Below are 72,089 nucleotides of genomic sequence, written 5' to 3' on the forward strand. Positions count from 1 at the left end.
AGGAGAATACCACTTCCCTAGAAATATTAGCCAAAGAAGATAAGCAGGTTATTTTAATACCAAAAGTGTTTCCTTCAAAGGTATTAATATTTTATTCCTTTGTAATGGTATGACTATGTCCTATAAGGATTAGGGTAAGGAGAATTAGCCATGGTAGATTCTGATATTCTCTGGTATTCTAAACAAAGAATATGAAGTAGATGACAAGTTGATGTGTTATCTGGAATGTTCTCATCTTTTGACAATCTTATATTTGCAATCTTTGAATTATGTTGTTCTAAAAGTAAATTAACACATAACCTCTCAAGTCATTTAACATCTGACATTGAGTTCTCTGTTTTATCATCTGAGTTCCCAAAGAAGCCAAAAAGTAAATAAATCTTTTATTTACTTTGCCCAGATTATGTGTAAATGGCCTTACTAAAACACCTCAATAAGTTAGGTAGTATTAGTACTATCCTCATTTTAATTTTATTGATTATTATGTTTGTGCTAAGCTGTTCATCATCCCTACTTATGTGGAAGTTGAGACACAGAGGAAGGAAGCATCTTGCTATAATGTTACACTGCTAGCAATTTTTCACTAGTTCTTTCAGTGGTGAATAGGGGATTGTATTTGTGATGCTTCAACATTTGGTCTTTGTCGGGGTTCCTGTTATTCTTTTCCATAATAGGTATTTGGAATTCAGTTAAGTGCCTTGCATTGCTCATCTATTATAAGATAAAGATTAATAATAACCTTCAGTAAAGATTTGTTAGATTAAGCCCAATCAAAAATGTATAATATGGGCTGCAAAGATGGCTTAACAGTTAAGGAGCTTGCTTGCAAAGCCTAAGGACCCATATCTGACTCTCTAGTTCCCGTGTAAGTCAGATGCACAAGGTGAGGCAAGGTACAAGGTCACACATGAATACAAGATGGTGCATACATCTGGAGTTCAATTACAGTGGCCGGAGAGCCTGCCACATAAATTTTCTCTCCTTCTCTCTTGCTCTCTCCCATAAAAGAAATACAAGTCCCCCCCCCAAATGTATAATACCTGTTAAGGTAAATATTTGGTATGGTTTTCTGATTTTTTTGTTTTCTTTTACTTTTTGAGGTAGGGTCTCGTTCTAGCCTAGGCTAACCTGAAATTCACTATGTAGTTTCAGGCTGGCTTTGAACTTATGGTGATCCTCCTACTTGTGCCTCCCAAGTGCTGGGATTAAAGGCATGCACCACCATTCCCAGCTGCTGATTTTTTTCAGATATTCTAAGCCATGTTGTTTACAACTCTATTCATGGTGAAGATATTAACCTCCCAGTTAAGCATGTATAGAAATTCAGCACTGGGAGCGTGTGTGTGTAGAGAGAGAGAGGATGACAAGAGAAGCAGAGAAGTGATTCAAAAATAAAAAAAGTGACACGAGTTTTTGTATTCCTACTGTCAGATCTTTTCTTGGAAGAAGGGAGGGAGTACACTTGATATAGTGTTCTCAAAACCAAACAAATGGAAAATTTAAATGAAAACTACAAACACTAATGCAAGATGTAGTTTTTCCCATAGGCAGAGGTCCTGATGAGTGAGAAAGCTGTAGTTATTGCTATAAACTGTTCAAAACTGAACTCAGAAAATTACTCTAAATATCTATGCTGGCCAGTAAGAAAGGCTTTCACCAGATGTCATTAATAAATGTGCAAAAGCTCTCTCTTCCTCCTCAGGAAATTGATTCAATCCTTTGAGCACCTCCCATTTGTCTTGATGATACATAAGAAGGATGAGGCTTGAACTACTTTTATGTAATCCTTTCCAGCTGAGTTTTGTGCTACTGGAGTGATTTCTCTGTTGTACATCTATTGTATACTAAAATACAGGGTCTAAACCTTTCATGGAATTAGGGAACCCTTAATAAACAAGAAATACTAAAGACAGTTCTGGCTATTTCTTTACATTTTACCGCTACTATTATCTCTATTTTCCTGTGCCCAACCCTGATTTTTCTCACTGACATGGTTCTTTCATAGAGTTGCTGAAGATAGATGTAAAATAAAAGTATTCAGTATATGTCAGGCATAATAGAAGCTGGTATTTATTAGGTGGTTGCTATAAATTAGTTTTTGAGGTAGGATCTCACCCAGGTGACCTGGAATTCACTATGTAGTCTCAAGGTGGTCTCAAGCTCATGGCAGTCTGCCTACTTCTCCCTCCTGAGTGCTGGGATTAAAGGCATGTACCACCACTCCTGGAAATTAGATATTTTTGAATGCTTCACACACACACACACACACACACACACACACACACACACACACACACGTAATTTTATTTAAAATTTAGATCCCTATTCCTACATTCTAATAAGCTGTATATTTTTCATTTAGAATTTATCTGCAAACATACTACAATAAGCTTATTTTATTTGTTGACAAAGTACAGTGACACTACTAGAGGAATAGCACAGGATTTCATGTTTATCTTAAAGGACCAGCAAACTTTCAGGGTTGAAAATGGGATAAGCATGTTCGAGACTGGTTATCTTCTGGCAGTTCACTGCAAGTGGATATTCCTGAAAAGTATACAGAAGCTCCTGGACTAAAAAAAAAAATCTTAAAATACATTTTAGATGAAAAAATTGTAAAAGTTCTGCTTATAAGTTGTTTTCCATAATTATAATATTTGGAAGAAAATATTGATTGGTGATTTAAGCATTTAAAATTTGAATGCAAAACAATTCTATCCTACAATTTCAGGGTAAGGTGATAAATTCATCCTTAGCTTTTTGTTTCCAGCAGAGGTTAGATATTTTTGTACACTTCTTACGGACAATATTTTACTTAATCTTTCAATTTTTAGGGATGACACATTGTCCATATGTGGTTGGTATTTACAGCACAGAGCAAGGAAACAGGAAGCAAATATAGAGCAGTAAACAAGGACTTTGTAGTTCATAAAAATAATCTGTACTTTAAAAATATTTTATTTTTATTTATTTATTTATTTATTTAACAGAAAAAGAGGGTTAGGGAGAGAGAGAGAGAGAGAGAGAGAGAGAGAGAGAGAGAGAGAGAGAGAGAGAGAGAGAGAGAGAGAATGGGCATACCAGCACTTCCAGCCACTGCAAAGGAACTCCAGATGCTTGTACCCCCTTGTGCATCTGGCCAATGTGGTTCCTGGGGAATAGAAGTTGAGTCCTTTAGCATTGCAGGCAAACACCTTAACTGCTAAGCCATCCTTCCAGTCCAATCTGGACATTTTAGACTGTTAAGACTGTTACTGAAAGATTATCACCAGAGACATGCTGTGGTCAAATTTGAGTTTTGAAAAGATCCCTTAACCTATGATGAAACAAATCACCAGATTGAAGGATTCTGTTTTTTGTTGTTGTTGTCGTTTTTTCTTTTTAAATCAAGGAAAGGAGTTAGTGACTACCATTAGGCTCATGTATTACTTACTTTTATTGCTGCTATGAACAAAATATGTGACAGAAACAGCTTAATGGATGAAAAATTTATTTTAGCACATGGTTTTAGAGGTGTCAGTCCATTATGGTGTGGAGGACATGACGGAACAGAATAATTCAGATTATGGCAAGCTAGGTTGTCAAGAACAGGGATGTATGGCTTTCTTTTTATCCCCATATTTTATTCTTTCCAGGCTGTCAGCATACAGAATGGTGATACTCATATTTAGGTTGGGTCCTCCCTACCAGTAAGTCCACCTGTAAATGTCCTCATGAAAACACAATAGGTGTGCGTGCTTTAGTCTGTTAGATGAGTCTAAATCCACTCAAATTGGCAGTGAAGATTAACCAACACAATTCAAAACAGTGAAGATCAGAGATATAAACATTCTGGAATTACTAAGTAGGTAAACAATGTAATACATAGAAAGTGATTAAATATGGAGAGCATAAGGTAGTGATGCAGAGAACAAGGATTGTCAGAATTTTGGTTTTAAGCTTGAACACATAACTTCAACGTTTGTGCCATTTTGAATTGGGAACACAAGACAAAGGAGCAAGTTTAGAGTACAGTAGTATTATTAATATACTTTTTGACAACATTGGAAACTGTTGCAGTCAACTTTGCATTGCTGGATAAACACCCAAACAAAAGAAACTTATAGGAGGGATGAGTTTATTTCAGGCTTACAAATTCTAGAGAAACACCATCAATGGCATCTGTATCTCTTTAAAATAGAATCTATTCTTCCTTATACTGACTATTTTCCTTAACCAGATCACAAAGAAACAGCCCCCAGTCCACCATCTTACTGGTAACTGTTCTGTGTTTAGTACCTTTTTTGGCACATTACTAACACTATTTAGAGAAGAAACTTGGTTGAAATCTTTAAGACCCATTTTCTATATGAGATTTGGTGATTAACCTCATTAATATGGATGATATTGAAACCTGAGATAGTATGTAAATGTGAATATATAATAATAAATATAGATATATATTGCAAATATAAATAATAATACATTAAGAGTTAAAAAGCAGTATTCCTAGATATTGAACTGCTCATACAGTAAGAATGAGAATATAGAAAGGCACATTTATCTAATTCCTAGAGTACAATTTCTAATAAAAACAATAATGAAATTGACTAAACCTATTAGAATGTATAAAGTTGAAAACACTGGCAATAGAAAATGGTAATGAGAATGTAAAACAACAAGAACCTTCTCTTCTAGTATAAAGATGAAATGGTATGGCGACTGTGGAAGACAATTTGATGTCTTCTTACAGGAGTATACAATCTTGCCATATGATCTAGGAATCATGCTACTAGATATTTTTGGAACTATTCTATAAAACCTTTTTGTGCCTTTATATATAATCACTACAAATAGAAAGTAAACATGGGGGCTGGAGAGATGGCTTAGTGGTTAAGTGCTTGCCTGTGAAGCCTAAGAACCCTAGTTTGAGGCTTGATTCCCCAGGACCCATGTTATCCAGATGCACAAGGGGGTGCACACGTCTGGAGTTCGTTTGCAGTGGCTGGAGGCCCTGGCATGCCCATTCTCTCCCTCTCTCTCTCTCTCTCTCTCTCTCTCTGCCTCTTTCTCTGTCTGTTGCTCTCAAATAAATAAATAAAAATAAAAAATGTTAAAAAAGAAAGCAAACATGGTATCCTTCAATAGGTGAATGAAAAATAAGCTGTTATATCTATTTGAGTGATTAATATCAAGTAATGAAAGAAATAGGATGTCAAATCACTAAAACAAAATGTGAAAATCTGTTTGAAAGTGCTATTATGTATATGATTCTTCTATGTAAAATTGTTTTAATTTGCAGGTTTATAACATTGGTTCTTTCCTTGTTTTTGCTTTAATACACAGGGCATTTTTCATATTAAAACAAAACCACGTATACACAGAGGAGAGTTAAAACTCATCAAAGCAGAAAATAAAAGGTTGTAGAGAGATGAACGCTAAAGAAGATTTCTTTCACACCTTCCAAGGCTCAAGTAACATGGTAAAAGAGGAGGCATAAAGAACGTAAGAGCTGCAGGATGCATTCATAACCCCAAAGCATGACTGATATCTTCACAATACCTGCTCTGTTCTGAGCCCATAAACATACAGGGTGAAGGATAAAAAAAAGGAATGAGACAATAAAACAGTAAGGATTACTTTGAAAGAGGAAGGTCCTCAGTGAAATGGGGGCAGGACAGAGGGGACAAAAGAAGATAAGGTAATGGGAACATGGACAAGTTATAGTATTTTCATATATTAAAGTTCTCAATTTTAAAAAAGCAAAAAGAATTATTAAAATTTTACATAATCCTCTTAACCTCCATCCTTTCTTTTTTTTAAAGAAAATTAGTTTTCTATTCTACAAGTACAGGCAGTTTGGTACCATTATTAGGCTCATCTGTGACCTACCCCCTCCCCATTGGCCCCTCCTTGTTGAGGTATATGGGTCGTGCATTGTGGAGTTAGCCCACAGTTATTGGTGCAATAAATGTCTCTGCATATCATGACCCAACATGTGGCTCTGACATTCTTTTCGCCCCCTCTTCCACAAAATTTCCCTGAGCCATGTTGGGGTCAGTTTTGGTCTGCTTCAGTGATGAGGTGTTGGGGGCCTCTGGGGCTCTGGCTCTCTGATTTGGTAGGAGTTGATTTTTTCTCTGTGTTGGTTTCCTTCCCTCTTGTGCTGGTATCCGGTTCATCAGGAAAACAGCACCCTTGCTTGTTTCGCCAATTTTCATTAGTTTCAGCTGGGGCCCTTTTGAGGGATGATGGGGTGGCTCTCTCCTTAGGATCTTCATCTATCTGAAAAAGAGAAGCAGATTCTCCAACAGAGAGTAAGTTAGCACCAGGACAAATGAGATAGTCCTTACTTTTGTATAGACAGTCTAATAGGTGTAGTTCATGATTGATGGTAGTTTGATATTGGAGAGTGGTCTTATGTTTGGATATGGTTCTGACATGTTTCCCAGCTCCAGATATGGGTCCCGTACCACTGAGAGGATCAGTTAGCCAAATAAAGAGCAGTTGGTTCTCCACCATGGCTGTGTGCCACTATTACACTTGTGTGGGCATCACACCAGGTTATTTGCTGCTAAGTAGGTTGAACCATGAGTTGATTGGACAGATATTGGTTATTTCCCCCAGTTGCCCATGTAGCACCTTCTGGCAATAGACGCGCTGAATGTCTGAGGACTGACTCTCTTCCAGCTTCCAGCCATGCTGTTCCATTTTACGTGTCAGCTGCATATGGTGTCTTCAGCAATAGGTTCTTACCACTAACCTTTGGTGGGTCATCAAGTACTCTGACAGAAGTCTGTCATTCTATTAGAAAACCTTGTAGGTTTCTCTGAGCAAAAGCTCATTGTGGGTGATAGCCCCATGCTGGTACTGGGAGTTACAGGTCAGTGTCCCCTAAGAAAATGAGGAAAAAAGTTAACTAAAATATAAGAGTTAGAGAGGAAAGAGAGAGAGGGAGAAGAAGGGAGGGAAGATGTAGAGAATTTAGGTTAGACTTGATCCTATACTCTCCAGTGTCTTGTGGTTCAGGTGTATCCTATAAGGGTCTGGTGAAGCCATTTGGTCTGCCTTTTAGGAAGTAGAATTTTATGGTACCATTGCTGTTTGGGTCCAGATTAGTGTTTTCCACCCCTTCAATGCCTTCCCCTCCCTCCCCTTCCATCCTAGTGTCTAGTCCATGAGATGCTTGCTGGGTATGTAAGGTATCATGGGTAGACTCAGATTAGGTGCTGTAGATGAGTGAGACTATGTGGAGATTTTTTTTTTCTTTCTGTGATTGGGTAAGTTCACTGAGGATGATCTGTTCCAGGTTCACCCATTTTTCCTCAAATATCGTTGTGTCATTTTTTTTCTTACTGCTGTATAGAATTCCATTGTGTAGATATACCACAACTTAGTTATCCATTCTTCTAGTGATGGACATCTGGGTTGATTCCAGGTCTTAGCTATTATGAATTGAGCTGCTACAGACATGGTTGATCAAATCTCTCTGGCCTTTGGTTTGAAGGTTTTAGGGTAGATGCCCAGTAAAGGAATAACTGCGTCTGTTGGTATCTCTATAGTCAGCTTTTTCAGGAGTCTCCATATTGCTTTCCAAAGTGGTTGTACCATCCTACATTCCCACCAACAGTGGATGAGTGTTCTTGCTTCTCCACATCCTCACCAGCATTTATTTTCATTTGAATTTTTGATGTTTGCTATCCTTATTGGGGTAAGGTGGAATCTTATAGTTTTTTTTTTTTTTTTTTTTTGGTTTTTCAAGGTAGGGTCTCACTCTGGCTCAGGCTGACCTGGAATTCACTCTAGTCTCAGGGTGGCCTCAAACTCATGGCAATCCTCCTACCTCTGCCTCCCGAGTGCTGGGATTAAAGGCGTGCGCCACCACGCCCAGCTTTATAGTTGTTTTAATTTGCATTTCTATGAAGGTTAGGGATGATGAACATTTTCTTAAGTGTGTATTTGTCCTTTGTATTTCTTCCTCTGTGAACTGCCTGTTCAGCTCTTTGCCCCATTTTGTGAGTGGGGTGTTTGACTTCCTACTGTTTAGATTACTGAGTTCTTTGTAGATTCTAGAGATTAGGCCTCTATCAGTTGGATAACCCACAAATATTTTCTCCCATTCTGTGGGTAATCTATTGGCTTTGCTTATTGTATGCTTGTCTGTGAAGAAACTTTTCAGCTTCATATGATCCCATTGGTTGAGTGACTTTTTAAGATTGTGAGCTACTGGGGTTTTGTTCAGGAAGTCTTTATCCATTCCTATATCATGGAAAGTACTTCCTAAATTTTCTTCCAGTAGTATTCGAGTTTCTAGTCTTCTGTTGAGGTCTTTGATCCATTTGGATTTGAGTGTAGTGCATGGTGAAATGTGTGGATCAAGTTTTAGTTTCCTGCATGTGGTTATCCAGTTTGTCCAGCACCATTTGTTGAAGATGCTGTTTTTTTTTTTTTTTTTCCAGCCTATATTGTTCAGGCCTTTGTCGAATATCAAGTAGCTATAGTTGCTTGACCCAAATTCTGGGTCCTCCAGTCTATTCCATTGGTCTATACTCCTGTTTTTATGCCAGTACCATGCTGGGTTTTTTTAAATTATTATTATGGCTTTGTAATATAGCTTTAGATCGGGGATGGTGATGCCACCAGAGGTATTTCTTTTGCTGACGATATGTTTGGATATGCGAGGCCTTTTGCCTTTGCATATGAAATTTGAGATCATTTTTTCTATCTCTGTGAAGAAAACTGTAGGGATTTTAATTGGAATTGCATTAAATCTATATATTACCTTTGGTAGGATAGTCATCTTCACGATGTTATTTCTATCCAGGAGCACGGGAGGTTTTTCCATTTTCTCAAGTCCTTCTCAATTTCTTTTTTGAGTGTTTTTATGTTTTCATTGTATAAATCTTTCACTTCCTTGGTTAACGTTATTCCAAGGTATTTTTTTTGTTGTTGTTACTATTGAAAATGGGACTATGTCCCTTATTTCTTTCTCTGTATCTTTGTCATTTGAATATAGGAAGGCTACTGTTTTTTGTGCATTGATTTTGTGTCCCACTACTTTGCTATAGGAGTTAATTACCTTCAGGGGTTTGGGGATGGTGCCTCTTGGGTCTCTTACATATACAATCATGTCATCCGTGAATAGAGCTAACTTAACTTCTTCCTTTCCAAATTGTATCCCTTTTATTTCCTTCTCCTGTCTTATTGCTTGAGATATGACTTCCAGTACTATATTGAAAAGCAGAGGTGAGAGTGGACACCCCTGTCTTGTTCCTGATGTTAATGGGAATTCCTCCAGTCTCTCTCCATTAAGTATTATTTGGGCCTTAGGAGAGGTGTCTGGGGCCATGGCGTCAGGGCATGAAGGCTATTTCGTGTTGGGGTGGTCTACCCGCCAAGGAGGGGATCTGTGATTCACTGTCCCCTCCCTCTGTGTCCTCCCACTGATAATAAGTCCCAGAAAACCCTTAATGTCTTGCCTTTGTTTCCCCAGGAGTTGCAGGGCAGCTAGGCGGTGGCCATCTTGGCCAGAAGTCACCCCTCCATCCTTTCAAAAACACCTTTCTATCCCTCTTGACTGAACCTCCTTCTCTCCTACTTTCCTACTACTTTCTCTTCTATATTGATGTCCTTTCTTCCATTTTCTTCCTTTGTTGTCCTCCACCATCCATGGCAACTTGTTGTTGGGTCCAATATTATTCAGGTCCTATGAATTCAACAATAGTCATTGTGAAGTAATGAATAAAATGAGCACTTAGTGTCCAGAAGACAGTACTCCATAGCACTGCTCCCCATCATTTGGCTCTTACATTTTTTTTTCTGTCACCTCTTCCACTATAGTCCTTGAACCATTGGAAGGTGTAATAGAGATGTCTAATTAAATGCTGAATACTTGACTGTTACTTTCCATCAATTTGATGAGTTTTATGCCTTCCCAACAGTCACCACTATCTGAAAAGAGATACTTCTTTAACAAAAAGTATGAGCAGCACTAGTGTAAGTATTCAAAGGACAATTTGGTGGGCATACTACATTCATGTAACTAAAAAACAGTAGTAAGTTCTCCCACAGGTCCCACAACTTTCCCAGTCACAGGCTCCTGACTAGGCCTTCAGAACCAGGCACAAATTCCTTCTTATGAAGTGGACCCCAAATCCAACTAGAAAGTAGTTGGTTACCCCTCCATAACTCACATGCAATAGTGAACTAGTGTGTGTATTCTGCCTTTGTGGCCAGTTGCATAGCTCACAGAGTTCAGTGGTTATCAAGATTACAGATGACTTATCTCCCCCAGTAGGCTGTACAATCAGCAGCTTCACCTTGGCATTCCACAATTGAAGCATGTAGTGCCTTCAGCAATAAGGCCCCAACATATAGACCTGGCAGGAAAGTCAGAGCCTTATCAATAGCCCATACTATCCTGGGGACCTCAGAGGACTCCCTAATAATTTGCCATGAGTTTAAGCAGAACTACACTGTGTGGGTACAAATGCTGTGCCCACAATCCATAGGCTGTTGCACTGCCTAGGTTGTGATTCTTCCATGTGTGACATTTAAAAAATATATTTATTTGTGTTTGTGTGTGTGTGTGTGTGTGTGTGAGAGAGAGAGAGAGAGAGAGAGAGAGATATTGAGAGCAAGACAGAGAGGGAAGAGAGAGAGAGAGAGAGAGAGAGGAAGAATGGGTATGCCAGGGCCTTTTGCTGTTGCAAAAAATAGAAAAGAAAAATCTCCAGGTGCATGCACTACTTTAAGTTGATCGGCTTCAGTAGGCTTTGTAAGCAAGTACCTTTAACACTTAGCCATGTACCCACTCCCCCTGTGTAAAATTTTTTTTTCATTTTTAAAGATTTATTTATTTATTTTTAAGAGACATACACAGAGAGAGTCCCTCTCCACCTCTGTCTTCAGTCATGATGCTTGAAGTTGACTATTTACCTACACATTTCAAGTGCCAGTATGAAAGATTTGAAGGGTATCTGATGTTTTGTTTGCTGCTTTATTGCTTATTACTTTTCTTTTTTTTTTTAAATTTCATTTATTAGTTTTCTTTTCATCAAATACAGGCAGTTTGGTACCATTATTTAGGCTCATCTGTGATCTACCCCCTTCCATTAGACCCTCCTTGTTAATGAAAATGGGTCGTGCATTGTGGAGTTAACCCCCAGTTATTAGTATGATAAATGTCTCTGCAAATCATGACCCAACATGTAACTCTGACATTCTTTCCGCCCCCTCTTCCGCAAGACTTCCCTGAGCCGTGTTGGGTTCATTTTTGGTCTGCTTCAGTGCTGAGGTGTTGGGGACCTCTGAGGCTCTGGCTCTCTGATTTGGTAGGAGTTGATTTTTCTCTGCGTTGATCTCCTTCCCCTTTGTGCTGTTATCCAGTTCACAGGAAAACATCACCCTTGCTTATTTCGCCAGTTGTCCTTAGTTTCAGTTGGGCCCCTTTTGAGGTATGTTGGGGCAGCTCTCTTCTTAGGATCTGCATCTATCTGGAAAAGAGAAGCAGATTCTCCAATGGAGAGTAAGTTAGCACCCGGAAAATTGAGATAACACTTACTTTTTTGATAGACAGTTTGATAGGTGTAGGCCCTCTTATACCCCGTGATTGATGGTAGCTTGATATTGTAGAGTGGGCTTGTGTTTGCGTGTGGTTCTGACTTGTTTCCCAGCTCCAGCTAAGGGTCTAGTACCACTGAGTGGATCAGTTAGCTAAATCAAGAGCAATTGATTCCTCACCATGGCTGTGTACCACTATTGCACTTGTGTGGGCATCACATCCGGTTATTTGTTGCTAATTAGGTTAAACAATGTGTTGCTTGGACAGATCTTGGTCATTTCCCCCAGTCGCCTATGTAGCGCCTTCTGGCACTAGACACGCTGACTGTCTGGGGACTGACTCTCTCCTGGCTTCCAGCCATGTCATTCCATTTTACGTGTCAGCTGTGTATGGAGTCTTCAGCAGTAGGGTCTTATCACTGGCCTTTGGTGGGTCATCAAGTACTCTGACAGAAGTCTGTCATTGTTTTGGGAAACTTTGTAGGTTTCTCTGATCAAAAGCTCATTGTGGATGGTAGGCCCAAGCTGGAAGTGGGGGTTACAGGTCAGTGTCCACTAAGAAATTGAGGAAAAAGATAACTAATATACAAGAGTTAGAGAGGAGAGAAATAGAGGGGAGAGGGGGAGAGGGAGGGAGGGAAGATGTAGGAGATTTAGGTCAGTCTTGATCCTACCCTCTCCAGTACTTGTGGTTCAGGTGTTTCCTGTAAGGGTCTAGCGAAGGTTCAGTCATTTGGTCTGTCTTTTAGGAAGTAGAATTTTATGGTACCATTGCCGTTTGGGTCCGGATTACTGTTTTCCACCCTTTGATTCCCTCCCCGCCCTCCCATCCATCTTATTGTCTAGTCCATGAGGTGCTTGCTGGGTATGTAAGGTATCTTGGGCAGATTCAGTTTAGGTGTTGCAGATGAGTGAGACTATGTGTCGAATTTTTTTCTGTGATTGGGTAAGTTCGCTGAGAATGATCTGTTCCAGTTTCAACCATTTTTCCTCAAATTTCTTTATGTCATTTTTTCTTACTGCTGTATAGAATTCCATTGTGTAGATATACCACAACTTAGTTATCCATTCTTCTAATGATGGACATCTGGGTTGATTCCAGCTTTTAGCTATTACGAATTGAGCTGCTACAAACATGGTTGAGTAAATCTCTCTGGCTTTTGGTTTGAAGGTTTTAGGGTAGATGCCCAGTAATGGTATAACTGGGTCTGTTGGTATTTCTATAGTCAGCTTTTTCAGGAGTCTCCATATTGCTTTCCAAAGTGGTTGTACCATCCTGCATTCCCACCAACAGTGAATGAGTGTCCCTGCTTCTCCACATCCTCGCCAGCATTTATTTTCATTTGACCTTTTGATGTTGGCCATACTTATTGGGGTAAGGTGGAATCTCATAGTTGTTTTAATTTGCATTTCTCTGATGATTAGGGATGATGAACATTTTCTTAGGTGTGTGTTTGCCATTTGTATTTCTTCCTCTGTGAATTGCCTGTTTAACTCTGTGCCCCATTTTGTGAGTGGGGTATTTGTCTTCTTATTGTTTAGACTTTTGAGTTCTTTGTAAATTCTAGAGATAGGGCCTCTATCAGTTGGATAACCTGCAAATATTTTCTCCCATTCTGTGGGTATTCTATTGGCTTTGCTTATTATATGCTTGTCTGTAAAGAAATTCTTCAGCTTCATATGATTCCAATGATTGAGTGACTGTTTAAGAACTTGAGCCACTGGGGTTTTATTCAGGAAGTCTTTTTCCATTCCTATATCATGGAAGGTACTTCCTAAATTTTCTTCCAGTAGTTTTCGAGTTTCTAGTCTTATGTTGAGGTCTTTGATCCATTTGGATTTGAGTGTTGTGCATGGTGAAATGTGTGGATCAAGTTTTAGTTTCCTGCATGTGGTTATCCAGTTTGTCCAGCACCATTTGTTGAAGATGCTATCTTTTTTCCAGTCTATATTGTTTGGGCCTTTGTCGAATATCAAGTAGCTATAGTTGCTTGGCCCAAAATCCAGGTCCTCAAGTCTATTCCATTGGTCTATACTCCTGTTTTTATGCCAGTACCATGCTGTTTTTATTACTATGGCTTTGTAGTATAACTTTATATCGGGTATGGTGATGCCACCAGAGGTATTTCTTTTGCTGAGTATATGTTTGGATATGCGAGGCCTTCTGCCTTTCCATATGAAATTTGAGATCATTTTTTCTATGTCTGTGAAGAACACTGTAGGGATTTTAATTGGAATTGCGTTAAATCTATATATTGCCTTTGGTAAGATTGTCATCTTCACAATGTTAATTCTGCCTATCCAGGAGCATGGGAGGTCTTTCCATCGTTTCAAGTCCTCCTCAATTTCTTTTTTGAGAGTTTTTATATTTTCATTGTATAGATCTTTTACTTCCTTGGTTAACGTTATTCTAAGGTATTTTATTTTTTTTGTTGCTATTGAAAATGGGACAATGTCCTTTATTTCTTTTTCTGTGTCTTTGTCATTTGCATACAGAAATGCTTCCGATTTTTGTGCATTGATTTTGTATCCTGCTACTTTGCTATAGGAGTTAATCACCTTCAGGAGTTTTGGGATGGAGTCTCTCGGGTCTCTTACATAGACAATCATGTCATCAGCAAATAGCGCTAACTTAACTTCTTCCTTTCCAAATTGTATCCCTTTTATTTCCTTCTCCTGCCTTATTGCTTGGGCTAGGACTTCCAGAACTATATTGAAAAGCAGAGGTGAGAGAGGACATCCCTGTCTTGTTCCTGATCTCAATGGGAATTCCTCCAGTCTCTCTCCATTAAGTATTATTTGGGCCTTTGGAGCTTTGTATATTGCCTTTATTATATTAAGATGTGAACTGGCCATGCCGATTCTCTCCAATGTTTTGATCATGAAGTGATGTTGTATCTTGTCGAAGGCCTTTTCTGCATCTATCGAAATGATCATGTGATTTTTATGTTTAAGCTTGTTTATGTGGTGTATTACATTGACAGATTTTCGTATGTTGAACCACCCTTGTGTTCCTGGGATAAATCCCACTTGGTCAAGGTGGATAATGCTTTTGATGTGTTGTTGGATTCGGTTTGCGAGAATTTTGTTGAGGATCTTTGCGTCTATGTTCATTAGGGAAATAGGCCGATAGTTTTCTTTTCTTGTAGCATCTCTGCCTGGTTTTGGGATTAGGGTGATACTAGCTTCATAGAAGGAGTTGGGTAGCTTTCCCTGTTCTTCAATTGTGTGGCACAGTTTTAGGAAGATTGGTTTGAGTTCTTCCATGAAGGTTTGATAAAATTCGGCCGGGAATCCATCTGGTCCTGGACTCTTCTTTTTTGGGAGGTTTTTTATTACTTTTTCAATCTCCATGAGCGTGATGGGTTCATTGAGGTGGTTGATCTGCTCTGAGTTTAGCTTTGGTAGATGATATGCATCCAGGAATTTATCCATCTCCTCCACATTTTCCAATTTTGTGGAGTAGAGGTTTTTGAAATAAGTCCTGATGATTCTGCCAATTTCACTGATGTCTGTTGTGATCTCTCCTTTTTCATTTTGAATTTTGTTAATTTGGAGTTTCTCCTTTTTTTGCTTGATCAAATTGGCCAGAGGTTTGTCAATCTTGTTTATTTTTTCAAAGAACCAGCTCTTTGTTTTGTCAATTGCCTTAATTGTTTCCTGGGTTTCCAATTCATTAATTTCTGTTCTGATTTTAATTATTTCTTTCCTTCTGGAGCTCTTTGGGTTGGATTTTTCTTGTTTTTCCAATGCCTTTAGGTGGATGGTTAGGCTATTGATTTGGGATCTTTCTGTCTTTTTTATGAAGGCATTGAGTGCTATGAATTTTCCCCTGAGGACTGCCTTCATTGTGTCCCACAAGTTTTGGTATGATGTGTTCTCATTGTCATTCAATTCCAGGAATTTTGCAATTTCATTTTTTATTGCATCCACTATCCATTTATTGTTTAAGAGTGTGCTATTCAGTTTCCAGTTGCCGTTGGGGCTCTTGTTGGTTTTTTTGTTGTTGATTTCTAGGACTATAGCATTATGATCTGATATCATGCAGGGAATTATGTCGATTTTCCTAAATATGTGGAGGCTATCTTTGTGACTCAGTATATGGTCTATTTTAGAGAATGTTCCATGGGCTGCTGAGAAGAATGTGTAGTCTGTGGATTTGGGATGGAAAGTTCTGTAGATGTCTGTTAGGTCTAAGTGCTCTATGGTTTTGTTGAGCTCTCTTACTTCCCTGTTGAGCTTCTGTTTGGATGATCTGTCTATTACTGATAATGGTGTGTTAAAGTCCCCAGCTATGATGGTGTTGGTGGTTATTTCTGTTTTATTGTCAAGTAGGTTTTGTTTTATGAACTGCGGTGCCCCTGTGTTTGGTGCATACAGATTTATGATTGTAATATCCTCTTGATGGATTGTTCCCTTTACAAGTAGGAAGTAGCCTTCCTTGTCTTTTTTGATTGTTTTTGGTTTGAAGTCAACTTTATCTGATATTAATATAGCTACACCTGCTTGTTTCTTATTCCCATTTGCTTGGAATAATGTTTTCCACCCTTTCACCCTGAGGAAGTTTCTGTCTTTAGTGGTAAGGTGGGTTTCTTGAAGGCAGCAGATTGAGGGGTCTAATTTTTTGATCCACCCTGTTAGCCTGTGTCTCTTGATGGGTGAATTAAGGCCATTAATGTTTAGGGTGATGACTGTGAGATTTGATTTGATCCCTGTCATGTTGTGGTGGTAGAGGTGTGTTGGCATTTTCATGGAATTTAATTTTTTTTTTTTCCTATCTACTCTGGGTTTGGTTGCTGTGATCTTCTTCTTGTAGGCATTTGTGTTTGGTTATTTGTTTCTTCTCTGTGGAGAATTTCCTGAAGTACTTTCTGTAGGTTTGGTTTTGTGTTCATATAATTGTAAAGCTGAGTTTTGTCATGGAAAGTTTTCCTTTCACCATCTATTATAAGGGAGACTTTTGCTGGGTAGAGTAGTTTGGGTTGAAAGCCATAGTTTCTTAGAGTTTGGAGAGTTTCATTCCAGGCCCTTCTAGCTTTCAGGGTTTCCATTGAGAAGTCTGAAATAATTCTGATGGGGTTTCCTTTGAAAGTGGTGTGCTGTTTTTCCCTAGCTGCTTTTAGGATTTTTTCCTTGGTGTCAATGTTTAGAGTCTTAATGATAATATGCCTTGGGGAGTTTCTCCTTTGGTCTAGTCGGTTAGGAGTTCTGTTTGCTTCTTGAATCTTGATGGGCCTTTCTTTTAAGAGATGGGGGAAGTTTTCTTCAATTATTGTGTTAAATAAGTTCTCCATGCCTTTGGTCTGAAATTCTTCTCCTTCTGGTATTCCAATGATTCTGATATTAGGACGTTTAAGTGTATCCCACAATTCTCTCATGTTCTGTTCACAGGAACTTTTGAACTTACTGAAATTTTTGGATTCTCGAACTGTTTCTTCCATCCTGTCTTCCAGATCAGAATTTCTATCTTCCACTTCACTGACTCTATTCTTGAGAGCCTCTAGTGAGTTTTGGACTTGTTCAATTAAGTTTGCATTTTCTACTACTTTCCTATGTATCACTTCCATCGCTTTGTCCAGCTCCCTTTTTGTCTCATTTTCTGATTTTCTTGCTGATTCTTGGAAATCATCCTTGCATTTCTTTATGTTTTCATTTAGTGTGGCCAGCTGATTTTTAAGGTCCTCTTTTTGTTCACTCTCCCTCAACTCTCTTAGCTCTCTTTGAATTCCTTCCAGTGTCTTATCATATTGCTCTAGCTTAGTGATGGTAGCATCCATACGATTATCTATCCTTTGTAGCTTTCCTGTCAGTTCTAGCAGTAGTTTGGTCAGGGTTGCATTGTTCATTGCTTCCACTTGATGTTCTGATCCTAAACACTCTTCTATGTTTTGGTTAGTTGTGATCCTTGTTGGACTGGGTGATCTGTCTGATTTTTCTTCCATTTTATTTTTTGTGTTATTTCTTTTGCGCTGTGGTCTACCCATGTCAGTGTATGGGCAGGTAGGTGGGTGGAGCAGCCTGGGATCTAGCTTAATGCGAATCCAAGGCAGCCTGGGGCAGTTGTAAGCAGCCTGGGTTTTTGCTCAGTCTTGCTAAAGCCACCTACCTATAGCCTGGCAGGGGCACCAAAGTTGCCTCAATTCTCACCCAGTAATGCACCTAAGCTGCCTGCCTTTGAGCTTGAAAGGGGACTGAGGTAGCAAGCCCTGAAGGTGCCTAGATTCTGGCTGGGTACACTGGGGTCTGTAAACAGTCTGTGCTCTTCCGCCTCAGTGGAGTGGGAGCTGGGTGGCGATGTACAGGTAGGTGATGGCAGCTGCGCTGGCGCTAGTGACTCAGTGTGGACTTATGTGGCTCTTGCTGTGGTGTGGGCCCGCTGCACGTGCAATTGTAGTGCAGAGGCAGATGATGTGGGTATGGAATCAGGACACAGCAGAAGCTGACCGGCGTCAAGTGATGTGAGCACAGCAGCAGGGGATCTGGCAGCCACCTATTCACGGCAGGGGTGGCCCCCACAGGCCTGCGAACTGAGCACCACGTGGCTGGTCTACTCGTAGGATCAGAGAACAAGGGCGAGGTAGGATGTCTCAGCTTCAGTGCAGCAGGCTGGCAGGCGTGACTGGTGGGTGCCCGATCAGAGCACAGCCATGTGGGATGTGCAGGGGGTGTGTGGGGTGCAATGGTGTGTATGGAGCGAGTGGGGCACGCAGCGCGGAGGGGGTCGCGGTGCGCCGGGGCACCGGGCAATCAGGGTGGGGTGTGCGGGAGGTGGCAGGGCTCAGGGGGCACGGGGTGGGGTGCCCTGGAGGGGCGGGGGATGTGGGGTGCTCTGATCAGTTAGGGGGCAAGGGGCGTGCTGTTGGTGCAGGGGGGGTGCGCATGCAGGGGGGGTGTGCAGGGCGCGGCAGGGTGCGGGGCACCTGGGGGGTGCGGGGGCGCATGGGGGGTCACGGGGTGCGCAGGGGGCGCGGAGGAGCTTGCGGGAGGCACAGGGGGCTAGGGGCACAGGGCACTTGGGGGGTGAGCGGGGTGCGCGTGGGGGGGCGCAGGGTGCGCGTGGGGGGAGGGGGCGCGGGGCACACCTGGGTGCGGGTTGCCAAGGGACGCTGCAGGGTGCTCTGGACACGCGGGGGGGGCGGGGCTTGCGGGGGGGGGGGGTTGAGGGGGTCGCGCGTGGGTTGCGGGACGTGGAGGGGGGCGGGGTACGCTGAGGCACTCCTGGGCGCAGGACGTGTGGGGGTGGGGCACAGGGGGCACGTGGCACGCCTGGGCACGCAGGGGCACGCTCGGGACTACGGGGGCGCCCGGGCCGCGTGCGGCGGGGGGACGAGGGGCCTGCGGGGTGGGGGCCGGGAGGCGCCGGGGCGGGGCGGGGCGGGGCGGGGGGGGGGCAGGGAGCGCTTCAGGGCGCACGGGCTCAGGGCGCGGATGCTCTGGGGCGCGTGGGGGTGGGGGCGCAGAGCGCGTGGGGAGGGTGGACGGCTAGGAGCGCGGGGCGCTGAAGCCGCGCGGGCGGGTCGCGCGGGGGAGGGGGTCAAGGGGGTCGCGGGTCTTGCAGGGGTGTGGAGCACGCTGAGGTAAGATGGAGCGTGGGATGCTGGGGGACACTGCAGGACACCGCGGGGCACTCTGGACGTGTGGCGGGGGTGGGGCGCACGGGGGGCGGGGGGCTCGAGGAGCGCGGGGGTCTCGGGGCACGCGGGGGGCGCTGGGCACACCTGGGCGCCCGGGGCGCGGGATGCTCAGGGGCGCTTGGAGCGTGCCTGCAGCGAGTGGGTAGGGAGGGTTGGGCGCGCTGGGGGAGGCGGGGGAGGGGCGCGCGGGGGGGGGGGGCTCGAGGCGTGTGGGGGTGGGGCGCGGGGGTCTTGGGGTGCACGGGGCGCAGGGGTGCGGAGCACACCTGGGCGCCCGGGGCGTGGGGCGCTTGGGGCGCGCCTGCTGAGTGTGGATAGGGAGCGTGGGGCGCGCTGGGGGAGAGGGGCGCGCTTGGGGGGGCGGGGGTGCGCGGGCGTGGGGCGCAGGGGTTGTGGGGCGCGCGGGCCGCCGAGGCGCGTGGGGCTTGGTACACAGGCGATTCGTGGCCGCAGGGTGGCGGGACGTGGGTCGCGGGGGTGTGTGCTTCCCTCTTTTACCACGATCTGTGCCCTCCCTCTTCAAAAAGTTCCTAATTTCCCTTGAATACTTACCTTTTTTTCCCCTTGTTGTTTGTAGTGCAGCTAGGCGGTCGCCATCTTGACCGGAGGTCTATGTAAAATTTTTGAAATGAAAAATTATACTGACTTCCAAAGCTCAGTGATTGTCAGGAATTGTGGGAGAAAACACATGGGATTGTATGGCACTGAAACTATTATATCTTATAATGGTATATCCATGCTATTTATGTAACTAGCAAAACCTGAAGTATTGTATAATGCCAAGAGTGAATCCCAGTGTTTATTATGAACTTGTTTAAATAGTGTGTCAATGCTAATTTATTAATCGCAACAATATATACATGGATAATATTAGATGTTAACAATAGGAGAAATTGAGTATATGAGGCAGGATGAGGGTATATAAGAACTACCTGTTCAATGTGGTTTTTTTATTTTTTTTTAATTTTTTTAATTTTTTTATTTTATTTATTTATTTATTTTTATTTATTAATCGCAACAATATATACATGGATAATATTAGATGTTAACAATAGGAGAAATTGAGTATATGAGGCAGGATGAGGGTATATAAGAACTACCTGTTCAATGTGGGTTTTTTATTTTTGTTCATGTTTGTATTTTTTTAGTCTCATTATGTATTACAGGTTGATCTTAAACTCACTATGTAGTTCAGGTTGGCCACAGATTCATAATCCATCTGCCTCAGCCTTAGAAGTACTGGGATTATAGGCTTGTGCCATATTGCCTGGTTTGTTCTATGTTTTTGTAAACCCAAAACTTCTCCAAAATCCAATTATATTAATTAAAATGTAATTTAAAATTTATAATTAATTTAGCATATAAGATTACAAGATTAGTTTGGTATTGTTATGAAATCTTCATGAACGTAAGGACTGTGCTAGGGACTGAACTGATACTATATCTCAACTCCTAGAATACTAGGTATCAGACAGGTTCTCAATATTTGTTAAATGGATAAATTGATGATCAATGAGAGAAAAGAAACTAAAGAGAATGAAAGATCAAAAATTATAGTCAAGTTTCTGGATGGTAGCACTTCAAATTTGAAGCAACATGGACATGATAGCTTTAGTTTTAGAAGGAGTTGGAGGTGCTTGTGAGACCTGTGGTAAGCAGTTAGATACATGGATCTGGAGTTTGGGAAAGAAGCCTGATTGTGGCCTTAAATTTAATAGCCATTAGTTCCAGGTGTTGGTTGAAGCTGAGTGAGGGGATGAGCTCATTCAGGGATTGAGTGTAACATAAGACTGAAAGAGGGCCAAGGACATATCTTTGTAGAACATCAACACTTCAGGAATAGACAGAAGAACATAAACAACAGAGGATAAGGGGGAATAAAAGGGTAGAGAAAATAAGGAAAAAAATAAAAACAGTATGGTATTTAGAGGCCAAGAATGAACAAGGTTGAAAAGAGTTTGTAATTAGTAAGGCAAGGACTGAGTAGTGCCTATTGGTTTTACCAGTGAGAATGACACTGGTAAAAAAAAAAAAAAAAAAAAAAAAAAAAAAAAAAAAAGCAGGAAAGAAAGGGGCTTGATAAATTAAGAGGGTTTTGAAATCTTTACTACGAGTAGAACTTTTCCTAAAATCTTGTTGAGAACAGCTAAATAAGGCTTAGTATAAAAGAAAGCTTTACCTTATTAATTAAAAACATTCATTTTGCATACTCACTCTGTATGATATTGTTACATAAGAATGTTTCCATACAAGTATACATTGTATATTAAGCGTATTTGCCAGGTCCCCACCTCTTTGTCTTGCCCTCCCTTTAGCCCCCATTGTTCTCCTAGATAGATTTGCTTCTACTGATATGCATAAGTAATTTTAGATATTTATATAAAATCTAGGAGCTTAAGAGATTTCTCAGTGCTTAAAGTGCTTGCCTGCAATGCCTAACAACCCAGATTTGATTCCCCAGGACTATGTAAATCCAAATGCACAAAGTGAAATGAACTGACCCACCTGTTCTCTCTCTCTCCCTCTACTTGCAAATAAATAAATAAAATATTTTTTTAAAAATCTAGGGACCACAAATGTTAGAAAACATATTTGACTGACTTAAATCACTAATTATATCCATTTTACTGCAAAGGACATAATTCTATTCTTTATGGATGAAATAAAATTCCATTGTTTATATATACCACATTTAATATACTCATAAGGAAAGATTTTTAACACAGACAAATCCTACCAATATGAATGCTTATAGGGCATGTTCTAATGATGTTGCTCTTCTATAACTTATGGTAGATTGTTGGGGCTGGAGAGATGGGTTAGTAGTTAAGGCGCATCCCTGTGAAGCCTAAGGACCCATGTTTGACTCTCCAGATCCCACATAAGCCAGATGCGCAAAGGTGAGGCAAGCACAAGGTTGCACCTGCCCACTAGGTGGTGCAAGCCTCTGGAGTTCTAGTTCAATGGCTGAGGCCCCAGCACACCAATTTTACCTCTCTCTTGCACTCCCTAAAATAAAATATAATAAAAAGTGTTTCCTCCTTGTCACAGGTATTTAATCCTAGACTGGGTATAGAGCCACATAACGGTCTCCTTTTCTCAAGGATAAAATGAAAGTCAGAGTTAAAATGCTTAAACAATTTTTAAAGTGTGTGCTCATGTGTGTGCACGTGCACATCCATGTGTGAGTACAGGTGCACACATGCCATGGTTTACATGTGGAAATCAGAGGACAACATCCTGGGTTGGTGTTTGTCTTTTTACCTCAATTGAGTCAGAGTTTCTCTCTCTAGATCTCACTCTGCTATGGTTGTCTTTTGCTGTCCTCACCTTGAGCTTCCAGGAAATTCTCCTGTCTCCATTTTTCATCTGGTCATCATTGTGCTGGGATAACAGAAGCCTGCCAAGGCTTTTGGCGCTTTATATAAGCTCTAGGAAAGATTGAACTCCTACACTCAAGGTAGAGCAGTGGGAACTTTATCCACTGAGTCATTAACCATGCCCATTAAACAAAGTTTCTAGAAAGCTATTGTAAAAGAGAAGAGCACTAGGGCAAGTACCTGGTGGACTTGCCTTTTAGAATTCCAGTTTTGATCTTTTACTAGTTGGGCGATCTTGGATAAGATATTTTTGTGTGTGTGTGGTTGAACACCATATGTGTTTATTTTTCTTTTACCTATACTACATGCACAAAGAAATACATAAAAATACACTCAACATCATTAACTAGAAATAAAAACACAAACACCATTAATTTTAAGCTAATTTAAAAATATATATATTTATTTGAGAGAGAGAGAGAAAAAAATAGGGAGGGAGAGAGAAAGAGAATGGGTGTGCCAGGGCCTCCAGCTGCTGCAAACAAACTCCAGATGCATGTAGCACTTTGTGCATCTGGCTTATGTGGGTCATGGGGAATTGAATTTGGGTCCTTTGGTTTTACAGACAAGTATCTAACTGCTAAGCCATATCTCCAGCCCTAAATTATTTTTAGAGCTTCAATTAATCCAGAATGACAGAAAGAAAATCAATGATGGCATATGTTTGGAGAGAGAGACTGAAATGTCACATAACAACAACTTGCCACAGTGGGAATCTGTATCTTGATTGAGATCATATTTGGGTGCATATATGAAACCTACTAGAGTATAACCTTGAAATGGAGGCAGATACAGTCATTTAACCTATAAAAATCATGGATTGCTTACAAGACATCTTTAAAGTATGCATAAATTTTTTTCTTCATTTTTTATTACTTATGTACACAGTGAATACAGTCATGTTGGTACCATTGCTAGCTTCCTCCCTGTCCTCCCCCCTCCTTAGGGACCCTCCTCATCGGGGAATGTGGGTCGTTCATTGGAGGGTTAGAAATCAGTTATGGGCAAGAGGCAATATCTCTGTGCATAGTAAACCAATGTGTGGCTCTAACATGCTTTCCACCCCCTCTTCTGCAAATTTCCCTGATCCATGCTGGGTTCATTTTAGGTCTGCTTCAGTGATGAGGTCTTGGGAGCCTCTGTGTCTCTGGATATTTGACTTGGTAGGAGTTGAGTGTTCTCTGTGTCTGCCTCCTTCACTCTTGTGCTGGTACCCAGTTCATCAAGAAAGCAGCACTCTTGCTCATCTCCCCAATTACTCTTAGTTTCAGCTGGGGCTATTTTGAGGAACAATGGGCTGGTTCTCTCTTTAGGATCTATATCCATCTGAAAAAGAGAAGCAAATTCTCCAACGGAGAGGGAAGTTAGCACCAGATAAATGGGATAACTGTTGTTATTTTAGGAAGAATGTAATAGGTGTAGGACCTCTTGTAGCCCACAATTGGTGGGAGCTTGATAGTGGAGAGCAGGCAGGCTCATTGTTTGGATATGGTTCTGACTTTTTTCCCAGCTCCAGCTATGGTTTCTGTTCCCCTGAGCAGATCAGTTAGCCAAATAAAGAGAAGGTGGTTTCCCACCATGGCTGTGTGCCACTATTGCACTTGTGTGAGCATAACATCAGGAAGTTTGCTGCTGAGTAGCTTAGACTATGAGTTGCTTGGAGAGATGTTGGTCATTCTCCCCCAGACACCCATGTAGCACCTTCTGGTACTAGCAAGCTAACTGTATGGGGACTGACTCTCTTCCAGATTCCAGCCAGGTCACTCCATGTTCCATACCAACAGCATATGGTATCTTCAGCAGCAGGATCTTACCACTAACCTTTGGTGGGTCATCAAGAACTCTGACAGAAATCTGTCTTCTTTTGGGAAACCTTGTAGGTCTCTCTGATCAACAGCTCATTGTGGATGTTAACCACATGCTGATACTGGGAGTTACAAGCCAGCGCCAAAGAAAAGAAGGAAGAAAAAGATAGGTAATATAAAAGAGATAGAGAGAAGAAGGAAAGAGAGAGAAACAGAAGAAGATTAAGGTCAGTTTTCATCATACCTTCTCGATGGCCCTGTGATTCAGGTGTTCCCTCTAAGGACCTAATGAAGGTTCAGCCATTTAGTCTGTCTTTTAGGATGTAGGATTTTATGGTACCATTGCCATTTGGGTCCAGTTTCATGTCCCCCACCCTTCCCTTTATTTCCTCTCCCCTGCCACCCCACCCACCCTATTGTCTGGTCCTTGAGATGCTTATGGATAAGATATTTAGTCTATCTCTGTCACTACTTTTCTTGTGTGTAAACCAACTTCATTAAATTATAACTAAGATTGACGGTGGAGATACTTTATGTGTTTTCAGAGTGTTCATATTTAAAAAAAAATTATTGACAACTTCCTTACATAGAAATAATATATCATGATCATAGTCCCCTCCCACCCACTTCCCCTTTCCTACCAAATGTCCCTCCATAGAGTGTTTGCATTAATAGGAGATATCCTGATGTTACAGAGTGTTGCTGAACTCTTTTGGAAAATCATCAAATTACTTTTAGATAACAAACATATCTAACAATTTTAGTCAAGCTCACTTTGCAACAGCTAGTGAGGTTGGAACTGCTTTTATCTTCATTTTGTTGGTTAGGGAACAGGCTCAGACAGGTTAGGGCTCTTGCCTGATATCACATAGCTAGGGATTAGTGGAATAAATATTATAAAATAGTCTGGCTCTAGAGTTGTGCAGGACCATTCATTATCCTTTTACCCTGGCCCAACCTCCATCCCCAATGAAAGGATTCAGCAAATCCTTTTTGAAAGTTTAATGAAAGTTATGGACCTTCTCCTCTTTCAAATGCATTGCAACTTACATGTGTATGTGGATATGTACAATTTAAACTAATTCACTCACTGATTTTCACCACTACCTTAAAACCTTGCTCGCTCTTGGAACTCAGATGAAAACTCCTAGCTCTGAAACCCTGACATAACACTTAGTTGTAGAAATTTAGGAGTGGCTGAGGCTCTCCTGCTGCCTTTTATCGCTGTCTGCTGGAGCGTCCGTGGTAATGACAACATTTTCATGTCTCATATTTATATTTTAAAGGTGATCTTATGGCTCATCAGTGAGAGTTTAGGGCTTAGTCTCTGGTGCAGCTAACTTATCATCTCTGTGACTCAGCATGCAAGAGAAGTTGCCATTTTAGTTTTTTATCTGACTGTCTGCGACACTAGAAGTTAGAAAAATAGCGTATGGAATTCAGCAGAGGGCGCCAAAGTACATCTTTCTTTGTGGAAGCCTTTGGTCCCAGCCAAATAATACAGAAATCTCAACTTTCAGATTGTTTTTTAAAAAGAGGATTAGACTGTGATTTTTTCTTTTTTCTTTTGAGAGAGAGAAAGAGAAGCAGATAGATGGAAGGGGTATGTCAGAGCCTCTAGCCACTACAAATGAAGTCCGGATGCATTGCAACCTTGTGCATCTGGCTTTACGTGGGTTCTGAGGAGTTGAACCTGGCTTGTTAGGTTTTGCAGGCAAGCGTCTTAACCATTAAGCCATCTCTCCAGGACCCCAGACTATGCTTCCTTCATACATATTTTACATTCCTTCAGCATGCACCTCCTCCAGACTTTTTACCATTCGTTGCAGTTAGGCTTTCTCACTCTTTTCTTTTTTGGTTATTGTTAGTTTAACAGTTATAAAACTCTGGTACTATGGATCGATAAACAAGGAGCTATAAGCTCTTTTTCTAATTCTTCAGTATTGTGCTGCTAACACTGCTAACATATGCTATCTGCATCTCTGTAGTCTTTCTTGCTGAACACCTTCTAGTTCCAAACATGGTAATCAGAATAACTGACTGGGAATCATGTCAACTTACATCATAATTAAAGACTCTCTTTTGCTCACAGAAAAGGGCTGAGGCTTCCTATTGCAGCACCAAAGATTTTCACAATATAATTTTATCTTTCCTTTATGACTTGTACCCTTCCAATGTTACTCAGAAGTACTACATAGTTTAGATGACATGGCTACCATCACCCATTCAGATTGGATAAAATGTTGATTTAATCATGCCAGCATTGTCAAAATGTACCCTTAATTACCTATTCATTTATCTTTTCCCCCAGTTTAGGCTGTGAGCTCTTATATTAAGAACCACTGTTTAAACTCCAGCTTCTACAAAAATACATGCCGCTATGTAGGTGCTTATTATTTTATTTATTTATTTTTTTGGTGATGCTGGAGATTGAATTTGCACATGATAGGAAAGTCCTGTGTCATTTTTATAATTTCTCAGGTATTAAAAAATAGTTTGAAAAAGGATCTTTTTAAGTTTCTTAGGCTGGACTTGAATACAATATGCATCCCAGTCAGGCCTTGAACTCATGACCCTCCTGCCTCAGCCTATTCAGCATTGAGATTACAGGCCCACCCAGATTTTCTTTCTTTGTAGGGAAATGTGTAAGTCAGTCAAAAACCTTTTTCAACCTGACTTTTAATTAGCAAACACAATTGCTTCCTATTCCTCAGCCCCTGTCCCACTCTATGTACAAAACAACCATACAAGAGAGAGAAAAAACATCCGAATATAAACCATGGTAAATGTGTTGAAGAAGAGGAATAGGTAGGTTTCTCATTTGTATCATTATTTTCATTTATTTCTTTATTTGACAGAGAAAGTGGGGAGAGAATGGGTGCACCAGGGCCTCCAGCCACTGCAAACAAACTCCAGACATGTGTACCCACTTATGCATCTGGCTAACGTGGGTCCTGGGGAATCCAACCTGGGTCCTTTGGCTTTGCAGGCAAATGCTTTAACTGATAAGCCACCCCTCCAGCCCTAGGTAGGTTTCTCTTAATACTAACTCTTTTCTTTTCCTTGTTTTTTTTTTTTTTTTTTTTTTTTTTTTTTTTTTTTTTTTTTTTTTTTGAGATAGAGTCTCATTATATAGTACAGGCTGGTCTAGAACTTGCTTTGCAGACCTGGATGACATCAAATTCACAATCTTCCTGCCTCCACATCCAAATTTCTTTTAAAAAAATTTATTAATTTGTTTTGTATTTAGCAAATACAGTCAGTTTAGTACCATTATTAGGCTCATCCGTGACCTGCCCCCTCCCCTTGGCCCTTCCTTGTTAAGGTATATGGGTCATGCATTGTGGAGTTAGCCCACAGTTATGGGTAAGATAAATGTCTCTGCATTTCATGACCCAACATGTGGCTCTGACATTCTTTCCACCCCCTCTTCCACAAAATTTCCCTGAGCCATGTTGGGTTCATTTTTGGTCTGCTTCAGTGCTGAGGTGTTGGGGACCTCTGGGTCTCTGGCTCTGTGATTTGGTAGGCTAAATCAGATTCAGAAATTAGATTCCAAATTTCTTTAAAGAATTATTCTCATAATTATGCAAATAATAATACTACTCAGGGGCCATTGGGTGCTTCTTGTGTGAAACAATTTCTGTTCCAAGTATTTTTTATGTGCTGATGCATTTAATCCTCATAATAACTTTTGTATACATCACCTATTTACATATAAAGACATTAAAGTAGATCCAAGATTAAATAACTTTCTCAATGTAAAATAAGTAGTGAAAGTAGAAGATGTATGAATAAACCCAGGAACACTGTATGTAGGGCATGTGGTTTAAAATATAGCCTATTGCCAGATCTGTATTGTGGCTGATGATACCATTTCTAATTCTCTATTTCTTTTTGTGATAACATGATATCCCCCTTCTTTACTGGTTTTCTGACATTGTCAAATATAAAAATCCCACAAAGTTCTTCTTTATTTCCTTCTTCTTGTTTAGTTTTGTGACACAAGGTCTCATGTTGCCCAGGCTGGCCTCAGACTTGATATATACTCAAGGCTGGCCTTGAATTCCTGATTCTCCTGCCTCTACCTCCAAAATATTTAGATTATAGGTGTGTACATCATGCTCAAGTCCCATAAAGTTCTTTCTTTGTTCTTCTTTCTCTATATGCTCAGATAAGTGATAATTATTGAGACAGCCATTGACATACTTCAATGCTTTATTCTATTACCTTCTTCCAGCATGCATCTGAGTCAGGTGCTATTATATCAATTTCACAGATGAGGAAAACAAGGCATGGTGAACTCAAGTGAAGTAGATTGGCAAACATTCTACACAGCTGACAAATGTCAGAGCTTGAATTGAAAATAGCCAATCTGATTTAGATGCTATATCATTGTGGTTTGTTCTTAATATTTTGTTTTGTGATGAAAGGCTAGGCACTAGAATTAAGTTCCTGTGTTCAAATGCCCGTTTTAATATTCACTGGCTATGTGACCTTGAACAAGTAAGTTCACCTCTCTGAGCTTCAGTTTTCTCATTTGTAAATTGTGGAATAGTAAGGCTGATATAAAGATTAAGTGAACTCATTTATATGGGAAACTTAAAATTAATGTTTGATATCAGGCAAGCAGTATGTAAATGTTATCTATCACTTTAAAATTAAAATCGATCCTATTCAGTTCCTAGATAAGGTTGGTAGGAAATCCATCTGCTCTCTAAGGTTATAAGAAACTGTTGGACTTAAAAGCAGTCCAGAAAAATAACTGGGACACATATACTTCACTAGCCTCTCATAGATGCCATCTGATGCTCCTTGGTTCTTATGTTGCTCTAAGTGGTCCATTCCCTGATCTGGTAGTTCATCTTTGGTGTCAAGCCACAAGTAGGTGCCCATTTTGATTTACAATGTTATACTGCTCCCTCCTGTGAACTGTAGGCAATAAGACAACTGTGGAGTTTGCAGGCTGTTTCACACATGCTTAATAAATGGTAGTGATTATGTTTTATTAGTTATCATTGTAACTCCTACGAAGATGAATCTCAAGCCTGTGATCATGATAATAAGAAACAAGGTAGAAGGATCAAGGGTGTTATACAATGACATACAGGGAATGGTGACAGAAACCTGGGTTTGAATATAAGCTTTTATGGTTTCACTTTTCTAACTTACTCTATGTTTCTTTTTTATACGTTCTGAATATACTCCATGATAATGACTATTGCCTACTTTAAAATCCATTTCTCCTTCAGAATTTCTTTTTCTACAGTAGTTAGTATATGGTAAAGTATTTCTGTTTTCACTATTTTAATGCTATACATAGAAGCATTCATTATCCTTCCTAGTCAATTTTCCAAGGGGTCTATATAAATAATGGGTTTTCCAATTCCTTGTTGAATTGATTTCTAGAGAAGTTACTATTTAGTATAATCTACTGAAATTCAAGAAACTTGATTAAAAGTATAGGAGAGAAAAGCATTGGCATAAACAATAAATATCCCCTGATAAAGAATGGTTTATAATAATGAAGGTTTAGAAAATTTGACATCTAGACAGCAAAGTCTGTTTCTTATAACATAAGATGTTCTTGAAAACCTAGCTCAGCACCAAAATTAAGGTAAGAATGCAGGAAATATTTGATGAATTATCATCTGCTGATAGGCATCAGTTAGTCTGTTTCAGATATGGTTTAACTGTGAAGTCCAAGCTGGTCTTGAATGTACTCCTCCTGTTTTAGTCTCCTATGCCCTAGAATAACAGGTGTATTCCACCATACTCAACTATACTGTTAAACAATAACACATTCCCCCTGGAAATCCAGGAAAGGAAATATTGTCATAAGCAAGATTTGCAGGTCATTATCAAATTTATTTCTGAAAGATATTTTACAATTTTTAATGGGAACCACTGGAAAACTGTTTCCAATATCATATTAAAATATATGCATGATTTCATTTTTTTAATAAACTGGATGCTATCTATAACAATCTCATGAAATTCAGTTTAGGGAGTGCCTGCTATATTGGAAACAAGATTCTGACCTGCCTGTATCACTGTGTTCTAGAAAGATCTCTTACATTTCAATGCAAAGGAGAAACTGTGAAAAAAATTAGATTAGATAGCAGTCTAGGGAAGAAACAATAGCCATAGACAAGGCATAGATAGAAACTGGGTCTTAGCAATAATCCAGGACACAGTCTCTGTTATACATATTTAGTTTTTATTTATTTATTTATTTATTTTATTAATTAGTTTTGTATTCAGTGAATACAGTTAATTTGGTACCATTCTTAGGCTCATGCATGTCCCGCCCCCTTCCCCAGGCCCCTCCTTGTTGAGGTATATGGGTCATGGATTGTGGAGTTAGCCCACAGTTATGGGTAGGATAAATATCTCTGCATATCATGACCCAACATGTGGCTCTGACGTTCTTTCCGTCCCCTCTACTGCAAAATTTCCCTGAGCCATGTTGGGTTCATTTTTGGTATGCTTCAGTGATGAGGTATTGGGGGCCTCTGGATATCTGATTCAATATGCACAAATATGTGCAACAGAGGGTATATGCACTAGTGTCATTTAAAATTTATTTATTTATTTGTAAGCAGAGAGAGAGAGAGAATGGAGAGACAGACAGTGAGAACGGGTATGCCAGGGACTCTAGCCTCTGTAAATGAACTCCAGATATATGTGCTACATTGTGCATCTGGCTTTATATGGGTACTTGGAAATCAAACTCTGGTAGTTAGGCTTTGCAGGGAAGCACCTCAACCACTAAGCCATCTTTCCAGTCCCACTAATGTTATTTTTTCTAAAGTTTTTAATTTATTTTATTTATTTATTTATTTATTTATTTATTTATTTATTTATTTAAGAGTGACAGAGAGAGAAAGAGGCCAATAGATAGATAGAGAATGGGCACGCCAGGGCATCTAGCCACTGCAAAGGACCTCCAGATGCATTTGCTCCTTGTGCGTCTGGCTAACGTGGGTCCTGGGGAATTGAGCCTTGAACCAGGGTCCTTAGGCTTCACAGGCAAGTGCTTAACCGCTAATCCATCTCTCCAGTGCCCACTAATGTTATTTTAAAGGCCATAGTCATTTTCGGAGACTGGGGATGACTTGCTCCTGTAACTTTTCCTTCAAGTCATTTTTAACCACATCAATCTTCAAAGAATGGAATTTGAAGGCTGGAGAGATGGCTTAGCGGTTAAGCGCTTGCCTGTGAAGCCTAAGGACCCCAGTTTGAGGCTTGGTTCCCCAGGTCCCACGTTAGCCAGATACACAAGGGGGCGCATGCATCTGGAGTTCGTTTACAGTGGCTGGAAGCCCTGGTGTGCCCATTCTCTCTCTCTCCCTCTATCTGTCTTTCTCTCTGTGTCTGTCACTCTCAAATAAATAAATAAAAATGAACAAAAAATATTTAAAAAAAGAATGGAATTTGAAAAGCAAAGGAACATTCACAGCATGTGAGTATCCGAAAGTAATGAAGTATTTTTGTGTGTGTGTGGGGGGTGTAGTTTAACAGTTTCCAAGTAGACAATGTTATTGGTCACTTAATACTTTTAAACAATTTACCTGATGACAAGTTCACATAGGAATATTATAAAGTAGATTTTTATGTAAAAATCCTAGAATGACATACATTTGGCTTATGACATTCCAACATATTCCAATATTCCACACAGAACAGTCAAACAACCCATTTCAAGATGCAACAACAAAAAGTTCACCGATAACAAAAATTAGACCAGGCTCAAAATAGTACATAACACTAGAAAGCACCAAACCCCATAAAACACCTCATCATGGCAGGGATTAATTCAAACATTACAGTATAACCTTAAATATTAATGGTTTTAACTCACCCCGTCAAAAGACACAGGTCATCAGGATGGATAAAAAAAAAACAAACAACTGGACCCTTCTATCTGCTCTCTTTAAGAAACCCACCTCACCATTAAAGACAGATACCTCCTCAGGGTGAAAGGATGGAAAAGGATATTCCAAGCAAATGGAAATAAAAATCAAGTGGGTGTTGCTGTATTAATATCTGATAAAATAGACTTCAATCCAAAAATAATCAAAAAGGACAAAGAAGGCCACTTCCCACTTATCAAGGGAATGATTCAACATGAGCTCATCACAATCATAAGTATATATTCACCAAACACAGGCGCACCACATTTTATAAAACAAAATCTACGTGACAACAAAACAGAAATAAACACCAACACCATCATAATCAGAGTCTTCAATACTCCACTATCATCAATAGACAGATCATCCAAGCAGAAAGTCAACAGGGAAATAATAGAGCTCAACAACATCATAGATCAACTAGAACTAACAGATTTCTACAGAACTTTCCACCCAACTCTACAGAAAGCACATTCTTCTCTGCAGCCCATGGAACCTTCTCCAAAATTAACCATATATTAGGCCATAAAGTATGCTTTCATAAAGTCAGTAAAATTGAAGTAACTTCCTGGATTATGACAGTTCAAATATACAGAGAAAGAAATCAGTGAGGCTGTCCCATTTTCAGTAGCAACAAAAAAATTTAAATTGGAATAACCCTAACCAAGGATATGAAATACCTACATAATGAAAAAATAAAAGCACCAAAGAAAGAAATAGAGGAGGTCTTGAGAAGATGGAAAGACCTCCCATGCTCCTGGATAGGTAGAATTAATATTGTGAAAATGGCAATTCTACCAAAAATGTTTTACAGATTTAACACAATAACAATAAAAATACCAGCATCATTCTTCACAGAGATAGAAAAATTGATCTCAAAATTCATATGGAAAAGCAGAAGGCCTCGGGTTTCCAAGCATATCCTCAGCAAAAGAAACACCTCTGAAGGAATCAAAATACTTGATATAAAGCAATATTACAAAGCCATAGTGACAAAACAGCATGGTACTAGAATAAAGCATAGACCAGTGGAACATAATTGAAGACTCAGACCTTAGGGAAAGCAACTAAAACTGCTTGATCTTTGGCAAAGGTGCCAATAACGTAGACTGGAGAAAAGACAGCATCTTCTACAAATGGTGTTTAACAAAGTGGATTACCATATGTAGAAAAATGAAATTAGACCCACTCATTTCACCATACATGAAAATAAATTCCAAATGGGTTAAAGACCTCAATATAAGACCTGAAAATCTTCAACTACTGGAATTAAAAATAGGAGGCACTCTCCATAATAGAAGACTGGGAAATCCCCAATAGCTCAGGAAATTAAACAGGCACTCAACCATGGGATCTCACAAAGCTAAAAAGCTTTTGCATAGACAAACATACCATAAGCAAAGCCAACAGATTACCCACTGAATGGGAGAAAATCTTTGTCATGTATACCACTGACAGAAGCCCAATGTCTAGAAACTACAAAGAACTCAAAAAATTAAACAATAAAAAATTTAAAAAACCCACTCCAAAAGTGGGGCAGAGAACTAAATAGGGTTCCTCAGAGGAAGAATTACAAATGGCTAACACACAGTTAAGTAAATGTTCAACATCCCTAACCATTAGGGAAATGCAAATTGAAACAACTATGGACTTCCACCTTGCCCCAGTAAGGAAAGCAAATATTAAAATATGAAATGAAAACAAATGTTGACAAGGCTGTGGGGAAATGGGAACACTCATTCACTGTTGGTGGGAATGTAAGCTGGTATAACCACTGTGGTAATCTATATGGAGACTCCTAAAAGGGATGCATATAGAACTACCAATGGACACAGTTATTCCCTTACTGGACATTTCCCCCTAAAAGTTCCACATATAATCTCAGAGATATTTTCTCAACCATGTTTATAGCTGCTCAATTCATAATAGCTAAAAACTGGAATCTACCCAGGCGCCTATCATTGGATGAATGGATTACCAAGATGTATATCTACATGATGAAATTCTACTCAGCATTACGAAAAAAATGACATGTTGAACTTTGTAGAAAACTATTTTAACTTGGAATAGATCATTCTAAGTGAACTCACACAATCATGAAAAGACAACTGTCACATGATCGCACTCATTTGCAGTTCCTAACTTGGATCAGACTAAGTTGCTGACATAGCTGAATAGTATCTTAAGGCTTGGACAATAGGGTGGGTAGGGCTTGGAGGAAGGGAAAAATTTTAGGGGAAGACACAAAACTGAACCTAAATTCAACTGGTACCACAGATTCCTATATCCTGAAAGTCAGACTAAAAGGTGGAACCCTCAAGAAGACCTTAGGGGGAGCACCTGAATCGAAAGTCCCTAGAGAGGGTGAGACCAAACCTAACCTCAAATTTCTCATTTCTTTTCTTATGTCTTTTTTTTTTTTTCCTTTTTCCTTGGCACTGGCATGTAATTCCCTGCATCAGGATGTGACCTACATCTACAATCAGCTGTTGATCACAGAGACCTACTAGATCTCCCAAAATAAACAAGACAGACTTCTGTAAGAGCACTTGATGACCCATCAGAGGTTAATGTAAGACACTAATGCTGAAAACACCATATGTTGTTGGCATGGATCATAGCGAAACCTGATTGGAATCCAGAGGAGAGCCAGTCCCCAGACAATTAGCCTGTCTACTGCTGGAAGGCACTACATGAGCTACTGGGGGGAAAGTGGCCAACATCTGTTCAAGCAACTCAAAATCTAAGTGACTCAGAAGCAAACAACCTGATATTATGCTCATACAAGTGCAATAGTGCACACAGCCAAGGTGGGTAACCAACTGCTCTGGTTTGGCTAACAGATCTACTCAGTGGAAATGAAACTATATCTGAAACTGGGAAACAAGTCAGAATCATATGCAGATAATGATTCTGCTTTCCATTTTCAAGCTTCCACTAACCTCAGACTATAAGGGGGTCTATACACTTTTAATTCTGTCTAAATTAATAATAGCAATCCCATTTAACCCGTGCATATTTCATTCTCCCTTGGAGCATCTTCTTCTCCTTTTCACATGGGAGATAGACCTGAGGAGAAAAATGACACCCTGCAGCCCAGCCTGTCCCCAGCTGAAAGAACAGAGGAATTGGGGAAGTGAGCAAGAGTGCTGCTTTCTTGGTGAATCTGATGTCAGCACAAGGGTGATGGAGATAGAAACTAAGGACACTCAGCACCTACCAAACCAGACATTTAGATGCAACTAAGTGCCCATCACTGACATAGACTTAAAATGCTCCCAGCATGGCTCAGGGAACTTTGTGGAAGAAGGGGTGGAAAGATTGTTAGAACTGCAATTTGGAACATTTTGTACAGAGACATTTCCTCTCCCCCCCCCAGATAATGCATGACTCACAATCCCCATTGGTTTGACCTGCATCCCCAATGAGGAAGCCCCCTTCAGAAAAGGGGCAGGGAGGAGGGAAAGGATGGTACCAACATGTGCTGTTTACATTCTAAATATGTCCATAGCTAATAAAATAATAATAAAGAAGAGATGACAATTCTAATCTTCTCTGCATCATTCCAATTTTAGTATATGTGTCCCAGAAATGAGCACCAGCATGACAATTCTTAACATGTGCATGAAACACGGGTGCACCCAATTACATGAAAAAATACTATTTATACTAAAATGACAGATTAACACAAACACAATAATAATGTATGACTTCAGGATCTTACTCCTGCTAATTGACGAAACATCCTAGTAGTAAAAAATAAACAGATAAAAATCTGAATTAAATGAAATCACATATCAAATGGAGTTACCAGATACTTACAAAAGATTCATTCAAGCCCCCATAGAATACACATTATTCTCAGCAGCACTTGCTTTGGAAACAGGATCCACTTTCTTGAAAATATGAACTTTCTTTAAAGTAGGTCATATTTTAGACCACAAAACAGGCCTTAATCATAGGAAAATTGAAATAACTAATTGTATGCTATCTAATAAGAGTGGAATAAAAGTTCAGCTCAACAACAAGCAAAGCTATGGAACACACAGACACTCATGAAGAAGAAACAACACATTAAGTGATGGAGTCATTAAAGAAATGAAGAAGGAAATAAAAAGTTCCTAGTTAACTGACAATGAAGACATGACGTATCAAAACCTATGATCTATGGAATAAAATAAAAGAAGTTCTAAGAGGGAAATTTATAGCTATATATGTGTCTACATTAAGAATTCAGAGCAAAACAAATTCAAAATCAGTAGGTGAAAAGAAATAATTAAGATCAGGGCAAAGATTAAAGAAATGGGAATTAAAATACAAGGAAAACAATCAATAAAATTGAGGACTCATTCTCTGCAAAAACAAATCAGTTCAACAAAGTACACAAAGTAAAAAGTGAGATATAAGACAGAAGCTAATAAAATTTGAGATGAAAAGGAAGCCATTACAACAGATACCAATAAAATGCAGAACATTCTTAATATATACACTAAATCTTATATTTCACTGAATTAGAAAATCAAAAACAAATGAATTTGTAGGTGTATGTGACAAAAATTAATCCAACATTAGAAAAATAATCAGATACAACACAAGTAATGATACTAAAGCATTAATTTAAAAAAAAATGCCCAAATAGGTTCCCTGCTGAATTTGACCAGACAGTCAAAGACAATTATGGTACTTTGAATATATGACCCCCAATATATTCAGTGTTTTATTAGTTTGTATCTGCAGCCACCTGGCTGGAGGAGGTGTCACTGGTCAGATCTTAAGGTGTGGTGATGGGCTTGAGATTCCAGACTAAATATATACAAAATGTGCCTATCAGGAGTTACTGAAGTGTTCTGTGGCTTTTAGCTTTTAAGCCTGTGCTTCTCTCTCTCTTGGTTCTGTGAAAGAAGGCCAGCTTATTCTGCTATTATGGAACCTCCCCTGGATCTGTAAGCATCAATACATCTTTTCCTCCATAACTGTGCTTGGTATAGAAGTTCATCTCAGTGAACCTGAAGCTGTCTGCTATAACAATTAACACAAATGTTTCCCAAATCATTTCACAAAAAGTCATGAAAGAGCTCCACCATACTATTTTTTTAATGAAATAAGTATTATTATACTAAAACAATATGAATATACAAGAATAAAGAAAATTATAGGTCAATCTTTCTGATAAACATAGATACAAAAACTTTCAGCACAATACTTACAAACCCAATACAAGAATACACAATGATCTACCATCACAAATTGAGTATTTCATAATGCAGGGATGGTTCAACATACAAAATACATAAATGCAATACATCACATAAATAAACTCAAGGGAAGAAATCACATGATTATCTCAGTAGATGCAAAAAAAAAAAAAAGCTTATGACAAAATTCTACATTCCTTCAGGATAAAAGCCTTGAATATCCTAGGAATAGAACAAATATGTCTCATCACATAAAATCTCAACAAACCTATAGGAATTATTGAAATTTTCATCTCCAGGATTTCAGGTTGCTTTTCTTCAGTATTTACAATTCCATTTCACTGCATTTATTTAATAATTTATTTTGTTCAGCACATTTATATTCTCATCCATTTCCTTGGACCTATTTATAACTGTCATTTTGAATTTTTTTGTCTGGAACTTGATATAGATCTTCTTCATTTGGGATCAATATTCCAGAATTGGTAGTTTTATGGGGAGATGAATATACTTATTTTTTATGTTATTTGTGTATTTGCATTGGAACTTGTCCATGAGTAATTTATTATTTTTGATCACCTTTCATCTTTCAGTGGGAGTGTCTGGAATGTTCTGGACAGAGCAGGTTATAGTGTGGTTGAGGTATCATTTTCCTGTGTTACACATAGTGTTCAGGGTACCAAGTTCTATTCCCAATAGTAAACTACCAATTTTAACAATAGAAAATGTTCAGAGATGTACCTCATGATGATTGAGCTCCCTGTGGAATCTACCCATTTCTTTCTGAGCTTTTAAAAGGCAGTCCATTTGTGCTGGGCAGTCTTCTTCCAGTCCTTTTTCTGAGGATTATTCTGAACTAATATCTGGGACAGACTCTGAAACTGGATGTGAATATTGTTCTGTCTCAGGATCTGACTTTTACCTCTTACTCTAGATTTGTAGTGAAATACAGAGGATTAATGGGATTTGGCAAAGGTAATAAAAGGGAGAGTAGGATGGAATGGGATCAAGGATATTATTAGCTGTGGCTTTTTTGTAGATATTTTTATTAGACTGAGGTAATTACCTTCTATTCTACTTTGTTGAGTGTTCTTATTACCAAGGTGTGTTCGATTTTAATTTTGTGTGATTTTTTTTGTGTCCACTGTGATGATAAAATTATTTTATTCTTCTATTATATTGTTGCAATATGCTAGATTAATTTTCAGATATTACACCAACCTTGCATTCCTGACTTAAATACTGCTTGATCATCATAGGTAATGTTTTTATACATTCTTAGATTTGATTTATTGCTATATTGGTTGTTTTTATTTCTGTATTCACAAGTAATATATGTCTGTTTTTTCCTACAGAACCTATTTTTTTCAGGTTTAGAATCTGGGTAGGTAGTACTGATCTCATAAAATTAGTTATAAAGTATATTACAGTTGAGGTTTTTCATTTCTTTTTTATGAAAAGTGAATTTTCATTGTGTACTGCAGTTTTGGGTATTACAATGTGACAATTTGATATATATGTATGTATTGACTACATATGTTGGTTATACACACACACATGTATGTATGTATATATATATATATATATATATATATATATATATATATATATATATATACATACATATATAGCAAATTCTTAATAATTTTCATCATTTTAATATATAGCAGACAGTTCTAAATAGTAGCTGATACTGATTTTTCTGCATATTTATAATACTAGAATATTTGAAAATGCAAAGATTATGATTAAGGATTTTTAGATATGGGGAGAGATTAATTTCTATAAAGATTCAGGAGATACCCAGCCTGTGAACTCCAATTTTTCAGTTCTAATGTGAATTAGCAAAGAATTGAAAAAAAAAGGTCTCTGAGAAGGGTAAATTATGAATTCTGAGTTTTATTTTAGGGAGAATTATGATCCAGGGGGAAATCTAGCTGAGAAATTCAAGCCAAAAAAGGAATTAACCCCTTTTCCTGGCTGGAAATTGGGAAGAAAGAATGGAGAAAATATCCTCCATAGAGAAATCTTCAGGGGAAAAGGCTCTGGAGAAAAACACACACAGTACACATGGAAAGCAAAGCATGAGAACCCAAGCCACAAGTTCATCTTTACATTCACACTCACATAAGGGGTCAGACAATTCTAAGAGATTATAAAGAGCTCAGAGCTTAGACAAAATCATATGAAAGCATAAAATAATAAAATATCCTAAATAACCAAAGCAGTAAGAGTTATCCTGGTGGTATCACATTATCTAATCTCAAATTACACCACAAAGCTATGGTTCTCTGTATTCTTGGGGAGTGCTAGCAAGTTTCCTCTAAATATTGTATTACTTAGGGTAAATTTCACACACATATTATCATATTGAATATTTGATTCATTGTCTCATGTTCCTCTGTACACATCCCATCTTATATTTTACTCTCACTTAGAATACCACATCCCAATCAGCACAAAGTAATCCTGATATGGTATTCCATTGCTGACAACTGTCTTGTCCCACATGTTGGACATGATAAACTTATAACTGCAGCTTAGGGGGATGTTGGTATTTTGATCAGTCTATCACTCTCTGCACTCATAAGGGCTTATAAGCATCTGTCACCACTGTAAGTCTTTTCATACTAAGACATGAGTACTATCTCCTTATATAAACATGTTGTGGCTGGATAAATAATGATCCTCTAAGGATGTCTAATGTTTGGTTTCCTGAACCCAAGAATATGTAACCTTACATAGCAAATGGCACTTTCTAAAATTTATAAAGTATATCTCATGGACACAATCTCCAGGATTTCTTGGGTGGTCTAAATTTAATCATAAGTGCCAAGGATTCAGAGGGGAGAATTTTGAAGATTTAAAAACCTCTGGCTTTGTGGATGAAAGAACGATACATGAGCCAAGAAATATAGATCACTTCTTGAAATGAGAAAAGGTAAAGAAATAGATTCTCCCTTAGAATATCTAGAAATTAACTGAGTCCTACAAACATCTTGATCTGGATGCAGTGAAATCTATGACAGACTCATGATTTGTATAACTATAATGAGACATTTTTTCTTGTTTAAAGCCACTATATCTATTGTAATGCATTATAGCAGTAATAGGAAATAATACAACTCATCTGTTCTGTAGGAAATTTACAATGCTAGAGTTGGAAGACTAAATCAACTAGCTCAATCTGAGTAGTGCTGAAACTCAGAGAGGAAAGATGCTTATCAAAAGCCACACAATAAGTTACTAGTAGGCTTTGAATTAGAATACAGGTCTCCCACCTTTTGGCTAGGACATTCACTAGGACTATTTTTTATCCTATAAGCCATTTTTCATGAAATAATAGCTCTCAAAGAACCCTTAGAGAGTATCATGGAGTTGAAAATTAAACACTTTCAGTTCCAGAGTCAAACCTGTTACTCAAGCCTTTATATGTTTGTATCCTTCCACTATATCAACACATGTCATTGCTTGTGCCACATGTCTTTGGACACACATGTCACCTTTCATTTAACTTTCTGCAATCATTTACCCTCTAGTTTCACTTACATATGTAACTTTGAGTTTATGATAGAAATCAAGGAGGGGTACATAACAATCACTCACTCATCTGGTATTTATACCAGCACAGCTTTTCCACAGGGGCAGTGCATTTGACACTCAGAAATATTCCACTTTGGAAACTTATCTTTGTACAAGTCTATTTTGTGCTAGTTTTCTTTTTTATTTTTCTTTTCTTTTTTGAGGTAGTGTTTCATTCTAACTCAGGCTGACCTGGAATTCAGTCTGTAGTCTCAGGGTGGCCTCAAACTTGTGGGAAGAAAGGTTTATTTTATTTACAGACTTTAGGGGAAGCTCCAAGAAGGCAGGTGAAAAAGATGGCATGAGCAGAGGATGGACGTCATGTCCTTACTAACATTAGGTGGACAACAGCCATAGGAGAGTGTGCCAAACACTGGCATGGGGAAGATGGCTATAATACTATTAAGCATACCCCCAACAATACACTGCTTCCGGGAGGCATTAATTTCCAAATTGCCATCAATTAGAGACCTAGCATTCAGAACACCTAAGTTTATGGGAGACACATGAATCAAACCACCACATTCTACATCTGGCCCCCATAAACTGATATCCATCCATGATGCGAAAGACAACACATTCAGTCAATCTTTAAAAGTTCCCATAGTTTTATCAGTCTGAATGATATTCAAACATCTCCATAATCCAAGTCTTTGAACTGAGCTATAATACTGCACAGAATAAACATTCACACTACTAAAGATGACATTGGGCATAGAAAAGAAATATTCAACCAGTACAAGATTTAAAAAAATAATAAAAATAAAAACAGGACAAACACCAAACTCTGTAGCTCCAAGTTCAACAACTCTAGTCCGTGACAAATCTCCAAGTCTGATAATTCTAACAGTCAGCACGTCTCTGGAGTTCCAATTCTGCACTTCCAGCTAGGCTACTCATAGACCTGGAAAGCATCCGGGACTGGCAGATTTCGTTAGCAGCCATCTTGTGTTCCTGGCATATCCACTGGGTCTCCACTGCAACCCATGGTCAATCCTCACAGCTCCATTGGATTTCCATGCAGGCATCCAGCAAACCTGCTAGACACTGCCCATGGCCATTTTCAAAACACAAAACCATGTTGCAAATTCAATGACCTTCTCTTTCTTGAATTTCTTTTTTTATAAATTTAAAAAAATTGTTTGTTTATTTATTTATTTGAGAGTGACAGACAGAGAAAGGGGGGAAGAGACAGAGAGACAGAGAAAGAGAGAGAGAGAGAGAGTGAGAGAGGGGGGAGAATGGGCATGCCAGGGCCTCCCGCCACTGCAAACAAACCCCAGACGCATGTGCCCCCTTGTGCATCTGGCTTATGTGGGTTCTGGGGAATCCAGCCTTGAACTGGGATCTTTAGGCTTCACAGGCAAGCGTTTAACCACTAAGCCATCTCTCCAGCCCCTCCTGCATTTCTTATACTCCATATTACCAAGTAGGGTGCCAATTTGTTAATCCAGGGGAGAATAATACAAACTTGGAAGAACAGGACACTCCTCAGTATTCAGGCTCCTTCAAAAGACTGAATTCTTTCTGTTGTCCCAATGAAGGTTTGCTGGCCCAATCTCAAAGGTTGTAATCTCTCATACAATTGCAGCGGAAGAGGCAGACATCTCATCCCAAAGATTTCTCTTTGTGCCACATCACCCTGTACACCCAGTCCATTTCTATGTAATGAAACCCTGCACAAGTTCTCAGAACAGGGACATAACAGCAAGCCTCTCACACAAACTGCTTCTAGGCCAGTCCAAGCAAAGCTCTTTCTCACCCTCATAAGCCAAACCTCACAGTCCATAGTTCTTACTGCATTCAGGTCTTTCAAATGACCATAATAGTCCATCAAACTGTACTTATAGCACTGCAAGTCATCTCTTAGGGCAAGGTTTCAAAACCTTCCACATTTCTCTTGAAAGTCAGCTCCAGGGTGGCCAGGGGGCTGAGGAGGCCTCACTGGGGCTGAGGTGCTAGAGGTGACTACATCCTGCCCTCCCTTTCTCTCCCCTCCCCTTTCCTCCCCTCCCCTCCCCTCCCCTTACTGTCCTTCTGACAGTTCCCAGCAGCCATGTCTGAATGCCCCGAGGCATCTGTCCTTGCCCCCCCCCATCCTGAGCTTCCATCCACCCTCACACCTCTAGGTTCCCACCCAGGCTCACCACCTTCTGACTTCAGTACCCTAGGCTTTGCCCCCAGAAAGTGTCTCACAGTTTCAAACCTGGAGACCTCATCTTCGCCAAGATGAAAGGTTACCCTCATTGACCAGCTTGGGTAGATGAAGTTCCTGATGGAGCTATAAAGCCATCTAAAAACAAGCTACCCACCTTATTATTATTATTATTATTATTATTATTATTATTATTATTTTGAACTCATGAGACTGCTTTTTTAGGACTAAAGGATATATTTCCATACTCAGAGAATAAGGAGAAGTATGGCAAACTAAATAAATGAAAAGGATTTAATGGAGGTTTATGGGAGATAGATAACAAATCAAAAGTGAAATTTTCAAGTCAACAGACATCAACTAAACAATCAAATGAATCACCTGATGTTGAAGTGGAAGAAAAAGAAACTTGTATTTTAAAGGAAGATACTGATCATGAAGAAAAAGCCAGCAATGAAGATGTGACAAAAGCAATTGACATAACTACTCCAAACGCTGCTCGAAGAGGAAGAAAGAGACAGGCAGAAAAACAAGTAGAAACTGAGGCAGCAGGAGTGGTAACAGCAGCAACAGCATCTGTAAATCTGAAAGTGAGTCCTAAAAGAGGACGACCTGCAGCTACGGAGGTCAAGATTCCAAACCCAAGAGGCAGACCTAAAATAGTAAAACAGCCCTGCCCTTCAGAGAGTGACATGGTTGCTGATGAAGATAAAAGTAAGAAAAAGGGGCAAGAGGAAAAACAACCTGAAAAGCAACTTAAAAGGAAGAGGAAGGCCAAAAGGAAGAGGATAAGCCAAGAAAAGAACCAGATAAAAAAGAGGGGAAGAAAGAAGTTGAATCAAAAAGGAAAACTACCTAAAACTGGGGTTGCATCAGCCTCTGGTTCTGAAGAGGAAGGAGATGATCAAGAAGGTGAAAAGAAGAGGAAGGGTGGAAGAAACTTTCAGACTGCTCACAGAAGGAATATGCTGAAAGAGCAGCATGAGAAAGAAACAGCAGATCAAAAACACAAGCAGGAGGAACAAATGGAGACAGAACACCAAACAACATGTAATCTACAGTAATAAAAATGTATCTCATTTTGGGCTCAAAGCATTAATCCAGTTACTGAAAAGAGAATACAAGTGGAGCAAACAAGAGATGAAGATATTGAGACAGACTCATTGGACTGAATTTCCCCTTACTCCCTTGATGGAAGAATGTTCCAGATTCTAAATTGAGGACTTCACTATTAATGGCATTATTACTGTGTTATGAATTGTTAAAAATTTCCTGTAAGGTATACACTACATATTAAGGTTAGCCATCATTCCTGTTACTTATTTGTTAACCAAGCTTAAAATGAAGCTGTATGTGTGAATGTTATAACATGCATAGATGCAGATGGTAGTTGTACATGATTTCATTTACAAAGAAGAAAATTAATTTTGTTTTGAAGCTAGACATTAAACTGGAATAAGCTATTAAACCCTTAAGAATGGGACAGTTGTGCCCTTCCCTTGACATTCCTTTGTTGTTTAATTCTTTAGAATCTTAATTGTTTTTTTTTTTAATCCTGGGAAAAGTAAACAGTGGATTTACTAAGTAAAAATAAATGCAACTGCAATGAAAATTTTAAAATAAAGTTTTTTTTTTTTTTTTAAATCAGCTATAAAAGGCCAAAGCCACACAGATTTTGTGGAATTGGGTGCTGTTGAATTAAGTACATATATTTTTAAATTTGTAATGTTCTCTTGATAGATTGTTTCCTAGATGAATATGAGATTAGCTTTATTATCTGTTGCTTAGTTTTGGTTTGAAGTCTATTTTGTCAGATATTGGAATAATGGCACCTGTTTGTTTTCTGGTTCCAAGTTGTTTGGTGTTGCCTCCAGGTTTGCACAGTTGGTAGAAAACAACTGACCAATAGCAGTTTGTGGGAAAAAAAAGGTTTATTTTGGCTTGTAGACTTGAGGGGAAGCTCCATGATAGCAGGGGAAAATGATAGCATAAGCAGAGGGTGGACGTCACATTCTGGACAAAATCAGATGTACAACAGCAATGGGAGAGTGTGTCAAACAATGGCAAGAGGAAGCTGGCTATAACACCCATAAATCCATCCCCAACAATACTGTGCTTCCAAGAGTCCTTAATTCCCAAGTTGCCATCAACTTAGGATTTAGCATTCAGAACACCTAAGCTTATTGGGGTCATCTGAATCAAACCACCACATTTGGTATAGCTTTTTCAATCCTTTCACTATAAGATGGTGTGTAACTTTCATTGTGAGATGTGTTTCTTGGAGGCAGCACAAAGCTAAATCTCATTTTCTAATTCTTCTAATTGGGTAATTAAAACAATTAATATTCTAAGTTATTTTTGAAAGTGTATATAAATGCTATCATTGGGTTAATTTTGTAGTGTTTGGTTTTTCTTAGCACTCTTTTGCTTAACTACTGTTATAGCATTATTTTTCCTTTCATCTTTGGAATATTCTCATATTTGTGTTCAGTTTGAGGTATTCTTTCCAGTTGTGTTTTTAGGGCTATTTTGGTTTTCACAAATATCTTTACACTGCTTTTAACTTTATCATTATAATGCCAGAATTTTTGGAAGGATTTTCTTCCTCTTGTTTCAAGGTAGTGTCTCCCTCTAGCCCAGGCTGTCTTGGAATTCATTAAGTAGTCTCAGGCTGGACTCAAACTCACAGCAATCCTCCTACCTCTGCCTCCTAGTGCTGAAATTAAAGGTGTGCAAATCAATTCTAGCTGCATGCACCACCTAGTGAGTCTGGCTTTACATGTACACTGGGGAATTAAACCTGGGTCCTTTGGCTTTGCATGCAAGTGCCTTAACTGCTAAACTATCTCTGCAGCCTGAGCACATAAGGATAATTTAACTTCATCATTGTATGTTTGTATCCCTTTTATTTTCTTCTCTTATTTTCTTGCTCTGAAACATCAATCACTATATTGAAAAGGTGTGATGAGAGTGGACAAAATTGTCTTGTTTCTGATCTCCATGGAAATGCTTCAGGTTTTCTCTGTTTAGCATGGTTTTGGATATAGGCTTTTCATATAGAACCCTTATTATGATGATATAGGTTTCTTCTATCCCTAGTTTCTCCATGGTTTTATGAGGAAGGAATGCTTTTATCAAAGTCCTGTTTAGCATCTATTAAGAGATCATACCATTTTTTTCAGGTTTATTGATATGATACTTCTGTTTATCAATTAACATATGTTTAATTATCCCTGACTTTCTGGACAAAGTCACACTAAATCATGGTGAATGATCTTTTTAAAAAAAAATCATTTTGCAAGTATTTTATTGAACATTTTGGCAAAAATCTTTTCTTAATATTTTGAAAATAAATGTTAAAAAATCCAAAAGAATCCAAAACAATCTCATTCTTCCAAAAATAATGCAATAGTGATTAACAAAAACCCTCTTTGGAAATAGAAATTTAAGCACTGTGGGAAAATTCAGACAACTAGTCACTAAAAGTTCCATTTTCTTCCTGAGTACACATCTAGAGTTAATTTTAAATGTTTTTGAAGTTAATTGTGACTAGAAGACTGAACTCTAATAGAATGCAAAAGTGTTCACTATATCCAGGCATTACTTCAATTTTCTTCTACCTATGACCATGTATATTTTTGCATTGATACACATTATCACAATAATTAAGAATGCTCTAAATTAAAGATGAAAAAGAAATAAAAAAGAGAATTTAGGTTTCTAAATTATCACTTGAAGAAGATCATTTATTTTGTACATCTTGGAAATTATAAACTTGTACCATATTTGAGACTTTAGATACTTTGGGATTATGTATGACCATCAGTGAGGTGCATTACAAATTTTTACAATCCCCTACAAGACAGAAAAAGTGTAAATAAGTCACCTTGAGGGATAATAACATATCCAAATTAAAAGCTGGATGTGGTGCCACATGCCTTTAATCCCAGCACTTGGGAGACAGAAGCAGGAGCATCACTATGAGTTTCAGGCCATCCTGAGACTACATAGTGAATTTCAGGTCAGCCTGGGATAGAGTAAGACCCTACCTTGAAAAAGTGAAAAACAAGCAAACAAACAAGAAAAAAAAAAAAACCAAACAAACCAGAAAATATTTAAATTAAAATAAAATTTAGATTGTAGTATATTTGCATATATTTCCCCAATACTAGAACTAAAGAACTAAGAGAAGGAGGAGAGTTATAATAGAGAAAAGTTGGGCTAAAAATACTTCCAAATTTATACTTGACAAATTTATAACTAAATCAAAACACCAGAGATATATTTAAATTCTATATTAAATTCCATTAAAAGGAAATTAAAAGGAAGGATGATATAAAGTCACAAATGATATATGATACAAATGCATGGAAATTGGAGTGACATAGACAATAAGTAAATCATCTATTCTAATGGATATTCCACTTTTCGTCTTGCTTTTCCAATAGCAGGCCATTTCTATGAAGTTTTCTTGGCTTAAGCCTAGAGTTTTGAGGAGTATCCAGAAATCTTTAACAGTAATTTATTCCCACAAGGTCTTAGAATCAGAGCCATAGCTAATTAGTTCCAGAATTTGAGTTACTTGAAGCAAAGGCAGACATTCATATTATTTTTATGTACACCTGGCAGGAGGAGACTTTTACCTAATCCAGGTATTCTTAACTGGATTCATAGCTACAAAGCTACTAAGATTATATCACTGGTATTTTGAACATAAGGCATATAAAAAGTTAGTTAAGCAATTGTGTCAAGCTCACCAGAAATAGAAATACAATCATATTGCAGAATATAAGTTTGTGAACAATGTACAGCGGAGAGTCATACTCAATTATACATAACACAGTGGATCCTCTTCTACTTTATATCTCCACATGGCATTATAAATTTTTCCATTATTTCAAATGAGGGGAAATGTCACTATGCCTTGTTAACTAAATCAAATATTAAACTATTACAGCACTTTAAATAGCAACGTGAGGTTTAGAGGGAAATTTGGGCTTTTAAACTTGAACTCTAATTGTATAAAGGAAATCATGACTTCTATGGGATTTTTCCCTGAAAATAAAATGAATGCCAATGAGAAAATTGATTTTTAAATTTTTGTTTATTTATTTACTTGACAGAGGGTGAGAGAAAGAGGAAGCAAGAGGGAGAGAGAGAGAAAGAAAGAGAGAGAGAAAGAGAGAGAGAGAGAGAGAGAGAGAGAGAGAGAGAGAGAGAGAGAGCAAGCAAGAGTGAGTACATGAGCATGACAGGACCTACAGCTACTGCAAGAAAACTCTAGACACATGCACCACCTTGTACAACTGCCTTTATATGAGCACTGGGGAATTGAACCCAGTTCACTAGAAACTGCACGCAAGGGCCTTAACCGCTGAGCCATCTCTTCAGCCTGAGAAAGGTGGCTTTACATGTTGTAAGTTCCAATAAGAAGCTGGTAAAAGGCATGATATAGTGGGGTATGGATATGATCAGAATATGATGGTATATATACATAAGAAATTCATTATCAATATCATTATCCATAGAATAGCAATGAATAAATGAATAAATGTCACATTTTTATGTTAACGTTTCCTCACAATTATCTCCAGTCAGTACCTCTTCCCTAAACTTTGGACTTAAATAAAAAGCCACCTAATTTACAATTCAATTCATATGTATGATAAGTTTCTCTAATTCAGTATGTCTCAAACCAACCTCCAAAATTTTCCTACTCCCATTTTTATACCACAACATTCCTCATCTCAATGGAAAATAGAATGCTTTAACTTCTAGAGCTGAAAGCCTTGAGGTCCTGACTCCATTCACACCAACCACACTCAATTCACCAGTAAGTATTATTTATTTAATTTCAAAATAAACCTATTAGCTTTCCACTTTTGATCACCTCCAGTACTGTGACCCTTGTTCAAGCTATATTGTCTTCTATAAGGATTTATGCAATCACCTCCATATTATATCCATGCTTTGGGACTCATTTATTTCTGATTTTGTTCTTCAAATATCAAGCAGAAGAAAAATGGATCATAAAGCTTTTACGTATTCCTTTAGGCTAAATACAAATATAAATGATTGCAATAAAGTAAGTGACAACTAAAAGAGAAATCTGATGGGTGGAAAGAGAACACAAATGGCTTAGCAACTCTTAAGACTGACCAACATGGGGACAAGGAAGGGCAACATGGAAGTATGGTATATTGCAAGCATGCTCTTATTCAACAGAAGGAGGTAACCCATGCCATATATTTCCAATTCCAATATAGCAACAGAAGGCAACCCAGGTAGGGTTAATTGTCATAAGATCATACAGAAATTCTACCAATAACATATGGAGAATCAGATAGCACCAGCAATGTCAAATAACCATTAATTTCCCCGATAGTAAGTAGTCACAAGAAGAACTTTCCTTTCTCATCAGGCTTGAACATTTCTTCCTTCATCAAGAGCTGTAACACAACTGGGTGGCATTGGAAATATGATTCTTGAAAAATAAATGATTCATTCTGATTCCCTATACTCCAAAGATTTCTTTTCCTCAAACTATATATTTCATGTGTCTTGTCCTGGAGAATAACCATGTTGCCTTCAAATAATACCAATAGTTTAGTAGGAACTTTTAAGTGCTAGATAAATAAAGTAACCCCAAATAAAACTATAATGATTTTATAAATTAAATTGTCATTGGAACTAGAGCTCAACAAAATTAGTCTAAGAATTGATAGTAAATGTAAATGAGTTGGCTACCTACTAAAATAAAATTATATATACCCAGAATTTCCTAAAATAATAGATGAAATATACAGAATGAAATGAATAATCACTTGTCACACTAAGGACCAGAAAAGTCATATATAATATAAATAAGCAATTGACAATATCATCAAGATAAATAAGCTTTTAAAATTATCTAATAAGGATGGAAAACAATTATATAACAATGCTCCAACAATCAGAAAAATATTATTTTTCATTTCTCTAATGGCTGGTGAAGATTATCATGTTTAAAATATTTATTGGCCATGTGTTCTTCATCTTTTGAGAAGTCCATTTACTTCCTGTGTTTTGATAAGAGTTGTTTGACTTTTTATTACTTAGTGTTTTGAGTTCTTTGCATATTGTAGATATTAGTCCTCAGTTAGATATATAACTAATAAAGAAATACTCTCAAATACATTATATACTTGAATTAAAATACACTTATGTAACCAAGTACCATGTACAATGAATATACACTTTATTAGTTACTTTCTTACTGCTGTTATACCTGCCAAGAAACAACTTAAAGAAGAAAAGTGTTTATTCTGGCTTATTGATTGGAGGGCTATATTCCATCATGGCAGGAGGTCAGCTTCTCATGTTCTAGCCACAATCCGGAAGCACAGAACAAACAGGAAGTGAAGATGGGAAATAAACCTCAAAGCCTGCTCTCCACTTCCTACATTCAGGTTCCACCTCCTCAAGGTTTTACAACCGTTCCCAATGCACCACCATCTGAGGCAAAGCATTCAGACACATGAACTTAATGGGAGGTATTTTACACTAAAATCATAACATTCTGCCCTTGCCCCCCATATATTCATGGGAATCCCAAGATGCAGAATGTCTTCAGTACAACTTCAATTTAACTTCAACAATGTCAAGATGTCCAAAGTCTCTTCTGAAACTCAAGATAGTCTCTAAACTCCAATCCTGTGTAAAAATTTTAAAAAGTTATGTATATCCAAGATTTAGCATAAACATTCCCAGTAAAAGATAGGAATACTTATGAAAGCTGGGAAAAAGTTGCACTGATGCCCAGCAGAGTGAATACAAAATCATGTAGCTCAATGTCTAATGTCTGGGACTTGTGATGAAATCATCTGGGCTCCGCTGCCTGTAGTGCACATACCCTCTCTTTTGGGCTGGCCCTAATCTAAGTCTAGCATTTCATGGTAAATATTCTACTCTTCTGGAATCTCCATTTTCTAGGTCTTCACTACAACCTAGACTTCTTCTTTATTGCTTCATCTAGTGGCCTTTCAGGGCATCCTTATAAGAAATTCAATCCTGTATCATATTGCTCTCTCTTAAGCCTTGGATGAAATTGCTATGACACCTCCAATTTCTCATTTTTCATGTATGTAAAATCAGTATCATGTGAATGATACTGCCAAATTCTGCTGCTGGCTTGGAATGGAGCCTGGCCCCATTGGACGTGAGTTGCAGCAGCTTCTGTGTGCTGAGTGTGGGAAAACACTTCTCTAGGCAATTGCTTTCTGAGAGCAGTCTTCTCCCTCTAAATTTTTCCTTTCAAAAAGAATTTGCATTCTCGTAAGTTAGAGACTTCAGTGGGTGGTTTCTTGCCTTTAGGGCACCCTTTTTGTTGAATTTGTGGAGACTGATTTCTATTTAATCATGGTAATCTATAACAATAGCAGGTATGTCATCAGTGGCAGTCTCCTTGTCCAGAACTTAGAAATTGATCAAATTTCTTTCCTTGCCAAATTGACATTTTCATATCTTTCTGCTGCTGCTGTTGCTGTCTTTCACTGTAATTCTGAATAAGAATAGACAATTTTAGCCATGACACAACTGGAATGCTATTTTGTCTTCAAATTTTCTCTATGAAAAAATTAGTTCATTACAGGACATGGGCAGAATATAGGCAGTTTCTTTGTCACAGTATAATATGAACTGCGCTTAGCCTCTAGTCCAGTTTTCTTCTGAAACTTCCTAAGACAGGCCTCCAATGTACAACTTTCTCTTGGCATTATGGTCTTCCAAACTGCCACCAGAATAGTCCCCAAAACTCTGCTTAAAGCATTTCAAGGGTCAAATTTCAAAATTCTTGCACGTTCTTTCCACAAATTCCAAAATCTACACACCACATGGTCAGGATTGTCACAGATACAACCCCACTTCTCTGTACCAATTTTATGTATCAGTTATTGTATTATTATTGCTGTGATAAAATACCTGACAAGCAACACAAAGAAGGAAAGGATTTATTCTGGCTTACAGTTTCAAGGGGACACATGTACAAATAAAAATTCTTGAAAAATGTTATGAAATTATAGAAAGTTTCAGCAAAGAAATAGAAGTTATAAAATCAAGCAAAGAGAAATCATATAATTAAAAGATATAAAAACAAATTAAAATTCACTTTGGTGGTCTCAAAGTAAAATGGAAATAACATGGGAGTAGAAAAACTAAAATTTGGGAATATCAATAGAATTTATTCCATCAGAATAAATAAGATAAAATGAAAAAGGGAGTGTAACACCATGAATGTGGAACACCCAACATTTGTATCACTGAAGTCCTAGAAGATGATGCATTCAAGGAATAATAGCTAAAAATTAGTGAAAATCAATATATTTGAGAATCTCAGCCAACTAAGACATACTAATATTAAAATTCTGACAAAGTCAATGAAAACAAATGAAGGTAGTGATAGAAGCAACACTTTGTGTATAGAGGGGCATCAATTAGAATAAGAGTTCTAATTGGAACTCAAAAGAATGCGGATCAACTTATGAAGGAAAGGAATTTTCAACAGCATATTCTATATCTAGAAAAATGTTCCTTCAGGAATGAAGGGGGAATGGGAGTTATTATACAAGGAAAAACTTTTAGGTTTGTCATTTTGTAGACTGAACCTTAAACAATGGCCAAAAGAAGTTCTTCTAACAAAGGATATGATAAACTCCAATGTTCTCCACCCTCTTTTGTACTTTTTCAATTCTCAATATTAGTTCCACAATGACAATGATTATTGTGTTATCTTCACTTTTGTATGTCTAGTGTTTTCAAAAGTATGGACATATAATAGGGCTTCATATGTTTAAATGGAGGAATGAATTTGCAAGCAAATTCAAGGTTTTATCTCTCTGGGTTCTCTCACAAGGATGTAATGCCATGTTTGGAATAGCCTGGAGGCTACCCTGTTTCATAAGCTTATGGAGAAATAATCAGAGTTTAGAATGCATAAGAAGTTGGAAAACATTCAAAACTGAAAATATTTATTAGTTCATGAACATTTTAATTTCCATCATGCTGGCTTCATCACTTATTTATTGACACTACCAAAGTATGAACTTTTGAATTCAAAATGCATTTAATATTTACAACAAATTTATAGAGGATGTATTGCCATTTCTTTAAATTATATTATTGATTGAAAATGCACTGGTTTTTGTAGCAGCACTTTAGACGAAAGTGAAACTTTAGGGTTTGGAAAGTAAGATTAGTCATACAGTACTTGACTTGTAAGCGTGAGGACTTAAATTCAATCCCCACTACCCACAAAAAACATGGGACATGGTGGCACATACCTGCAATCCCAGCACTTGGTAGGCAGATACTTGAAGCTCACTGGCTAGCTTCTTTAGTCTAATTGATTAGGTCCAAGCCAATGAAATACCTTGTTTCAAAACTTAGATGACACCAAAGATTGTCCTATAGCCTCCATATACATGCACACATATGTGTGTGCCAATATACACATTAATGCCACATAAACATGAATCTACACATATACATACACACACACTAAAGAAAGAACAAAAATTGAGGTTAAAATCCTGGGCAGAAAGGACAGGACCCCTCCATATTAGCATGCATGTGGGTTAAAGTATGCTTTTCAATATCAGAAACTATAGTGTCTGAACATTTAATTCAATATGTTATTAGTTTGTAGATGAATAAACTGAAGTGTAGAGAGGTTACCTAACTTATTTTGAGTTATATAACCAAGTAATCATCCCAATAGAAACACAGTCATGTTTGGTTCCAATGCTGGTATTTTATGTATTACATTTCTGGCCTTCTAAAAATTTATCCTAGGAGTTTTCAGGAAGGCTATTACTACCCCTTAAATGGCAAGTAGAGATGATTACAGGGAAATGTGGGTGATCACAAAACTGGTACTTTCAAGACAAACCCAAGGAAATCTCATCATTTATGTAATGCATTGAACATAAAACAAAGAACTATCCATAAAAGGTCATGTGAATGAACAATCAACAACGTCTATTGATAGCCTTCTTTGTACTAGTGCTTGGATAGGTGCTAAGGATGCAAAGATGCAAAAGACCTGGATATTACTCTTAGAGTACCACATAATTCTCATAGTCAAGGGGGAAGTTTACTCTCATAGTCTAGTGGGAAACACAAACAGTAGATTATTTGTTTCCTACAAAGTGTAAGTAATTTGTCAAAATTATGGACAAAATAGTATATCAACCAGAGAAAGAATAAAGAAAATAAGTGATGACAGACATACTCCATGAAGAATGTGGTCTATGTGTTGAGTCTTTAAAACCAAATAATTAAAACCAGACACAGTGGGAAACTTGGCAAATGGAGGCAGGAAGCTCAGGAGTTGAAAGTCATCCTCAGCTACACAACGAGTTCCAAGCCAGCCTTAGGCTCTATGAAACACCATCTCAAATCAAAAACAGTATCATTCATTCATTGTATCATTAAATGAAATATTTACACATATACCTAGGGTATAAAGTGATATTTCAGTACTTATATGTCATGTGTAATGATCATATCAGAGAATTGGCATATACATTACTCTAAGTACATAATTTTTATATTTGGGGAATATTCAATATCCTCTATAATAAGTTATTTTAAAGTATATACTTACGCTACTAAATATTACTTTTCAATTAGAGAAAGAAAAGTATTTCAGAGATAGGGGAAAGCATATGTTATGACCTTGCTAGTATCTAGTTGTTATAATAAAGGAAAATTAGTTGTCTCTGACTCAGTTTAGAATCTATCTGATAGGGTTAATAAGTGAGTGAATGTGTTAATATATGGAAAATATTTAGAATGGTACTTATCATACAGAAAGCCTATTGTTAATGTTAGCTATTATTTTTAAAACATTGTTGTCTGTTTTATTATTTATAATATGTTTTATCAATTATATAACTTAGATTATATAGATAATAGATAGATGATGCATACCTGATAGATATAAAGATACATATATTGCAATTGTGGGAGACAAAGATGTCCAATGTGCAAATTCTTGAGTTTGGATATATGAAATACAAAAATAGAACAGAATCTTGATCACAAACATCACTGATTTACCACATATAGAATGATTAGATGTTATTGTACAGGAAATGGAGAACTATGTTTCTTAAACATAGAAATTACATGATTGTATGTGTACTGAAACTATTCTCAAACTCATGTAGAAGATGGACTGGAAAGGAATGACTAAAAGTAGTGACCAAATAGAAAGTAATTAAAGAAATCCAAGGTAGAAGTGATAGTCATGTCAGATACTGCCACATACTTAGTCAAAAGAAAAGTTTGATTATTGACTAATTGAGAATAAACAGGGTTGAGGAAGTGTAAAGGGAGAGTGAAAGTTAAGAACCTACATTAGAAGTCACTTGAGTCTCATCCAGTGCTTTTACAATTTCTCTAAGCTGTTTACTTTTCCCTGCTGTTGCTATTAGCTTGTGCTGGACCTCTTCCATGGCACAGGAGCCTACTCTTTCAGTGTAGTATCCTGTATATCTTGCTTGTCTCCATGATTATACTAAGGAACTTAAACTGGGAGTGCAACCTCTCTCTTTCCTTTATATCCAGAGATGCTTATTTATAGTAGCATTCTTGGAGGTTGGCCATCCTGTATACGGGAGCTCTTATGGCCATTTGGTAGCCTGGACATGGGCACAGGAATTGAAGAAGGTGCCTCAAGCACCTAATGGCATAATTCTCTGGGATTCACTTGTGTGTCTCTGTGGGAAATCTCGGCAAACAATATGATTCCAGCTACCCTGGGGGCTTTGCCCAAATGGAGAGTGCTCTTGGCTGAGCGTCCATTTCTTCCATTTCTAAACTTTGTGTATTTCAAAAGAAATCTGATCTGGACTCTTCTGATTCATTTACACTTAAATCATCCAAGGGCTCTGTTGTAAGAGTGAACTCAGCTCCAAAAATGTCTTATAAGCTTTGGTTATAAAACTCCCTAAGATTTTGTGAGCTAGATTTTTTTTTTACTCCCCTTTTCTTTGAAACAAGATGCTGTGATTTTGCCAAGAGTAAATGGATTTCCAACCTCAAAGGGGTCGTGTTTGGTTCAAGAGTCAGAAATTATGAAGCTCAAAGGGCCAAGTGCATTCTTTAAGAATTGGCAATAATGAATCCCAGGGGAAGAGTAGAATGATAAATCTAAAGAAGTTGAGTGAGGGGGTGACAGGAAGCATTTATTCTACCCTTTTGGCTTAGTGCCCTAAAAAGCCTTAGGACTTTCGTCCCTTAATCAAGAAAATGAAGCAATGAGATAGCACACGACTGCAAGTCACCAGAAAAATTAAACAGGAAGACAATTCCCATTTTGAGCATATGTTTGACAGTTTAAAGTACTTTTCACATTTTTTTTCTTTTAATTTGAGCCTTCAATGGCTCTGTGGGCTAGAAATAATCATCCCCATTTTTTCAGAGGAATGGAATGAGACTAAGAAGAGTTGAAGTGATATATACAACACTGTAGAACTGAACCTATAACAAAATCAGAAAATTTCCTTTATTAATTTCGGACTGAATTAGCATAGAAGAAATAAGATATGGCTACTTACCTTAGGTTGATGTCAGACAAGAAGGCAACAACAACAGAACTTCTATGATGAAAATTGTCCTTGAGGCAAGCCCTCCATACCTTGTGAACCAACAGTTGTCCCTTGTTCTATTGGATTCTCATGGAGAGTTTGACCTGGTATCTTTTATAGTATAACTAATATTTTATTTCCAATTATCTGTGTATTTATCTTATAATCTTGGTACTCATGATTTGTCATATTTCATTTGACTATGACCATCTCAAAGTCTTAAATATATGTCAAATATCTCTGTATCTAATATCTAGTTAAGCGTTATGTGTACAATGGGGTAAGGGCTCAGTAAGTAATGGATAAATGGAGGGCTTGAGGGTGGATTTGTGATATGTATGGGCATAAATATCTATGAGTGTGTTTGTATAAGTATGGAATTTAATACAATTAGTGATAATGGGGCATGGTGGAGAAACCATGTTGTCATATGTGTTAGAGAGGTGAAGCTAGGGGCAGGGGAGATGGCTTAGTGATTAAGGTGCTTGTCTGAAAAGCCAAAGGACCAAGATTTGATTAGCCAATACCCACATAAGCCAGATGCACAAGGTGGCACATGCATCTGGAGTTTGTTTGCAGTGGATGGAGGCCCTGATGTGCCCATTCTCTCTCTCTCTTTCTCTCCCTCCATCGCTCTCTTTCAAATAATTAAATAAAATATTTTTTAAAGGTGAAGCTATATGTGTGTGTGTCTGTGTGTCTATGTGTATGCTAAAAATATATAATTGTGTGAGTATCTTACAGGCAAACTCTAAATTACACCATAGGTTGTTAGGAAAACAACTTTGTGTTATTTGTGATAATCTTTCAACAAAATCATAGATTTTGGGTGGCACTACTCAGCCATGGACTTCACAATGTTTGGCCCTAACAGTATTTCTAAAGTCTATTATTGTGCTCTTCTACAGAGAAATGGCTCACAAAGCCAGGTATAAGCAAAAATAAACCCAGGAAAGGCCAATTTTGAAGTCCTGAATTTTTTTCAGGGGCCTTCTATGACGTTTCCACACAAAGCCCCTATGGCCCTCAAGATAGAGTGTCTCCTTGGGACAAGGAAGGTGTCTTACATGAGACTTTATCTCAAAACACCCTAAAATACCAAAAAGGAATAAAATGAATAATAATAAAATTAACAGGGGATCACATACTCACTCTTGCATTGTGTGAGGCCATCATACTGGAGCAGTCCTGCATTTTCTTCATGCAAAAAGGTGTTCTGGTATATACCTCAGGGCTCCATGCACTACCAGTCCTGAGTTCAAAAGATTCCAAGTCCTGGCCACTCAAACGTTCTTTTTACACAAAGCTAACAACTGCTAATGGAAGATCTGGTATATTGAATAGGAACATCTTTCTATTCCTTGGCCTGCCTGCCTGTACCACACTGGCTATGGACACCCAAGCTGATAACATTCCCAGCCCTGGTCACTGCTTAGGCTGCTCACTGTCCAGATGAGAACACATTCCACCTTATTCAGTCCTGTAGGCACAACCTGGCTTGTGTAGAATCAGGTTGAATAGCTAGCACTGACCTCAATCCTTGGTCAGCATGCCTGAAATTCCCTAAATAGAGCTGGTCTAAGCTGGTCACACTCCCCATCACAGACACTGGAAGAGATTGCAGGAAAAAGGAGGAACCTGTTCAGTTTCTAAGATGCCAAGCCAGACATGCATAGAGAGTGCCATCTCATGCCTACCTAGATCAAAGCTGACCTGGCCACTCTACAAAGACACAAGTGCTACTATTGCTACATTTTAAACAAGACAAAAAGACTAGCTCCAGATGAACAGATACCAATGCAAAAACAAAAACGAACATGCACAAACACAAGAAAACAAGTGGGCAACATATCCCCACTACAAATGCCTAGTCCCGTAGTTGAAGCCTCCAATAAAAACTACATAGAGTAAACTCCAGGCATAGAATTTTAAAATACAATTAAGGTAAGCCTATTCAACAAAGTTAAGGAGGCCATAAACAAATGACTGAATGAAATGGAAGAGAATCAAAACAAACTCAAGAGTCAGCTGAATGAAATGGATGCAAATCAACGTCATCAATAACAACAATAACAAATAACACAATTGAAAGTAGGATAAACTAAGAGGACATGATAAAATGTAGGAATGAATTCCAAGAGACAATAAAATGTCAAATAAAGAATTGAAAATGGAATTCAATGAAGAGTTGGTGACACTGAAGAAAAACCTAAAGGAAAACAAAAAATAAAATAGCACATTTAAAAGGTTCCCAAGAAAACCTCACCATCAGATCATGTGAAGAACATATGAACAAGAATTGAGGACAAGACAGAGGAAATAGATTGGTAGACTAAAGTCAATGGAAATTAAAAAAAATCCAAACAATATATGAGGTGAATATTAAAGCCATGCAAAGACCAAATATTTGAATCATACACATTCAGACAGAGGAGAATTATAAGCCAAGGACATAGAGTATATTTTCAACCAAATAAAAAAATATTAGTTATATTCTCAGTGTGTATATAGTTATGTTGGTACTATCATTAGCCTCCTACATGTCCTCTTGCCTCTGCAGGGACTCTCCTCATTGGGGAATGTGGGTCATGCATTGTGGTTAGCCATAAATGATGGTTATCCATCAGTTATGAGTAACAGGCAATGTCTCTGTGCATAAAGTCCAAACATGTGGCTCTAACAATCTTTCTGTCTCCTCTTCCACAAATTACCCTAAGACATGATGGATTCATTTTAGGTCTACTTCAGTGATGAGATCTTGGGAGTCTCTGTGTCTCTGGATATCAGGTTTGGTAGGAGTGTAGTGTGCTCTATGTCTGCCTCCTTTCCCTTGTGCTAGTACCACATTCACCAAGAAAGCAGCACTCTTGCTCATTTCCCCAATTTCTCTTGGTTTCAGCTGGGGACCTGGTGGGGTACAGCCGGCTGATTATCTCCTCAGGATCTGCGTCCATCTGGAAATAGAGAAATAAATTCTGCAACGAAGAGTGAAGTCAGCATCCGATAAACTGGGATAACAACTATTATTTTAGAGATAATATAATACGTGTAGGCCATCTTTTAGACCATGATTAGTGGAAGCTTGATAATGAAGCATGGACTCACTTTTTGGTTATGGTTCAGGCTTGTTTCCCAGCTCCAGCTATGGGTTCTGTTCCACCAAGTGGATCAGTTAGCCAAATCAATAGGAGTTGGTTACCAGTCATGATTGTGTGCCACTATTGCACCTGTGTGAGCATCACATCAGTTTGTTTGCTGAGGAGTAGCTTAGACCATGAATTGCTTGGACAAATGTTGGTCATTTTCCCCCAGTCGCTCATGTAGCACCTTCTGGCACTAGACAAGCTAACTGTCTGGGGATTAACTCTCTTCCAGATTCCAGCCATGTCACTCCATGTTCAGTACCAACAGCATATGGTGTGTTCTGCAGTGGGATCTTGCCACTAACCTTTGGTGGGTCATCAAGTACTCTGACAGAAATTGGTCTTCTTTTGGGAAACATTGTAGGTCTCTGATCAAACAGCCCATTGTGAATATTGACTACCTGCTGGTACTGGGAGTTACAGGCCAATGCCAAGGAAAAGAAGGAAGTAAAAGATATGGAATATAAAAGAGATAGAGAGAATAGGGTGAGAAAGAGAAAGAAACAGGAGAAGATTAAGGTCAGTCTTCATCATCGTCTCTCCAGGGCCCTGTGATTCATGTGTTCCTTCTAAGGACCTGATGAAGACTCAACCATTTAGTCTGCTTTTTAAGATGTAGAATTTTATTGTGCCATTGCCATTTAGGTCCAGTTTTGTGTTCCCTACTCCCACCATTACTTTCCCCTTCAGCTCCTTTCTCCCTATTGTCCAGCCCTTTAGATGCTTATTAGGTATGTGAGCATCTCACGCAGATTCAGGTTAGGAGCCACATATGAGTGAGACCATGCAACAATTATCTTTCTATGATTGGCTGAGTTCACTGAGAATCATCTGTTCCACATTCAACCACTTTCTTTTTAAATTTCATTGTGTCATTTTTCCTTAATGCTGTGTAAAAGTCCATCATGCAGATATACCATATCATGGGTTGATTTCAGCTCTTAGCTATTATTAATTGAGCAGCTATAGACATGGTTGAGCAAATCTCTCTGAACAGTGGCATAGAACACTTAGGGTAAATGTCCAGTAAGGGAATAACTGGGTCTGTTGGTAACTCTATAGTCAACCATTTTACGAGTCTCCATATTGCTTTCCATGGTGGTTGTACCGGCTTACATTCCCACCAACAGTGAATGAGGGGTCCTATTTCTCCACATCCTCACCAGCATTTGTTTGTATTTGATTTTTTAATGTTTGCTATACTTACTGGAGTAAGGTGGAATCTCATGATTCTTTTAATTTTCATTTCTCTGATGATTAGGGATGATGACCATTTTCTTAATTGTGTGTTTGCCATTTGTATTTCTTCCTCTGAGAACCCCTTGTCTAGTTCTTTGCCCCATTTTGTGAATGGGTTGTTTGACTTTTCATTATTTAGGTTTTTGAGTTCTTTGTAGATTCTAGCCCTCTATCATTTAGGCCTCTATCAGTTGTATAGCCAGGAAAAAATTTCTCCCATTCTGTGAGAAATCTATTTGCTCTGCTCATTGTATATTTGTCTGTGAAGAAACTTTCCAGCTTCATGAGATCCCAATGGTTGGGTGATTGCTTAATTTCCTGACCTACTGTGGATTAGTTAAGGAAGTCTTTTCTCACTCCTATATTATGGAAAGTTCCTCCAATTTTTTCTTCTAGTTGTAGCCAAGTTTCCAGTCTTATATTGAGGTCTTTGATCCATTTGGACTTGATTTTTATGCATGGTGAGATGTGCAGATTAAGTTTCATTATCCTGTATATAGTTATCCAGTTTGTCTAGCACAACTTGTTAACAATGCTGTATTTTTCCAGCCTATATTGTTAGGGCCTTTGTCAAATATCAAGTAGCATTAGTCACTTGATACAAAGTCCAGGTTCTCAATTCTGTTCTATTGATCTATAGTCCTGTCTTTATGCCAGTACCATATTGTTTTTATCACTATGGGTTTGTAACTTACCTTTATATCAGGTATGGTGATGCCTTCAGAGGTGTTTCTTTTGCTGAGGATATGCTTGGATATCCAAGGCCCTCTGCTATTTTATATGAATTTTGAGATCATTTTCTCTATCTCCGTGAAGAAAAATGTTGGGATTTTTATTGGTATTGCATTAAATCTGTATATTGCCATTGGTAAGATTGCCATTTTCACAATATTAATTCTGCCTATTCAGGAGCATGGGAAGTCTTTCCATTTTCTCAAGCCCTCCTCAATTTCTTTCAGACCAAAGGCATGGAGAAATTATTTAATAAAATAACTGAAGAAAATTTTCCCACTCTCTCAAAAGAAAGGCCCATGAAGATACAAAAGCTAACAGAACTCCAAACAGATTGGACCGAAGGAGAAACTCAACAAGAAATATTGTCATTAAGACTGTGAACATTTACAACAAAGAAAAAATCCTAAAAGCGGCTAGGGAAAAGCAGCACATTACTTTTAAAGGTAACCCCATCAGAATTACTTCAGATTTCTCAATGGAAACCCTGAAAGCCAGAAGGGCCTGGAATGAAACACTGCAAAATCTAAGAACCTATGGCCAACCCAAACTTCTCTACCAGTAAACGTATCCCTCATAGTAGATGGTGAAAGAAAACCTTTCCATGATGAAACTCAGCTTTACAATTATATGAACACAAAACAAAACCTGCAGAGAGTATTTCGAGAAACGCTCCACACAGAAGAAACAAATAATCAAACTCAAATGCCTACAAGAAGCAAATCACAAAAATCAAACTCAGAGAAGGCACAAAAAAACTTCAAAGTCCATTAAAACACCAAACCACATATAACAACATGATATGGCAGGGATCAAATCAAACCTCACAGTCATTACCTTAAATATTAATGGCCTTAATTCATCCATCAAGAGACACAAAATGGCAGGATGGATCAGAAAATTAGGCCCCTCAATCTGTTGTTTTCAAGAAACCCATCTCACCACTAAAGACAGATACCTCCTCAGAGTGAAAGGGTGGAAAACAATATTCCAAGCAAATGGGAATAAGAAACAAGCAGACATGGCTATATTAATATTGGATAAAATAGACTTTAAACCAAAAATAATCAAAAAAGACAAAGAAAGCCACATCCTAATTATCAAGGGAATGATCAATCTAGAAGATATTACAAACATAAATCTGTATGCACCAAACACAGGGGCACCACAGTTCATAAAGCAAAACCTACTTGACAATAAAACAGAAATAACTACCAACACCATCATAGTTGGGAACTTCAATACACCATTATCAGTAATAGACAGATCATGCAAACAGAAACTCAACAGAGAAGTAAGAGAGCTCAACATAACGATAGATCACTTAGACCTAATGGACATCTATAGAACATTCCATCCCAAATCCACAGACTACACATTCTTCTTAGCAGCACATGGAACATTCTCTAAAATAAAACATACACTGGGTTGCAAGGCCTGCCTCAGTATATTCAGGAAGATTGACATAATTCCCTGCATGATAACAGATCACAAAGCTATAGTGCTAGAAATTAACAACAAAAGGCCCACCAAAAATCCCATCGGCACCTGGAGACTGAACAGCACACTTTTAAACAATAAATGGATACTGCTCGAAACAAAAAAATGAAATTGTGAAATTTCTAGAAATGAATGATGATGAGAATACATTGTATCAAACCTTATGGAACACAATGAAGGCAGTCCTTAGGGGAAAATTCATAGCACGAAATGCTTTCATAGCAAAGACAGAGATCCCAATTCAATAACCTAACCATCTACCTAAAGGCACTGGAAAAGTAAGAAAAATACAACCCAAAAAGCTCTAGAATGAAAGAAATAATTAAGATCAGAGCAGAAATCAATGAATTGGAAACTAATAAAACAATTAAGAAAATAGACAAAACAAAGAGTTGGTTCTTTGAAAAACTAAACAAGATTGACAAACCCCTGGCCAATTTGATCAAGCAAAAAAAGGAGAAGCTTCAAATTAACAAAATTCCAATGAAATACTTAATAGGTTGATATTGTATATATGTAATTACAATGACTGCAATGGGGAGGTAATATGATGGAGAATGGAATTTCAAATGGGAAAGTGTGGGGGTGGGGAGGGAGGGAATTACCATGGGATATATTTTATAATCATGGAAAATGTTAATAAAAATTAAAAAAAAAGAAAGAGCAGATAGGGGCTGGGGAGGTGGTTCAGTGGTTAAGGCATTTTCCCACAATGCCTAATACCCAGGGTTCAATTCCCCAGTACCCATGTAAAGCAAGATACACAAAGTGGCTCATACATCTGGAGTTCATTTGCAGTAGCTAGAGGCCCTGGTGTACCCATTCTCTTTCTCTGTATATGTGTCTCTCTGCCTCTCTCTGCTTGCAAATAAGTAAATAAATACATAAAGAGTAAGCGTACAGAGTTACTACCCACCCCAGTACCCTCAGCAGTCATCGAAGATGCTGCCAACAGGAGGGAAACTGAAGCTCAGAGGCCCAGACACTTGCCCAGGAGCTAGAATAAAAATAGCCAGGCATGGTGGCACACACCTTTAATCCCAGCACCTGGGAGGCAGAGTGTGATGGTTTGATTCAGGTGTCCCCCATAAACTTAGGTGTTCTGAATGCTAGGTTCCCAGCTGATGGAGATTCGGGAATTAACACCTCCTGGAGGGAGTGTACTGTTGGGGCAGGTTTATGGGTATTATAACCAGTGTCCCCTTGCCAGTGTTTGGCACACTCTCCTGTTGCTATTGCCTACCTTATGTTGCCAGGGGATGATGTTCACCCTCTGTTCATGCCATTGTTTTCCACTGCCATCATGGAGCTGCCCCTCGAGTCTGTAAGCCAAAATAAACTCCCCCCCCCAAAAAAAAATCCCGACATTGTTCTTCACAGAGATTAAAAAAATGATCTCAAAATTCATATGGAAAGGCAGAAGGCCTCACATATCCAAACATATCCTAAGCAAAAGATATACCTCTGGTGGCATCACCATACCTGATCTAAAGCTAAAGTACAAAGCCATAGTAGTAAAACAACATGGTACTGGCATAAAAACAGGAGTATAGACTAATGCAATAGACTTGAGGACTCAGACTTTGGGTCAAGCAACTATAGCTACTTGATATTCGACAAAGACCCAAAAAATATAGGCTGAAAAAAAAAACAACAGCATCTTCAACAAATGGTGCTGAACAAACTGTATAACCACATGCAGGAAACTGAAACTTGATCCATACATTTCACCATGCGCTACACTCAAATCCAAATGGATCAAAGACCTCAATATAAGACCAGAAACTCAAATACTACTGGAAGAAAATTTAGGAAGTGCTTTCCATGAGATAGGAATGGAAAAAGACTTCCTGAACAAAATCCCAGGAGCTCACGATCTTAAACAGTCACTCAACCAATGGGATCACATGAATCTAAAAGTTTCTTTAAAGACAAGCATACAATAAGAAAAGCCAATAGATTACCCACAGAATGGGAGACTCCTGAAAAAGCTCACTATAGAGATTCAAACAGACCCAGTTATTTCCTTACTGTGCATCTAACCTAAAACCTTCAAACCACAGTCCAGAGAGATTTGCTCAACCATGTTTGTAGCGGCTCAATTCGTAATAGCTAAGAGTTGAAATCAATCCAGATGTCTATCACTAGAAAAATGGATAACTAAGATTTGGCATATCTACACAATGGAATTCTATTCAGCAGTAATAAAAATGACACAAAGAGGTTTGAGGAAAAATGGTTGAACTGGAACAGATCATCCTCAGTGAACTTACCCAATCACAGAAAAAAAGAAAATCACCTCGTAGTCTCACTCATCTACAGCAACTAACTTGAATCTACCCAAGATACCTTACATACCCAGCAAGCATCTCATGGACTAGACACTAGGATGGATGGGGAGGGAGGGAAGGGCATCAAAGAATGGGAAACACTAATCTAGACCCAAACTGCAATGGTACCATAAAATTCTACTTCCTAAAAGGCAGAACAAATGGCTGAACTTTCATCAGGCCCTTACAGGAAACACCTGAAACACAAGACACTGGAGAGGGTAGGATCAAGTATAACCTAAATCTTCTACATCTTCCCTCCCCCTTCTCCCCCCCTCTCTCTCGTCTCTCTAACTCTTGTATATTAGTTTTCTTTTTCTTCATTTTCTTAGTGGGCCCTGACCTGTAACTCCCAGTACCAGCATGGGGCTATCACCCACAATGAACTTTTGATCAGAGAAACCTACAAGGTTTCTGTCAGAGTACTTGATGACCCACCAAATGTTAGGGGTAAGACCCTATTGCTGAAGACACCATATGCAGCTGACACGTAAAATGGAACAGCATGGCTGGAAGCCAGGAGAGAGTCATTCCCCAGACAGTCAGCGTGTCTAGTGCCAGAAGGTGCTACATGGGCAACTGGGGAAAATGACCAATATCTGTCCATGAAACTTATGGTCTAACCTACTTAGTAGCAAGTAACCTGCTGTGATGCCCACACAAGTGCAAAAGTGGCACACAGCCATGGTGGGGAACCAACTGCTGTTGATTTGTCTAACTGATCCCCTCAGTCATACAAGACCCATAGCTGGAGCTGGGAAACAAGTCATAACCATATCCAAACATAAGACCACTCTCCAATATCAAGCTACCATCAATCATGGGCTACAAGAGGGCCTACACCTATTAAAATCTCTCTAAAAAAAGTAAGGGTTATCTCCTTTGTCCTGGTGCTAACCTACTCTCCATTAGAGAATCTGCTTCTCTTTGTCAGATAGATATGGGTCCTAAGGAGAGAGCCACCCCATCATACCTCAAAAGGGCCCAGGCTGAAACTAAGAAAAATTGGTGAAACAAGCAAGGGTGCTGTTTTCCTGATGAACCAGATACCAGCACAAGGGGGAAGGAGACCAACACAGAGAAAAATCAACTCCTACCAAATCAGAGAGCCAGAGCTTCAGAGGCCACCAACAAGTTATCACTGAAGCAGACCAAAAATAAACCCAATATGGCTCAGGGAAATTTTGTGTTAGAGGGGCGGAAAGAATGTCAGAGCCACATGTTTGGTCATGATATACAGAGACATTTATCGTACCAATAACTGTGGGCTAACTCTGCAATGCACAACCCATATACCTCAACAAGGAGGGGCCAAAGGGGAGGGGGTAGGACATGGATGAGCCTACTAATGGTATCAAACTGCCTGTATTTGCTGAATACAAAACTAATTTAAAAAAAAAAAAAGATTGACAAACCCCTGGCCGATTTGATCAAGCAAAAAAGAAAAAAAAAAAAGACATTTCAAATAAACAGAATTTGAAATGAAAAAGGAGAGATCACAACAGACATTAGTGAAATTGGGAGAATGATCAGGACTTATTTCAAAAACCTCTGTAAAGAAGCTCTTCAGCTTTATGTGATCCCATTGGTTCACTGTTTAAGATTGTGAGCTACAGGGGTTTATTTCAGGAAGTTTTTTTCCATTCCTATATCATGGAAAGTTTGTCCTATATTTTCTTCCAAGGGGGCAAACAGGTGACCAGGAATGGATTCATTCACTAAAGAAATTACACTGAAACCTTGGGGGAGGGGTCTGTGTCTGTATGGGTGTTTGAGGTTAGTGGCTGTGTAAGCACCCTCCCCCGCCCCCAGAGTATGCCCATTCTTTCTCTCCTCCTCTCTCTGTCCTCTTACTAATAAAAAAGTATAAAACTTAAAAAACAACAACAACAACAACCTCTACTCCACAAAACTGGATAATGTGGAGGAGATGGATGAATTCCTGGATGCATACCATCTATCACAGCTAAACTCAGTGCAGATTAATCTCCTAAACACACCTATCACATTCATTGAGATTGAAAAAGTAATAAAATCATCCCCCAAAAGAAGAGTCCAGGTCCAGATGGCTTAAAGCTGAATTCTATCAACTCTTCATGGAAGAACTCAAACCAATGTCCCTCAAACTGTGCCACACAATTGGAGAACAGGGAAAGCTACCTAACTCCTTCTATGAAGCTAGTTTCACCCTAAATCCAAAACCAGGCAGAGACGGCACAAGAAAATAAAACTACTGGCCTATTTCCCTGATGAACTTATATGAAAAGATCCTGAACAAAATCCTAGCAAACCAAATCCAACAATACATCAAAAGCATTATCCACCTTGACCAAGTGGGATTCATCCCAGGAACACAGGAGTGGTTCAACATATGGAAATCTGTCAATGTAATACACCACATAAACAAGGTTAAACATAAATACCACATGATCATTTCAATAGATGCAGAAAAGGCCTTTGACAAAAACAACATCACTTCATGATCATAACATTGGAGAGAATTGGCATGGTTGGTTCATATCTTAACATAATAAAGCCAATATACAAAGCTACCAAGGCCCAAATAATACTTAATAGAGAGAGACTGGAGGAATTTGCATTGAGATCAGGAACAAGACAGGGTTGTCCACTCTCACCTCTGCTACTCAATATAGTACTGGAAGTCCTAGCTGAAGCGATAAGACCAGAGAGAGAAATAAAACGAATATAATTTGGAAAGGAAGAATCTAAGTTAGCTCTATTTGCTGATGACTTGAGTGTATATGTAAGAGACCCGAGGTAATCCATCCCAAAACCCCTCAAGGTGATTAAGTTCTATAGCAATGTAGTGGGATACAAAATCAATGCACAAAAATCAGTAGCCTTTCTATATGCAAATGACAAAGATACAGAGAAAGAAATAAGGGACATAGTCCCATTTTCAATAGCAACAAAAAAATACCTTGGAATAATATTAACCAAGGAAGTGAAAGATCTATATAATGAAAACATAAAAGCACTCAAAAAAGAAATTGAGGTGGTCTTGAGAAAATGGAAAGACCTCCCATTCTCCTGGATAGGCAGAGTTAACATAGTGAAGATGGAAATCGTACCAAAGACAGCATACAGATTTAATTAAATTCCAATTAAAATCCCAACATTGTTCTTCACAGAGATAGAAAAAATGATCTCAAATTTCATATGGAAAGGCAGAAGGCCTTGGATATCAAAGCATATCCTCAACAAAAGAAATACCTCTGAAGGCATCACCATACATGATCTAAAGCTATATTAAAAAGCCATAGTAATAAAAACAACATGGTACTGGCATAAAAGCAGGAGTACAGACCAATGGAATAGAATTGAGGACCCAGATTTTGGGTTAATCACCTACAGCTACTTGATATTTGACCAAGGCACTAACCATACAGGCTGGAAAAAAGACAGCATCTTCAACAAATGGAGCTGGAGAAACTGGATAACCATATGCAGGAAACTGAAACTTGATCCACACATCTCACCATGCACAACACTCGAGGCCAAACGGATCAAAGACCTGAGTATAAGACCAGAAACTCGGCTACTACTTGAAGAAAATACAGTAAGAACTTTCCATGATACAGGAAAGGAAAAAGACTTCCTGAACAAAGCCCCAGTAGCTCATGATCTTAAACAGTCACTCAACCAATGGGATCACATGAAGATGAAGAGTTTCTTTACAGGCAAGCATACAATAAGCAAAGCCAATAGATTACCAACAGATGGGAGAAAATATTTGCTGGTTATCCAATTTACAGAGGCCTAATATCTAGAATCTACAAATAACTCAAAAACCTAAACAATAAAAAGTCAGATAACTCACTCATAAAATGGGGAAAGAGCTGGACAGGCAGTTCACAGAGGAAGAAATACAAATGGCAAACACACACTTAAGAAAATGTTCATCATCCCTAATCATCAGGAAAATACAAATTAAAACAACTGTGATTCCATCTTACCCCAGTAAGGATAACAAACATCAAAAAATCAAATGAAAATAAATGCTGGCAAGGGTGTGGAGAATTAGGAATACTCATGCACTGTTGGTGGGAATGTAAGATGGTACAACAACTTTGGAAAGCAATATGAGACTCCTGAAAAAGTTGACTATAGGGTTACCAACAGATACAGTTATTCCCTTACTGGACTTGTACCCTAAAACCTTTAAACCTTAGTCCAGAGAGATTTGCTCAACCATATTTATAGTGGCTCAATTCGTAATAGCTAAGAGCTGGAATCAACCCAGATGTCCATCACTGGAAGAATGGATAACAAACATGTGGTATATCTACACAGTGGAATTCTACACAGCAGGAAGAAAAAAACACACCATAAAATTTGAGAAAAAATGGTTGCACCTGGCACAGATCATTTTCAATGAACTTACCCAATCACACAAAGATAATTGTTGCATGGTCTCACTCCTCTACAGCACCTAACCTAAATCTACCCAAGATGCCAACATACCCAGTAAGCATCTCGAGAACTAGACAATAGGTGGGTATGTAGCGAGGAGACAGAGAGGGAAGGGGTGGGAGACACAAATCTAGACCCAAATGGCAATGGTATTATAAAATTCTACATCTTAAAAGGCAGACCAAATGGTTGAACCCTCACCAGGCCCTTAGAGGGAATACCTGAACCACAAGGAACTGGAGAGCGTATGATGAAGACTGACATTAATGTTCTACAGCTTCTCTCTCTCTGTCTCTCTCTCTCGCTCTCTCTCTCTCTCTCTTCTCTCTAACTCTTTTATATTAATTACTTTTTTCTTCCTTTTCTTAGTAGGCACTGACCTGTAACTCCCAGTACCAGTATGTGGCTCTCATCCCCAATGAGCTTTTGACAGATTTCCTTCAGAGTACTTGATGACCCATCAAAGGTTAGTGGTAAGACCCTACTGCTGAAGACACCATATGCAGCTGACACATAAAATAGAATGATATGGATGGAAACTGGAAGAGACTCAATCCCAATCAGCTCGTCTAGTGCCAGAAGGTGCTACATGAGTAGCTGGGGGAAAATGACCAATATCTGTCCAAGCAACTCATGGTCTCACCTACTTAACAGAAAATGACCTGTTATGATGCTCACACAAGTACAATAATAGTGCATAGCCATGGTGGGAAACCAACTGCTCTTGATTTGGCTAACTGATATGCTCAATAGAATGGGACCCACAACTGGAGCTGGTAAACAAGTAAGAACCATATCCAAACAAGAGTCCACTCTCCATTATCAAGCTCCCACCAATCATGGGCTACAAGAGAGTCTACACCTATTAGATTTTCTACAAAAAAAGTAAGGGTTTGTCTTGTGCTAACTTTACTCTCCATTGGAGAATCTGCTTCTCCTTTTCAGACAGCTGCAGATCCTAAGGAGAAAACCACCTGATCATACCTCAAAAGGGCCCCAGCTGAAACTCAGCATAATTGTTGAAACAACCAAGTGTGCTGTTTTCTTGGTGAACTGGGTACCAGCATAAGGGTGAAGGAGATAGATACATAGAACAATCAACTCCTACTAAATTAGATATCCAGAGACACAGAGGCCCCCAACATCTCACCACAGAAGCAGACCAAAAATGAACCCAACATGGCTCTGGGAAATTTTGTGGAAGAGGATTTGGAAATAATGTCAGAGCCACATGTTGGGTCATGATACACAGAGACATTTCTCCTACCCATAACTGTGGGCTAACTCCACAATGCATGATCCATATACCTCAACCAGGAGGGGTAAAGGGGAGGGGGTAGGTCATGGGTGAGCCTAACAATGGTACCAATTTGACTGTATTCAATGAACACAAAACTAATTATTAAAAATAAATAAATAAATTAAAAAAAATTGAAGGCACAAATTAACAAAATGAGAAATGAAAAGGGGGAAGTCTTAACAGATATGAATGAAATCGGAAGAATCATTAGGACATATTTCCAAAACTTCTACTCCACAAAACTGGATAACCTGGAGGAAATGGATAAATTCCTAGACACATACCACATGCCCAAAATTAGGTCCAGGGAAGGTAAATCTACTAAACAAACCTTTTAACCTAGTAAATCCATTGAAATAAACAAAAAATGTAATCAAACCTCTCCAAAGCAAAAGCCCAGGACCTGATGGATTCTCAGTCAAATTCTACCAAACCTTCATTGAAGAACTGTAACCACTATTTCTCAAGCTATTTCATATAATCAGAGAATAGGGAATGCTCCCCAACTCCTTTTATGAAGGTATAATCATCCTAATGCCAAAAGTAGACTAGGATACAACAAGAAAAGGAGACTA

At 38.5% G+C, this 72,089-nt stretch overlaps 1 pseudogene; it reads left to right on the top strand.

Annotated features, from left to right (window-relative positions):
- Positions 1 to 29,395: 29,395 nt before the first annotated feature.
- LOC123456523 lies at positions 29,396 to 44,458 on the top strand (annotated as a pseudogene).
- The last annotated feature ends 27,631 nt before the right edge of the window (positions 44,459 to 72,089 follow it).

This window comes from Jaculus jaculus, chromosome X (assembly GCF_020740685.1).
Source record: "Jaculus jaculus isolate mJacJac1 chromosome X, mJacJac1.mat.Y.cur, whole genome shotgun sequence".
NCBI lineage: Eukaryota > Metazoa > Chordata > Mammalia > Rodentia > Dipodidae > Jaculus > Jaculus jaculus.